Source organism: Tamandua tetradactyla, chromosome 2 (genome assembly GCF_023851605.1).
Source record: "Tamandua tetradactyla isolate mTamTet1 chromosome 2, mTamTet1.pri, whole genome shotgun sequence".
Taxonomy (NCBI): Eukaryota; Metazoa; Chordata; class Mammalia; order Pilosa; family Myrmecophagidae; genus Tamandua; species Tamandua tetradactyla.
The window spans coordinates 127499254-127571342 of NC_135328.1; the positions used below are offsets into that span (position 1 = coordinate 127499254).

Here is a 72089-nt window from a genome sequence, read left to right on the forward strand (position 1 = left end):
AAGGGGTGACCTGACTCTCACACGGCCCAGTCTGTAGAGGCTTCTCCAATTTATTAAAAGAGCAACCCTGTGGGAAAGGTTCTGCTCCTAGTTGGAAAGCCTTCAATGTTATGGGTGAGAATCTGAGGCTTCACAATGGCTTGTGGGAGTTTTGAGTCACCCCATCTGTCTGTACACCATGGCTAGTGAAAGAGGTGGTACTTGCTAAGGCAGAGGTAGCTCATTGGCCCACTGGTTCAGTTTTCTCTCCAAGACTGCTCTTCTCCATATCCTCTGGGATCTCTGCTGCTGGATATACTTTGGCAGAAAGGACTGAACGCGATGTACAGAAACATTTTTTCCCTCAGATTCAGCCTTGCTGTGTTAGTTAGATTCAGTTGTCAACTTGGCCAGGTGAGCATACCTAATCTTGTTGCTGCAGACATAAGCCAACAGTACATGAACCTCATCTGTTGCCAATTACATCTGCAGTCGGCTAGGAGGCGTGTCTGCTGCAATGAGTGACGTTTGACTTAATTGGCTGGTGCTTAAATGAGAGAACGCAATTGTAGCACAGCCAAGCAGCTCGGCATTCCCCATCTCAGCACTTGCAGCTCAGCCCACGCCTTTGGAGATGCAGAAAGAAGTCACCCTGGGGAAACTTGTTGGAACCCAGGGGCCTGGAGAGAAGACCAGCAGAGACCATCCTGTGCCTTCCACGTAAGAAAGAACCTCAGTGGAAAGTTAGCTGCCTTTCCTCTGAAGAACCAACAAAATAAATCCCCTTTTATTAAAAGCCAATCCATCTCTGGTGTGTTGCATTCCGGCAGCTAGCAAACTAGAACACTTGCATTTGACAGCCAAGGTCTGGGGTTTACCAGGCAGATGATTTTGATAACACCCATACACTCAAAAAAACAAAGGAAAGACTGCTCAAATTGTCAACAGGGCTGAACAGGGAGTTGAATGTTCATGCCAGCTGGCAGTAACAAGCCAGAGTGAGGCAGCAGGAGTTGGTGCTCCACTTTTGTATGAGTGGTGTCAGCAGGGCCCATTGGGGAGCTGAACTTCCACCCTCACCTAGCAATGGAGAGGTGGAATGACTCAGAGCAATGCAGTGGTTGTCGGCCCTTTGCCTCCCCTCCCTTTGTATCAGCAAAACCAAATAGGGAGCAGGACATCCCATCCCACTTGTCAGCTACCAGATGGGGTTGAGGCAAGGTGAAGAGAGGTGGAACTATCCAAGAATCTATTTTGTAATGGGGAAGTATTCTAGTTTGCTAGCTGCCAGAATGCAATATTCCAGAAACAGAATGGTTTTCAAAAAGGGGAACTCATTAAGTTGCAAGTTTACAGTTCTAAGATCATGAAAATGTACAAATTAAGGCACCAACAAGAGGTTACCCTCATTCATAAACAAGGCCAATGAAGTTCAGGGTTTCTCTCTCAGCTGGGAAGGTATATGATGAAGTCTGCTAGCTTCCTCTCCCAGCTTCTCATTTCATGAAGCTCTCCTGGGGGTGTTTTCCTTCTTCATCTCCAAAGGTCTCTGGCTGTATGGGTTCTAAAGCTTTTTCCAAAATGGTTCCCTCTTAAATGGCTCCAATAAGCAACCCCACCTTGAATAGGTGGAGACGCACCTCCATAGGAACCATCAAATTAAAAGTAAGCACCTACAATTGGGTGGATCACTTCTCTATGGAAACAATAAAAAAGCTCCCACCCAGCAATACTGAATGAGGATGAAAGAACTTGGCCTTTCTGGGTAAACAACAGATTCAAACCCACACAGGTGATGTAAGGTAAGTTCAGCAGGCAGCTGAACATCTCCCTCCAACTGGACCTGTATACTATACTTCAACAAGGTGACCACAAGCAAAAAGAAATTATCAATAGAATCTAGGGTCACATAACATAATACCCAGTGTCCAGGGTACAATAGAAAATTACTTGTTATATCAAGAACTCAGAAAATTTCAACAAGAATGAGAAGACAATCAATAGATGACAATACTGAGATGACACAGATGTTGGAAATATCAAGAATATTAAATTGTATGATTGCTCAAACTGTAAGTAAAATGCAGATCAGCTTCAAGTCTCTACATTGCTTGGTTAAGCCTGCTTTCAAAATTAACTCCAAATATTTTCACTGTAAATAGATACATCTGAAAACAATTTAAACCTCTGGGTACTTGGCTAAATTTCACCACTTCTTTGTAGCAATTAATACATTATTTTGATATTTCAGCAGTCAAAATCTGAAGAATGCCTAAACTAACCCCATTTAAGTCAAAGCATTTCAAACAATGAGATATTTAGATTGGTCTTTCAAGTCACTTTCTTTGGTTTATACCACAAGTTAGCATATCATGTACATCATCACTTATTTGCAGCCTGGGATTTATTGACATAAATGATTCACCCCAAAACTCATCCTCATTATATGAACTGATTAAATCAATGGGTTACTGTATGGTTTGAATCTGTTGTGAACCCCAGAAAACTCAAGTTCCTCATTCAGTATTGCTGGGTGGAAGCTTTCTGATTGTTGCCATGGAGATGTGACCCACCCAATTGTGGGTTGTAACTTTTGATTAGATGGTTTCCATGGAGTTATGTCTCCACCCATTCAAAGTGGGTTTGCTTACTACAGCCCTTTAAAAGAGGGAACCATTTTGGAAAAAAAGAGCCATGACAGGCCATGCAACCAGAGACCTTTGGAGATGAAGAAGGAAAATGCCCCCAGGGGAGCCTCGTGAAACAAGAAGTCTGGAGAGAAAATTAGCAGATATTACCATGTTCACCATGTGCCTTTCCAGCTGAGAGAGAAATCTGGAACTTCATCAGCCTTGGCCTTTCTTGAGTGAAGGTAACCTCTTGTTGGTGGCTTAACTTGGACATTTTCACAGCCTTAGAACTGTAAATTTACAACTTAATAAATTCCCCCTTTTAAAAGCTGTTCTGTTTCTGGTATATCACATTCCAACTGCCCGTGAACTAGAACAGATTTTGGTACAAGAAGTGGGGTGCTGCTGTAGTGTGCAAATACCAAACACATTGTGGCTGTTTAACTGAATAATGGGAAAATTTTGGAGGATTTCTGAGGCGCTTGACAGAGAAGGCCTAGAATGCTTTGAAGAGACTGTTGGTAGAAATGTGGACTCTAAAGATACTTCTGATAAGGCCTTAGACAGAAATGAGGCATGTGTTATTGCAAATTGGAAGGAAGGCAACCCTTATTTTAAAGTTGCAGAAAATTTATCAAAACTGACTGCTGCAAGTGAAATCATTACCCTCCCCCTATGTGGGACATGAAATTCAGGGGTGAAAGTCTCCTTGGTGGTGTGGGAGATGACTACCAGGGATGTATCTGGCCCTGGCACCGTGGGATCAACAATGGCATCTTGACTAAAAGGGGGAAAAGAAGTGTAACAAATGAGGTATCAGTGGCTGAGAGAATTTAAAGAGTCGAGAGGTTACTCTGGCGGTCACTCTTATGCAAACTTCAGTTAGACATTGCTACCTATCATAACTTGGCACCCCCACAAAAACCATTCCAGTCAATCCTAAAGAACACTTAGGGTGTTACATAAGATTCTACAAAGGTTCAATGCACTAGGGTAACTTCCCTCAAACTTACAACCTCCAGATGGGTCGCTGGACCAGATAAGTCTTGAAACCTAGAGAGGCCAGGCTGTCCAGAACATCAGTTAGTTCCATCTCCCTACCCCTTATTACTGACAGCCCTTCCAACATGGAAAAGTTAGAATGGGCATAGCCCAAATACCCCTAAACAGTGGGAGAAAGATCAAAGTTGATGGTGGAGTTATACAGAGAAGGTAGGATTTAACAAATTAGTATGATTGCTGAATCATTATATTGATATTTCTTTTAGTCTCCAGTATCTTAGCACAGCTAGAAGTCAAAATCCTAAAATTGTGGAATTGTAACCCATACCAAACTTTGAAATCTGTTCTACAGCTAGTTGTTGCACTGTGCCTTAAATTTATTGTTTTGTAAATATTTTTCACACAAATAAAGAAAAAAGTGATAATAATATATATATATATATTCCTTCTAGCCTTCAATGTTCTGGAGCACCTAGAAGGAAAACTCTGATATGATGCTATGGCAGCCCATGACAAATCTGCAGTCTGTCCTATAACTACTTGTTGAAGAGTGCTTTGAAAACTATTGCTTTTTTCCTTGCTTTGTATATATTATACAATTTTTAAAAAAAGTAAAGAAAAAAAACTGCAACTGAAATGGAAGGCATATTTTAAAAGACATGAACTTAGATACTTAGAAGAGATTTCCAAATTAAATGTGGAAAGTGCAGCCTGGTTTCTCCTTGCAGCTTATAACAAAATGTGACAGGAAAGAGACTAGCTGAGAACTGAACACTTGGATACAAAGACACCAGAAATTTTTGTGCTGGGAAATTCTGGGTTTCCAGGAAGGGAAACCACAGCGAATAGTGCCCTACAGGAGGATTTAACCAAATAAGGAACCAGTCAGCCATTTCAGACAAAGCCGGGATTGGAATTGGAATTATCCAGGATGGATTTGTGGAAACTCCTTTTGTCTAAAGGGCATGATCCAAGCCTACTGCACAGAAAGCCAACAAGAGTTCTGTGGGATCTGTATAAATGCAACCACTTCCAGTCTGGACTAAAAGACTCAGGAAAGGGACAAAGTGAATGTCAAATGTCTTCAGAGGCAGAGCCAGGGAGGCTCAAGTCTGAAATCAAGAGACCTCGGGCCAGGAGAAGGGACCCACTCAAGTACTTGGAGAGGATATTTCCCCAAAGGGAGAGGGTATGCTTTCCACCCCATTGCAGTGGAAGAGTTGTGCCCAGGCCTTGGAGAAGGTGGAGCACATTCCTTGCAGATTGGGGAGAGCCTGGCTGCCACATTGTTATGGAGGGGTTGAGGATATGCCCTAGAGATAGCAGAATGCCCAGATGTGGCCCTGATGCTGGGAGAGGGTGGAGCCGAGAAGTTGGTCTCCCCATCGTCCCCCAGTGCTGCATTTGCAGAGAAATGGGTTGTGGCTTAGGCCCTTCTAAAGGGTGGGAATGCCACTTTCTAAAGCCCTGAAGACAAATCACTCTTACTCAGAAATCTGATGGAGTTCATCCTGCAGGCTTTTGAAACTGCTTGGGTCTGATGATCCCTATGTTCCTTCCAATTTCTCCCTATGGAAATGGGGGTATTTCTCCTATGATTGTCCCTCCTTTGGATGTTGGCAGCAAATAACTTGTTCTGAGTTTTATAGGTCCAGAGCTAGAAGAGAATTTTGCCTTAGGACAGACCATGCCTATAGATTACTTATATGAGATTTCATACTGTTTTTGACTTTGTATTCCATTTGTATTGTTACTGAAATGGTTTAAGGCTTTCTGACATTGTGCCAGAATGAACAAATTTTGCATTTGGAAAGAATATGTCTTTTGGGGTGCCAAAGCGTGGAATGTGGCGGTTTGAATCTATTGTGAACCCCAGAAAAGCCAAGTTCTTTAATCCTCATTCAGTCTTACTGGGTGGGCACTTCTTGATTGTTTCCATAGAGAAGTGACCCACCCAATTATGGGTGATAACTTTTGATTAGATTGTTTCTATGGAGGTGTGTCTCCACCCATTCAAGGTGCAGTTGCTTAATGGAGCCCTTTAAAAGGAACCATTTTGGAAAATGCCAAAGAGCCATGAGAGCCCATGAAGCCAGAGACCTTTGGAGATGAAGAAGGAAAATGCTTCCAGGGGAACTCCATGAAACAAGAAGCTGGGAGTGTAAAATAGTAGAAGTCGCCATTTTCCCCACACACCTCTCCAATTGAGAGAAACCCTGAACTTTATTGGCCTTTTTTGAGTGAAGGTAACGTTTATGTTGGCACCGTAATTTGGACATTTCCATAATCTTGCCTTAATTTGGACATTTTCACAGCCTTAGAACTGTAAACTTGCAACTTAATAAATTCCCCTTTTTAAAATCCATTCTGTTTCTGGTATATCACATTCCAGGAGCTTGCAAACTAGAACATTTACTTATGGGCAAGATGAGATGGTGTATGAGAAGACCTGACCAAATTTTAGGGCCAATAACAGAAAGCAAAGGCAGTTACTAAATAGGTCACATGTTCAGCCTAATATACTACATATTCCAAGTTTGCTATAAAAGGCAAACCTATCTGAGAGTAATAATCTGAGAAACAAACCTGAGAATTCATTGTTAGCAGACTTGCCTTAAAAGAATTTCTAAAGGAAATCCTTCAACTTTGTATGGCCCCAGTATAAGGCTGTGACAGTAATGACAATGGTCATTGTGCTGGTTGGAATATGTCACGTATGTTCCCCAGAAAATACTATGTTCTTTTAATCCACTCTTTTTGGGGCAGAACTATTCTCAGGTGGCACCTTTTGATTGGGTTGTTTCCATGGAGATGTGACCCAGCCCGTTCAAGATGGGTCTTAATCCTCTTGCTGAATCCTCTATGAGAGATGAAACTCAGAAAGCCCAGAAAGCTAGGAGAGAAATGCCCACAGACATTTGTAGAGAGCCATTTTGAAACCAGAACCCATAAGAAAAGGATAAACAGACATCATGAGGTGCCTTCCCATGTAAGAGGAACCACAGATGTCAGCAGCCTTTCCTCAGAGAAGATGTTTGTGTCTTGACACATTAATTTGGACAATTTCATGGGTTTAGAACTATAAATTTGGAACCAAGTAAAACCCCATTTCTGGTATATTACATTCCAGTAGCTTTAGCACACTGAAAAAATCAGTTTATCTGAATTTATACTTTACCTGATTTGTTTTCCTCCAGTGAGGAGGAAGATTCCATAAAAATGGGGCATAGATTCTTTCACCTTTTTCCCTGTTCACTTACATCCTGGCTTACTCATCCTCCCCACCCCCGCCTTCTTTTTCACATGGGCATGCACTGGGAATCGACCCCAGGTCTCTGGCATGGCAGGCGAGAACTCTGCCAGTGAGCCCACTGTTTTATGTCCACTCAATCCCTTCTTAAGCTCTCATCTTAACAGTTAACTTCCATAAGTCTTTCCTGTAAATTCTTGCAGCACTTGCACTTTAGTTTTCTAATAGCAACCATTACACTGTACTGTAATTGCTAGGAATTGTTCTGATCTCCCACTAGAGTACACCTTGTTCAGCTTTTTATTTTCAGCATGCATTATTCTGCCAAGCACAGAGCAGGGAGTATTCATCCATACCAAATGGATGAATAAATAAATGCATTTGAGACTTCAGAAGTATAATCTTAAAAAATATCTACACAGGTCCGACTTCCTGGAAGATGGCGGCTTAGTAAGACGCGCGGATCTTAGTTTCTTCTCCAGGACACCTACTAGGGGAGTAGAAACGATACAGAAAGCGCCCAAAGCCACAACAGAGATAAAAAAAGACAGCGTACCCCATCCTGGAACGGCTGGCTGGCTGAGAGAAGCAGCTCGGGTGAGATCGCCGAGGCGCGCGGGCCTTACCGGGCGGGGCGGGAAGCGGCCGGAGTTACTCCCTTCCCCCTTCCCGGGCCGGCTGGGAGAATTGGAGAGGCGGTCCCCTGAAACAAAGACGGCTGGCGCCCACACCACGCGCAGCCCCCGGACCAACTGAGAGAATTGGATCGGAAACCCCCAGGCCGCGGAGAACGGTGACGGGTGGGGGAGGCCCCTTCCAAACCCGTGACTCCCGGGGAACGTGCACTCTCTCGGGCGGGCCGCTGCCGCTGGCGCCCTCCCGCCACGCTTGTTGCCCAGGGCCGACTAGGAAATTCGGACGGGCTCTTTCCCTGGCTGCGGCAACCAGCAACCCTCCCTGCGTTCGGACCCCGGGCCGGCTCAAGCCGTTTCGGCTAGCGAACCCCCAGGACGGCGAGAGTTTTCCAAAGTTTAAGGTCCCACAGCACCTTTTACTGGTGGGACCCGCAGACAAACGGGTGCCACGAGCGCCACCTACTGGGCAGGATAAGAAAAACAGAACCCAGAGATTTCACAGAAAAATATTACAACCTTGCTGGGTCCAACACCAAGAGAAATCTGAATAAATGCCCAGACGCCAGCAGCAGAAGATAACTGTCCACGCTCAAAAGATTGAGAATATGGCCCAGTCAAAGGAACAAACCAATAGCTCAAATGAGACACAAGAGCTGAGACAACTAATCCTGAATATACGAACAGAAATGGAAAACCTCTTCAAAAATGAAATCGATAAATTGAGGGAGGACATGAAGAGGACATGGGCTGAACATAAAGAAGAAATAGAAAAACTGAAAAAACAAATCGCAGAACTTATGGAAGTGAAGGATAAAGTAGCAAACATAGAAAAAATAATGGATAGCTACAATGATAGATTTAAAGAGACAGAAGATAGAATTAGTGATTTGGAGGATGGAACATCTGAATCCCAAAAAGAAACAGAAACTATCGGGAAAAGAATGGAAAAATTTGAACAGGGTATCAGGGAACTCAAGGACAATATGAACCGCACAAATATACGTGTTGTGGGTGTCCCAGAAGGAGAAGAGAAGGGAAAAGGAGGAGAAAAACTAATGGAAGAAATTATCACTGAAAATTTCCCAACTCTCATGAAAGACCTAAAATTACAGATCCAAGAAGTACAGCGCACCCCAAAGAGATTAGACCCAAATAGGCGTTCTCCAAGACACTTACTAGTTAGAATGTCAGAGGTCAAAGAGAAAGAGAAGATCTTGAAAGCAGCAAGAGAAAAACAATCCATTACATACAAGGGAAACCCAATAAGACTTTGTGTAGATTTCTCAGCAGAAACCATGGAAGCTAGAAGACAGTGGGATGATATATTTAAAATACTAAAAGAGAAAAACTGCCAACCAAGACTCCTATATCCAGCAAAATTATCCTTCAAAAATGAGGGAGAAATTAAAACATTCTCAGACAAAAAGTCACTGAAAGAATTTGTGACCAAGAGACCAGCTCTGCAAGAAATACTAAAGGGAGCACTAGAGTCAGATACAAAAAGACAGAAGAGAGAGATATGGAAAAGAGTGTAGAAAGAAGGAAAATCAGATATGATATATATAATACAAAAGGCAAAATGTTAGAGGAAAATATTATCCAAACAGTAATAACACTAAATGTCAATGGACTGAATTCCCCAATCAAAAGACATAGATTGGCAGAATGGATTAAAAAACAGGATCCTTCTATATGCTGTCTACAGGAAACACATCTTAGACCCAAAGATAAACATAGGTTGAAAGTGAAAGGTTGGGAAAAGATATTTCATGCAAATAACAACCAGAAAATAGCAGGAGTGGCTATACTAATATCCAACAAATTAGACTTCAAATGTAAAACAGTTAAAAGAGACAAAGAAGGACACTATATACTAATAAAAGGAACAATTAAACAAGAAGACATAACAATCATAAATATTTACGCACCGAATCAGAATGCCCCAAAATACGTGAGGAATATACTGCAAACATTGAAAAGGGAAATAGACTCATATACCATAATAGTTGGAGACTTCAACTCACCACTCTCATCAAGGGACAGAACATCTAGACAGAGGATCAACAAAGAAATAGAGAATCTGAATATTACTATAAATGAACTAGACTTAACAGACATTTATAGGACATTACATCCCACAACAGCAGGATACACCTTTTTCTCAAGTGCTGATGGATCATTCTCAAAAATAGACCATATGCTGGGTCACAAAGCAAGTCTTAACAAATTTAAAAAGATTGAAATCTTACACAACACTTTCTCGGACCATAAAGGAATGATGTTGGAAATCAATAATAGGCAGAGTGCCAGAAAATTCACAAATACGTGGAGGCTCAACAACACACTCCTAAACAACGACTGAGTCAAAGATAAAATTGCAAGGGAAATTAGCAAATACCTCGAGGCGAATGAAAATGAAAACACAACATATCAAAACTTATGGGACGCAGCAAAGGCAGTGCTAAGAGGGAAATTTATTGCTCTAAATGCCTATATCAGAAAAGAAGAAAAGGCAAAAATTCAGGAATTAACTATCCATTTGGAAGAACTGGAGAAAGAACAGCAAGCTAACCCCAAAGCAAGCAAAAGGAAAGAAATAACAAAGATTAGAGCACAAATAAATGAAATTGAAAACATGAAAACAATAGAGAAAATCAATAAGACCAGAAGTTGGTTCTATGAGAAAATCAATAAGATTGATGGGCCCTTAGCAAGATTGACAAAAAGAAGAAGAGAGAGGATGCAAATAAATAAGATCAGAAATGGAAAAGGAGACATAACTACTGACCTCACAGAAATAAAGGAGGTAATAACAGGATACTATGAACAACTTTACGCTAATAAATACAACAATTTAGAGGAAATGGACGGGTTCCTGGAAAGACATGAACAACCAACTTTGACTCAAGAAGACATAGATGACCTCAACAAACCAATCACAAGTAAAGAAATTGAATTAGTCATTCAAAAGCTTCCTAAAAAGAAAAGTCCAGGACCAGATGGCTTCACATGTGAATTCTACCAAACGTTCCAGAAAGAATTAGTACCAATTCTCTTCAAACTCTTCAAAAAAATCGAAGTGGAGGGAAAACTACCTAATTCATTCTATGAAGCCAACATCACCCTCATACCAAAACCAGGCAAAGATATTACAAAAAAAGAAAACTACAGACCAATCTCTCTAATGAATACAGATGCAAAAATCCTCAATAAAATTCTAGCAAATCGTATCCAACAGCACATTAAAAGAATTATACATCATGACCAAGTAGGATTCATCCCAGGTATGCAAGGATGGTTCAACATAAGAAAATCAATTAATGTAATACACCATATCAACAAATCAAAGCAGAAAAATCACATGATCATCTCAATTGATGCAGAGAAGGCATTCGACAAGATTCAACATCCTTTCCTGTTGAAAACACTTCAAAAGATAGGAATACAAGGGAACTTCCTTAAAATGATAGAGGGAATATATGAAAAACCCACAGCTAATATCATCCTCAATGGGGAAAAATTGAAAACTTTCCCCCTAAGATCAGGAACAAGACAAGGATGTCCACTATCACCACTATTATTCAACATTGTGTTGGAGGTTCTAGCCAGAGCAATTAGACAAGAAAAAGAAATACAAGGCATCAAAATTGGAAAGGAAGAAGTAAAACTATCACTGTTTGCAGACGATATGATACTATACGTCGAAAACCCGGAAGAATCCACAACAAAACTACTAGAGCTAATAAATGAGTACAGCAAAGTAGCAGGTTACAAGATCAACATTCAAAAATCTGTAGCATTTCTATACACTAGTAATGAACAAGCGGAGGGGGAAATCAAGAAACGAATCCCATTTACAATTGCAACTAAAAGAATAAAATACCTAGGAATAAATTTAACTAAAGAGACAAAAAACCTATATAAAGAAAACTACAAAAAACTGCTAAAAGAAATCACAGAAGACCTAAATAGATGGAAGGGCATACCGTGTTCATGGATTGGAAGACTAAATATAGTTAAGATGTCAATCCTACCTAAATTGATTTACAGATTCAATGCAATACCAATCAAAATCCCAACAACTTATTTTTCAGAAATAGAAAAACCAATAAGCAAATTTATCTGGAAGGGCAGGGTGCCCCGAATTGCTAAAAACATCTTGAGGAAAAAAAACGAAACTGGAGGTCTCACGCTGCCTGACTTTAAGGCATATTATGAAGCCACAGTGGTCAAAACAGCATGGTATTGGCATAAAGATAGATATATCGACCAATGGAATCGAATAGAGTGCTCAGATATAGACCCTCTCATCTATGGACATTTGATCTTTGATAAGGCAGTCAAGCCAACTCACCTGGGACAGAGCAGTCTCTTCAATAAATGGTGCCTAGAGAACTGGATATCCATATGCAAAAGAATGAAAGAAGACCCATCTCTCACACCCTATACAAAAGTTAACTCAAAATGGATCAAAGATCTAAACATTAGGTCTAAGACCATAAAACAGTTAGAGGAAAATGTTGGGAGATATCTTATGGATCTTACAACTGGAGGCGGTTTTATGGACCTTAAACCTAAAGCAAGAGCACTGAAGAAGGAAATAAATAAATGGGAACTCCTCAAAATTAAACACTTTTGTGCATCAAAGAACTTCATCAAGAAAGTAGAAAGACAGCCTTCACAATGGGAGACAATATTTGGAAATGATATATCAGATAAAGGTCTAGTATCCAGAATTTATAAAGAGATTGTTCATCTCAACAACAAAAAGACAGCCAACCCAATTACAAAATGGGAAAAAGACTTGAACAGACACCTCTCAGAAGAGGAAATACGGATGGCCAAGAGGCACATGAAGAGATGCTCAATGTCCCTGGCCATTAGAGAAATGCAAATCAAAACCACAATGAGATATCATCTCACACCCACCAGAATGGCCATTATCAACAAAACAGAAAATGACAAGTGCTGGAGAGGATGCGGAGAAAGAGGCACACTTATCCACTGTTGGTGGGAATGTCAAAGGGTGCAACCACTGTGGAAGGCAGTTTGGCGGTTCCTCAAAAAGCTGAATATAGAACTGCCATACGACCCAGCAATACCATTGCTAGGTATCTACTCAAAGGACTTAAGGGCAAAGACACAAACGGACATTTGCACACCAATGTTTATAGCAGCATTATTTACAATTGCAAAGAGATGGAAACAGCCAAAATCTCCATCAACAGAAGAGTGGCTAAACAAACTGTGGTATATACATACGATGGATTATTATGCAGCTTTAAGACAAGATAAACTTACGAACCATGTAATAACATGGATGGACCTAGAGAATATTATGCTGAGTGAATCCAACCAAAAACTAAAGGACAAATACTGTATGGTCCCACTGATGTGAACGGACATTCGAGAATAAACTTGAAATATGTCATTGGTAACAGAGTTCAGCAGGAGTTAGAAACAGGGTAAGACAATGGGTAATTGAAGCTGAAGGGATACAGACTGTGCAACAGGACTAGATACAAAAACTCAAAAATGGACAGCACAATAATACCTAATTGTAAAGTAATCATGTTAAAACACTGAATGAAGCTGCATCTGAGCTATAGGTTTTTGTTTTGTTTTGTGTTGTTTTGTTTTGATTTTACTATTATTACTTTTATTTTTTTCTCTATATTAACATTCTATATCTTTTTCGGTTATGTTGCTAGTTCTTCTAAACCAATGCAAATGTACTAAGAAATGATGATCATGCATCTATGTGATGATGTTAAGAATTAATGATTGCGTGTGTAGAATGGTATGATCTCTAAATGTTGGGTTAATTTCTTTTTTTCCGTTAATTAAAAAAAAAAAAAAAAAGAGAAGGGATAATTGGAGATGAAGGGATACAGACTGTACAACGGGACTGGATATAAAAACTCAGAAATGGACAGCACAATACTACCCAATTGTAATGCAATTATGTTAAAACACTGAATGAAGCTGCATGTGAGGTATAGGTTTTTTGTTTTTGTTTTTTTTGTTTTTTTTCTTTCTATTATTGTTTTAATTCTTATTCTGTTGTCTTTTTATTTCTTTTTCTAAATCGATGCAAATGTACTAAGAAATGATGAATATGCAACTATGTGATGTTATTAAGAATTACTGATTGTACATGTAGATTGGAATGATTTCTAATTGTTTTGTTAATTCTTTTTTTAATTAATAAAAAAAAAAAAAATATCTACACAGTGTTTAGATGACCTATACAATAGTCCAAGTGTTTTTGGTCTTCATTAAGCAAAATAATTCCCTCATTTCTAAGAAAACCTATGCAAAAGTCCAATATGTAAGAGACTGAAGTGAATCTGCTCTGGAGGAGAGGCTAGCAGGTAAGGGGGCTGAGGGGAATAGATGGGCCTCATTAAGAACCCTTGAAAATCCTAGGCCCTCAGAGAATCCAGTTTCAAAACTATAGCTTTAATCTATTACAGAAGGAAGAAAAATAACCAGTAAAAATGAATATAGGGTACACAGATGGTTCACTGGTAGCATGTTTGCCTTCATGTGACAGAGACCTGGGTTCGATTCCTGGACCATGCATGCCTCCCTGCCCCCCCCCCCCCCCAAAAAAAAGAATACAGGAAAGATATGCTGTGTATTTCACACTTTCCATTTTGGTTGTTGTGTTGCTTTTCTTTTAATTTTGTCTTTGAGTGCCTCCTGACTGAGGACATATTGATTAGAAAACTAAAATTAACTAAGAAAACCATTATGGGTAGGTTTATGAATCCTTAAAATTATAAACCGGAATTTCTCTCATTTTATTTTCTCTTCTACTTACCTTGCAAGGCAGGGAGAGTATTCTCTGAATAAAACCAACTTGGATTAAATAGGAAAATAGTACAGCCCTTTTGAAATTCTGATGTATATAAAGCCCTATAAACAGAATTTATATGAAAACTGAGTAGAAATCTGGAAACAAGGAAAGACAGCAGGACTATATTATGATTTACAGTTTTAGAGGCTCTGAATATGGCATCTTTATTTCTTACAAACATGGATTATTAAGAAGCTAGAGAAAAATGGTTGTACACACTTAAAATATGTGCTCAAATGTCTAAAGTTTCCTTGCTTTAAAATTTTAAAATCTTTGTGTTGTAAAAAAATCAATAAAAAGAAAACTGTGTCAAGAAATTCGATTTGGAGAACAGAGACTTATACACAGTCACGTTTACTGAATTTTATAGTAAACAGATAAAATAATAAGTGGGCAGATGTCATCTGAAATTTGGTTTCAACAGTAGGAGTTCAGTAACACAAATAGTTCATTATTAGCTTATTTGATTTTTTTATCAAGTCATTGAAGTAGTAACAAAAAATATACTCATATCATCTGCAATGCCAAAGATTTAAGATGTCAAATATATAAGTATGACATAAGTATATACAAATATATAAATATGACAAATAACCAAAATATCTCTAGATAATGTACTAAAGAAAAATTAAATGAAACAAAAATAACTTGACATATCCTGTTGCCATTCCATGGATGTGGCCCAGAAAGAAAAAAAATAAATGTTTTAGTCATGTATGGAAAAACCATGTATATCCAGAGAAAATGTAAAAATGTATCTTGAGTTAATATGAAGAACCCTACACAAAAATTAACTCAAAGTGAATCAGACACATAAATATATAAGAACTAGCACCATAATGCTTCTAGAAGAAAATGTAGGGAAACATCTTCAAGACCTAGTAATAGGAGGTAGCTTCTTAAACTTTGTATCCAAAGCACAAGCAACAAAAGAAAAAATAGATAAATAGGAATTCTTCAAAATCAAATGCTTCTGTACCTCAAAAGACTTTGCCAAAAAAGGTGAAGAGGCAGCCAACTCAATGAGAGAAAATACTTGGAAATCACGTATTTGACAAAGGTTTGATTTTCTCAGTTCCCTGTGCCTGCCCAGGCCAAAAAAAAAAAAAAAAAAAAAAAGGTTTGATTTCCTGTATACACAAAGAAATCATACAAGTCAATAACAAGAGAACAAACAACCCAATTATTAAATGGGCTTAAGATATGAATAGACATTTTTCTGAAAAGCAAATACAGATGGCTCAAAAGCACATGAAGAGATGTTGATTTTCATTGGCTATAAGGGAAATGCAGATCAAGAGTACAATGAGATAACACCTCACATCTGTAAGAATGGCTGCTATTAAACAAACAGGAAACTATAATGTTGGAGAAGATGTAAAGAAACTGGGACACTTATGCACTGCTGGTGGGAATGTATATGATGCAGCCACTATGGAAAACTGTTTGGTGGTTCCTTGGGAAACTAAATACTGAGTTGCCCTATGACCCAGCAACAGCATTACTTGGTATATACCCAGAAGAGCTGAAAGCAATGACACAGACATCTGCACACCGATGTTCATAGCAGCATTATTCACAATCCACAAAAGATGGAAACAAACCAAATACCCATCAACAGATGAGTGGATCAACAAAATGTGGTTTATACTTATGATGAATATTATGCAGCAGTAAGACAAAATGACGTCCTGAAGCACGTGACAAGATGCGTGAGCCTTGAGGACATAATGCTGAGCGAAATTAGCCAGACACAAAAGGATAGATACTATATGATCTCACTTTTATGACAAACATACAGGTATAAACAAGAGGCTTATAATACAGAATATAGGGGACATAGAGACATATAGAAACTAGAGATGGGTGAAATGTTAGGTAATGAGTTTGAACTCCAATGTAAGGGAATAGATAGGAGCAAAGGTTATTCTCTAGTGGGTCTAGAAGTAATATTACCATATTGAAGTTGAACAAGATTGAAAGGGATTGTATAGACCTATGGGTCCCACTGATTCACACTAGAAATATGAATTAGTTCTCATAAGAATTACTTTAAAGATATGATTCTTGTATAAAAGAGTGTTCAAGTCCAGGATACAGGGGGAAAACTGCTATTGCATGCTATGAGCTATGTTCCAAAGCAAACCATCAGCACTACCACAGCAACAGCAGAGGTAAATAATGGGGGGAGGGACAAGAGTTAAGAGGAGGTTTAGATTTCTTATTTGGTGAGGGTGTGTTTATTAGTTTTCTTTCTTTTGGGAACAATGAAATTATCTAAAGTTTAGAATGTTGATGGACTGTGGACTTTGGGCCTTCTACATGTTGCCCGATGAATGCAGGTGGTAGAAGGATTCACTGATGGAGAAGGAGATGGGCGAATGATGGTGTTTACATACGAATGTCGTGCTGCTATAAAAAGGAACAAAGTTGTGAGGCATGCAATGAAGCGAATGAACATGTGGGACATTTGGTGAGACAAAATAAGCCAGAAACAAAAGAAGAACAATGGTACGGTCACCTTTAGAAAATGCTTATAAGAAAACAGGGGCCTAGATTGTAAGCTTTTAGAGCAGACACATTAACTCCAGAGTGGTGATTAATATTTCTGGCTTTTGAAAGGCTGTTTTATATATATAACCTGATACTTAGTGATAAGAACGAAGGCGAACAGGTTGGGGTTAAAGTAATTCAGAACATAGGGGTAAAGAAGACCATGCCCATATTTTAGAACCACACATACTCTTTGAGACCAATGGAAGAAAGGTTTATTTGATCTGCAACTGAAATTTTCTATAGTGCATAATCTAATTCAACCTAACTGTGTAGCTCATTTGAACAACTGAAACACAGGGAGCACAGAATAAGAAAGAAGACCTTTCATCTTGTATAGATTGTTGTACTGCCTGGAAACATGCTAGAGTATATTAAGCAGATAATCAAAAAGTATTGGCAGTGAGTGCACGGGTAGTTCAGTGGTTAGAATGCCCACCTTTCATGCAGGAGATCCAGGTTAGATTCCTGAACTATGCACTCTAAAAAAAGTATTGCAAAGTCCCCTGAGGAAGGGGAGATAGAATATGAACTATTAAACCTTATCATCAGGGAATCTCCTGACTCTGTGACACTGTGTCAAGCTTTAGGGACACCCAAATAGGCTATGCCCTCGATCATGAGGCTTACTCTTGTGAAGCTTATGTAGGTAGCGGAGAAGCTTAGACTACCTATAGGCATGCCTAAGATTTACTTCTGGAGGATGTCTGCTGTTGCTCAGATGTGGCCTCAATCTCTCTAAGCCCAACTCTGCAAGTGAAATCATTGCCCCTCCCACTATGTGGGACAGGACATCCAGGGGTGAAAGTCTCCCTGGTGAAGGGGGAGATGACTCTCAGAGATGAATCCAGACCTGGTACCATGGGATCAACAATTCTATCCTGACCAAAAGGGGGAAAAGAAATGTAACCAATAAAATATCAATGGCAGAGAGAGTTCAAATAGTCAAGAGGCTACTCTGGGAGGTTGTTCTTACGCAAGCTTCAGGTAGACCTTGCTACCTATCATAACCTGCCAACCCCCAACCAGGACCATTCCAGCCAATCCTAAAAACACCTAGGGCAATATATAAGATTCCACAAGGGCTCCATGCGCTAGAATAACTTTCCAGAAACCTACAACCTCTAGATGGGTCCCTGATCCAGATAAGTCCTGAAACCTAGCCAAGTCTCTCCAGAATATCAGATACTTCCATTTCTCTACCCCATATTAGTGATAGACCCTTCCAATATAAAAAATTTAGAATTGCCATAACCCAAACAACCCTAAAGAGATGTATGGAAAGATCAAAGGTGATGGCAGAGTTATACAGAGAAGATAGGACTTAACAAATGCATAGGAGTGCTGAATCATTAAATTGATATCTCGTTTAGTCTCCAGTATTTTAGAGCAGCTAGAAGTAAAAACCTAAAATTGGGAAATTGTAACCCATGTCAAAGTCTGAAATATGTTCTACAACTAACTGTGGTGCTGTGCTTTGAAATTTGTAGCTTTTTTGTATATATGTTATTTTTTACAAAAAAAGAAGGAAAAAAAGTCAATCATGATGATAAAAAAATATTTAAGCCCTCTAGCCTCTTATTCTGGAGTAGCAAGAAGGAAAAATATGAGAGGAATGTATGGTAGCTCATGATAAACTCTGGGATCTGTATTGTAACCAATTGTTGAAGAGTGTTGTGAAAACTATTGCTTTTTTATTCCTATACTTTGTATATATGTCATACTATACAATAAAAAAAGTTAAAGAAAAATTCGAGGAAACTGAAAAAAATTAATATGAAATGAGTATTGCCCAAAATTAAGAGACAGTAATTAAAAATAAAAATATACACACTCTATATCTTTGTCAAATTAATAGAATTTGCAAGAAATTTAAATGGCAATTACCATTAAATTCCCCTTTCACTAACAGTTTCTTACCCATGCATGCATGGCCCTGAAACATGTATCAAAACAAATAAAACTGTATTCTTTAACTACCTACTCAATATTAATCTTCCTTTGCTTCATGAAAAGGCAATTTGACATAATTAAAATTGAGCCTTAATATGTTAGAAAACTGTTAGACTCATTGTATTACATATAACATTTCTTTAAAAGTAAAACATAAAACCTCTTGTACATTTTAAAGAAGGAAAACTTAAATGCATGTGATATGATCATGTGGTAATTTTCCTGTTCACTGATTTCGAGATCAAGCCCTATTATATCCAAAGTAGATTAGATCAGTTAATGATTTTTTAAAAGCTGAAATCAGAATCACCTAAATTATGACGAGTAATTTTATACATCTGATTTACCTACGAATCAAGAGTTACATGGTAATTTCAGAGTTTAAACAGCCATCATCTATGCACAAGTTTTCCCTTAGGCTAATAATGATTAACTCTTAAAATAAAACTGCATAAGAGATTTTAATAGAATAGCAAAATGCTTTTCTGCCAATTTTTAAAAAAAATTTTATTAATAAAACCAATCAACATACAATATGAACGTTCTTTTTTCATCACATAGTTGTATATTCATCATCATGATCATTTCTTAGAACATTTGCATCAATTCAGAAGAAATAATAAGAAAACAGAAAAAAATTCATATACACCATACCCCTTACCCTCCCTTTCATTGATCACTAGCATTTCAATCTACTAAATCTATTTAACATTTGTTATCCCTATTATTTATTTATTTTTAATCCATACGTTTTACTCATCTGTCCATAAGGTAGATAAAAGAAGCATCAGACATAAGGTTTTCACAATCACACAGTTATACTGTGAAAGCTTTATCATTATACAATCATCTTCAAGAAACATGCTCTGCCAAATTTTAAGTCTTTCCAAGTACACAGAGTCCCAAAGTATATGAATTATACGGATCCAACGATACTTGAAACTTGTCAAAAATATGTAAGTGATCAAAAGGTAAATTCTCAAACCCAGGTAAATATTTTCAGATATTTATGAACATCTGAGAACACAAGACACGATAAGATTCAGGTTTTAAAGTGGTAAATATAGATATGTGCAAATGTGTTTTATCCTTAAATATGCAAGAAAACATGCTATATTCTGTAACTACTGACATTTATTTTTATACACCAAAATAAATGAAATATACATATACATTCTCAATTTATACTTAAGACACACCTACATGGTAAGAGTCTAGCAGAAGCAGTGTACCTAACACGCTACACATGCTCAATTGTACCCAAGAAAAATTTCCTACAAAATACATTTCGAATAGATTTTCTCTGTATTTTTGAACATTCAATTCAGCAGCTTCCCTGTACATAGCTACTAAAAGCCATGTATTTTCTCCTGGGTAACAGCAGTGCTTCCCCATGCAGGAATATAAAATACAGATTTAGTACACTCTCACATGTTCCAGTTCAGAAGACTTCATTGATTTCAAGAACTGTACTAATTAATCCCAAAGCACAGAACTTAGGTAATGACTTTTTTTTTTTGCTTGAAAACACTGTGTCACTACATGCTGTTTATTTCCATGAATAAATATACTGAAATCAAAATCAAAAAAGGGTCGTGGCCAGATTGGGAAGGGGAGAGATGCTCTATAAAAATACAATTCTAGGGCACAATAACTACATTTTTACTGTAGCCAGAAGTGAGACTCTACAAAGAGAATAAAATAACCATTTCACATAAAACTCTCTTAACAGATTCTCAAAAGAAAAACCTTTCAAAATGATGTCTGTTAATATTGTAAGATCAGGTCATATCTTAGCAATCAATACTCACTCAATTTTGTATTTATCATCTATACTAAAAACACATGTACTTTGTTTTTGTATGCTATATGGTGGAGGTCACATTTCATTCTTTTCCATGTGACTATCCCACTATTGTAGTATCATTTGTTGAATTTTTGGGGGGGAAAGTGCATGGGCTGGGAGCGAATTCAGGTCTTCTGCACGGCAGGTGAGAATTCCACCAGTAAACTACCCTTGCACCCCCCATATGCACTTTCGATATTCCACTAAATTTTCAGGGAATAGTCCTAATCTTACATAAAATCCACCACAGAACAGAAAAAGTAGGAACACTCCAATTAAATCTGTGCGGCAAGAGTAAATCTGACATGATAGTGAGCCAAGTGGAAGAAAGAACTGCACCATTCATGTACAGAGATGTAACATTCCTAACAAAATAATATCAAATTGCATCCAGTAATGTATAAAAATTGCACTAGCCCAGTAAGACAAGTTTCCTTATAGTTAAAAAATCAATTAATTAATGTAATTCTCCACAGAAACAGACAAAAGGGAGAAGAACCACAAGATCTACACACAGGCAGGAAAAAAATTTGAAGAAAGCTGGCATTTAACAATTTATTTTTAAATGCTCAAAGCATGAGGACATGTTAAAAGGACACAAAACCCAACCTGAAGAAGCTGGTCAAATTGAAACAACTCATGCACCAAAATAAACAATGAGAATAAGGCACTATACTGAAATAAAATGAAATAAAAGACATGAGCCCATTCAGATTAGATAAGTAGATAGACAGATGAGGGACATATAGATTATTTGATGAGGAATAGGATATTTACATAGACTCAATGTTTCTCATCATAAAATAATTATCAGTTACAAAATAGGAGAATAACTCTACCATGGAGAACCCTAGTAGAGTTCTCCTACTTCAGCTGAAGTGACCAGTTAAAATCAGTAAAGGAAAAAACAGAAATCACATTCTGCCTGATAGGAGGCAATGGAAATATTGTAAATTACTTTCATGATCTTTGGCCAAGTGCAACTTGAATTTGATGATGTGGAAGTGTCACAAATGCAAGCTGAGGGTCATTCTACAAAATAAATGGCCTGTGACCTTCAAAAATGTCAAGGTTTTGAAAGTCAAGGAAAGAATGAGTAAGTGTTTCTAGATTGAAGGAAAAAAAAGAATGATGACAAGCAACAAAATCTGATTCTGAACTGGTTCTTTTTGCTATAAAAGGCACTTTTTAGCTAATGAGTGAAATGTGAAGGTTTGAGGACTAGTTGGTAGTATTATATCAATGTTAATTTCCTGATTTTGATGGTTATACTGCACTTATGTAGGAGAATATCCTTGTTTATAGGAAATACAAACTTTTTAGGAGTGAGGATACAACATATGTGAAACTCACTCCAAAGTGCTTAAGGAAAAAAAAGCTTTTTGTATGATACTTTCAAATTTGTTATAAATTTAAGATATTTTTTCAAAATAAGAATAAGTTAAAAAAAAAACATTCTTCACAAACTAGGAATAAAAGGGAATCTTCTTTAACAAAGACCTGCAAAACACACCTACAGCAACCCTAGAATTCTCTTTAAAAGCACAATGCTCATTATTGCTATTTATAAACAATCATTTCTAGAGGTCCTAGAAAGCCATTAAGTTGACCAGAAATTACCATTATGCAGAGATTAAATTAACATCTAAAACCCCCAGAGAATCTACAGATAAATTTTTAAAATAAGAGAGCTTAACAAGATTGCTAGAATTAGACAGGCATACAAACAGTTGTTTCATAGTTTCTTCTTTTCATCACATTTCTGTAAAAAAAAGTGAAAAAAAAGCAAGTCATAAACTGGGATAACTTATTTATGATACTGACAAACATCAGGATTTAGACTATATGAAGATTACAACTCATTTTTAAAAGCAACACAGGAGAAAAACAGGAAAAAAACATAAAAAAGCGAAATATGAAGGGCCCATAAACATACCAAAGTGTGCTCAGATTTACTGAGAACCAGAGATATGCAAATTAAAGTCACGAGATACCATTTTACACTTACTAAATTGATAAAATTAAAAAGGATGTAGAATAACATGAAGTATTATACATTGCTGTTTGATGTGGTTCCATCATTTTGGAAAAACAATTTGGTATTAAATTATGACGCTGAGCAACGCAGCTTTCATTACACAGCAATTCTATTACTAGGCAAACACCTCAGAGAACTCTTTAATATGTAAGCCCTGAATGGGTAAGAATCATCTCTGTTCCTTCAGAGTCCCTGTTCCTCTATTATTTTCTTTTCCATTCAGGTGTCTGTGGACTCTGGGATTTTCAGTTGCGTGACAAGTGAGATGCTCCTAGTCCCTGGGGCTGCTGACCTTTGAGGCCAGGATATGGCTGGGCCATTCTGCTACAGTAGGGGGCACCTAAGAACAGGGCTCTGCCCCAGTCAGGTGGGCAACTGAGCTCCTTTCCTGGAGCTCACTTCCCAGTCACTGCTGGGGCAGAGAGCCATGCCTGCTTGCAGCACAGGTAGGTAGAGAGCTCTAGGGTCCTCTCCTTTTCCAGCTGCATTCTCATGCATAATGCTTCAGTCACTGGCCTGCAGGCTCCAGTCTTTTAAGGCAGCAACTTTAGAAGCAACCGTCCACCTACCTCCACCTTTTGCCTTCATGGGTTTTCGCCTTTTTAAAAACCCTTTCCTATCATATTAGAGGCGTCTCAGGAGGCAAAGGAGATAAATCTGTTATATTTAACATGAGGTTTACTAAATTATAAACTTTGCCAGGGTTGAAAAAAGACTTGCCAAACCGGGGAAGCCACGTTGTTGAGGTTTACTGAACCAACAAGCTTGGGTGCCTGAGCTTACAGAGTTGATTTTTCCCGGTTGGAAAACTGGATTTCAAACTTGAGATTGGGTCCACCACAGGGCAATTGCCTAGAGCAGATTTCCCAAAACCACGGATGAACACGCTGAGCCTTTTAAAAACAGTTCAGGGACAAAGGGGACTCTATATTCATACCCTTCAAGACGGATTGGTCTCACACGCTTCATCAACTGGTTTCAAGTTCTATTTACTGTGTTTCATCAAATACAATATCATCAGTTTTAAGCTGCACTATTGTTTCCGGAGTCACTAGGAAAGAGGACAGGCTGCCGATTCAGCATTTTCTGAATGAACCCACAACGAACACACCATTCATTGTCAGACACAGGCTGAGTTTTTAGAGATGTTAAAATGCACCTTAAAATCGAATAAACATGGCAGTCCTTTCCTCTTTTTCCTTACCTTGATAGTTTAGGGAGATAGGCTTCCGCGGGTGAGTAGTCTCCTTCAGTCCCGGAAGATATCGTCACACTTCTCCCCGACTCACAGGTGACAGGGAGGGGACGACACCGGAAGTAAACGCCTTTTTCACTCCGCCTTTAGCAAAGCCTATTAACGCGAGAGTTCCGTGCTCCCGGGCGCTTCCCCCGTCGCCCAGATCGCGCGTGTTAAGCAAGGGAGCAACACCCTAGAAGTACAGGCTGGCTGTCATGGACAGAAGATGGTGACGGCAGCTATAACTTTCGTAGGGGAGTCCGCCATTCCTGTGTGCCGCCCCTGGGCTTGCGGAGCCGTCGCTCGTCCGGCCTGGGGCATCGAGGGCCTCCCAGAGGTGTGGTGCCACCACCCAGGATCGCAAGACCCTGCGCCGCCCTTCGTCTTGGGGGAGGGGGAAGTGCGCTGACAGCATTCGCCCTGCGATACGAGGTACAAGTTTTTAATTGTTATTTTATTTTCAGTCAGTGAAAACCACCTTGTAGAGATATTGCTGCTCTAATAATTCATTAATATTTCAAAAGGATAGTAGGTATTAAGAAAATTATGAGCAGTTTCTCACATATTCTAGGTGATTGAAGGTACTTGGTTGGTCTATTGGATTGCTAGTTCAGTTCTTCCTTTTGGTTCTTATCAGTTTGTTTACAGTCTTCTAATTTTATAAAAACTTTCCAAAGGGAAATTAACCTTTCTTTTGAAAGCATGGGAGGGTTAACAGGTCATAATAAATCTCACTTGAAACTTTAATGAACAGACAAAATTCTATGTACTTAGAGTGTACCAACTCTTTATTTCTCACAAAATATTACGTAGGAGATGGGCATAATTGATATTTACATGCAAAGAGAGGATAAGCAACATGACAAATTCTGTCAGTAAAAGTTGCCACTCATAGTCAAATTCAGGAAGTCTCAGGATCAACAGTTATAATCTTAAGTAACAGGCTGGTCCTTTTACTTCACAGATTGGAAAAGGAGGGCATAGAAAGGCTGTCGCCCGAAAACTCTCACCTGTGCATTAACATTTTCTCCTATAGCTTTTCTTCTGGTGACATACATTGGTGACATACATTACCCTAGTCTTCCTCTTCAACCATACTCACACTTACCTTTCTTAATTACATTTATAGTATTGTGCTACCATCACACAGTATTGTGCTATCCATTTCCAAAACTTTATGCTCAACCTTATTAAATATTCTGTACTCCTAACCTTCAGTTGTCCAATTTCTACCATTTTTCTGTCTCCTGAAGATCTGTTTTCTGGAAATTAACTCCTAGAGTTTGTTCATTATATTTAGTTCATATTAGTGAAGCCATAAAATATTGTCCTTTTCTTTCTGACTTATTTCTCATAATGTAATGTCATCAGGGTCCACCCACATTGTTGCATGCATGATGATTTCATTCCTTCTTACCACTGTATAATGTTGCATCATTTACGTATACCACAATTTGTTCATCCACTCATCAGTTGATGGACATTTGGGCTGTTTCCATCTGTCGACAATTGTGAATGATGCCACTATTAACATCAGTGTACAAATGCCTATTTGTGTCCATTACTTTCAGTTCTTCAAAGTATATACTGAGTAGTGGAATTGCCAGATTGTGTGACAGTTTATACTCAACTTTCTGCAGACTGACCAAACTGCCTTCCAGAGTGGCTGCACCATTCTATATTCCCACCAACGGTGAATAAGTGTATCTATTTCTCCACATACTTTCCAACACGTTTAGTTTTTGTTTTTTTGGTAATGGCCATTCCAGTACATGTGAAATGGTATTTCACTGTTGTTTTGATATGCATTTCCCTGACAGCTAGTGAAGTTGAGCATCTTTTCATGTGCTTATTAGCTATTTGTATTTCCTCTTTGGAAAAGTGGGTTTTGCCCATTTTATCCTTGCAAATTTTGAGATGTATTCATATAACATATAATCCATCCAAAGTATATAATCAGTGTTTCACGGTATCATAACCGACTTAAGCAGTCATCATCACATTCAATTTTAAACCATTTTCATTATTCCAAAATAAAAATTATAGATAGGCAAAAAAAATGAAATCCATTTATGTTTTCCTTTTTGGGAAAGTATCTATGTCTTTTGCCAATTTTTTAAGTGGGTTATTTGTCTTTTTGTTGTTATGTTGTAGAATTTCTTCATATATACTGGATATTAAGCCCTTATCAGATAGGTTGCTTCCAAATATTTTCTTCCACTGAGTAGGCTGCTTTTTTACTTTCTTGACAAAGTCCTTTGGTGCACCAGAGTATTCAGTTTTGAGGAGATCCCATTTATCTATTTCTTCTTTCATTGCTTTTGCTTTGGGTATAAGGTCCAGGAAATCACCTCCTACTATAAGATCTTAACGTTTTCTTCTGAGTTTTATGGTCCTAGTTTTAGTATTTTAGGGCTTTGATCCATGTTGAGTTAATTTCTGAACAACATATGAGGTAGGGGTTCTCTGTCATTCTTTTGGTATGAATATCTAGTTCTCCCAGCACCATTTGTTGAAGAGGCTATTCTGTCTCAGTTGTGTGAACTTAGCCACCTAATCAGAAATCATTTGGCCTGAGATGAAAGAGTAATTTTCTGAACTTTCAGTTAGATTCCATTGGCCAGTATATCTAACCTTAGGCCAGTACCATACTGTTTTTTACCACTGTAGCTTTGTGATATGCTTTAAAGTCAGGAAATGTGAAACTTTCAACTTCATTTTTCTTTCTCCAGATGTTCTTAACTGTTTGGGGCACCTTGTCCTTCTAAATAACTTTGATTATTGCTTTTTCTATATCTGCAAAGCAAGCTATTGGGATTTTGATTGATTTTGTATTGTATTTATATATGCATTTGAGTAGAGTTGACATCTCAATGACATTTAGCCTTCTACCCCATGAGTATGGAATGTCATTACATTTATTTGTCTTTGATTTTTTTTTTTAACCAGTGTTTTCTAGTTTTATGTGTCCAAGTCCTTTACATCTTTTGTTAAGTTTTTTCCTAGATATTTGATTCTTTTAGTTGCTTTTTAAAACAGAATTATTTTTCTTGATTACCTTCTCAGATAGCTCATTATTACTATGTAGAAACACCATTGATTTTTGCATATTGATCTTATATCCTACAACATTGCTGAACTTGTTTATTTTTATTATTTTTTTGTTTTATTTAGGAGTTCAAGGAATTTCTGCATATTCCCCACAGCTGAATAAGTTGAAAACTCAAGTTGTATACCCTCTTTCTCCTTGGGGAACCTCTCCTCCTCACTACCAAAAAACACCTCAGTCCCATATCCTGAGAACCTGACATCCCCATTTCAAAAGAAGTGCCAGGAAAAGTGGTAAGTAATTGAGTAAAATATATATATACTTTCTTTATCATGAATGGTCAATGTTATAATTACAAAACTTATGGAAACCGTTGCTTGCGAGATCATTGCAGACTCTTAACTGCATAAATGCAATACCTGGTTCATTACTATATATGAGTACAGATTTTCTTTCTGGGCCATATGTTTTGAAGTTTGCTTTCTTTACCAGACCAAAATCATACTATATCTATCCTTTTGTGCCTCACTAATTATATAATAAGCAAAATATATAGCAAAATCATGCTGTATCTGTCCTTTTGTGCCTCATTAATTTCACTCAGCCTTATATCCTCTAGGTTCATCCATATTGTCCTATGCTTCAGGACTTCATTTCATCTTACTCCTGCCTAATACGTCATTGTATGTATGTACCACAAATTGTTTATCCACTCATCTGTTGACGGGCACTTGAATTGTTTCCATCTTTTAGAAATTAGCAATAGTGCTGCTATGAACATTGGTATACAAATGTCGGTTTGTGTCATTGCTTACAGCTCTTCTAGGTATATACTGATTACTGTTATTGTCCCTTTCATTAATATATAGTGGCCTTCTTTGTCTCTTATGATATCTTTATATTTGTGTCTACTTAATATAATATTATCATAATATCTGATATTAACATAGCTATTCTTGCTTTCTTTTGGTTACTGCTTGCATAAAACTTTTTTTTTCCACCTTTCCTTTGTATCCTTGGGTTTAAGATAGGTCTCTTGTAGCAGCATGTAGATTGATCATATTTTTCACTTCATTTTGCCCAGCTGTCCTTTTTTTTTTGCATGGGCAGGCACCAGGAATCAAACCTGAGTCTTTGGCATGGCAGGCAAGAATTCTGCTTGCCTAGCCACTGTGGCAGCGCCCTGAGCTGTGTCTTTAAATTCATGAATTTAACCCATTAACATTCAGAGTTAATTACTGTAAAGGCGGTTCTTGAATCGACCACCTTATCGTTAAGTTTGTGTGTGTTGCTGAATTTTTTAAAAATATTTTTTCATCATCACAATCAACCTTTTTTTTTCTTTTTTTGTGAAAAATAACATATACAAAAAAGTAATAAATTTCAAAGCACAATGCAACTGTTACTTGGAGAACAGATTTCAGAGCGTGGTATGGGTTACAATTCTACAATTTTAGGTTTTGACTTCTAGCTGCTCTAAGATAGACTAAAAGAAATAATGCAATAATATATTCAGAAATCATACTAATTTGTTAAACTCTACTGTCTCTGTATAACTCCACCATCACCCACTATCACTTTTGATGTTTCTCCCACTCTTTACGGGTATTTGAGCTATGCTGATTCTTAATTTTTTCATGTTGGAAGGGGCTGTCAGTAATATGGGGTAGGGAGCTGGAACTAGCTGATCATCTGAAGAGGCTGGCTGCTCAGTTTCTCCCAGGACCCCCGTCTGGAGGTTGTAGATTTCTGGAAAGTTCCCCTAGTACATGGAACCTTTGTAGAATCTTATATATTGCCTTAGGTGTTCTTTTTTTTTTTTTTTAATAATATAATATATATACAAAGCAAAGGAAGAAAAAAGCGATAGTTTTCAAAGCACTCTTCAACAAGTAGTTACAGGACAGATCCCAGAGTTTGTCATGGGCTACCATACTATCTTCTCAGATTTTTCCTTCTAGCTACTCCAGAATATAGGAGGCTAGAAGGAATAAATATTTTTTTGCCTTCACAATCAACTTTTTCTTTTTTTGTGAAAAATATATATACAAAAAAAGCAATAAGTTTCAAAGCACAGCACAACAATTAGTTGTAGAACAGATTTCAGAGTTTTTATATGGGTTACAATTCCACAATTTTAGGTTTCGACTTCTAGCTGCTCTAAGGTATTTGTGACTCAAAGAAATAACAATTTAATGATTCAGCAATCATATTCGTTTTTAAAACCCTACCTTCTCTGTATAACTCCACCATCACCTTTGATCTTTCTGTTCCACCCTTTAGGGGTATTTCGGCTATGACCATTCTGAGTTTTTCATGTTGGAAGGGGCTGTCAGTAATATGGGGTAGGGAGATAGAAGTAGCTGTTGTTCTGGAGATGCTCTGCCCTCTAGGTTTCAGGACTTATCTTGTCCAGGGACCCATCTGGTAGTCAATACGTTTCTGGAAAGTAACCCTAGTTCATGGAACCTTTGTAGAATCTTATATATTGCCCTAGGTGTTCTTTAGGATTGGCTGGCATGCTTTTGGTTGGGGTTTGGCATGCCCTAAGTGTTCTTTAGTATTGATTTGAATGGTTTTGGCTGAGGTTTGACAAGTTATGATAGGTAGTATATCTAACTGAAGCTTGTATAAGAGTGACCTCCAGAGTAGCCTCAACTCCATTTGAACTCTCTCAGCCATTGATACTTTATTTGTAGACTTCTCTTTCCCCTTTGGTAAGGACAGCATTGTTGATCCCACAGTGCCAGGGCCAAACTTATCCTGTGGAGTCATCTCCCATGCCACCAAGGGAGACTTTCACCTCTGGATGTCGTGTCCCACATAGAGAGGAAAGCAATGATCCCACCTGCAGAGTTTGGCTTAGAGAGTGAGGCCAATTCTGAGCATGTGTTGCTGGATTTTAGAAAATGGTAGAGCATTGTCTTTCATGTTCAGAGGGACAACAATTTGGACCTCATGTCCTTTGAATAGATGCTCAACAGTTGAACACAATTTTGAGTAGTGATATTACTTTCTTAGGTTAATGATATTTTTTAAAACAATTCCTTCTTCTGGAGAGAAATTGATGAAAACTTAAGTGTTGTAAGATCCAATAGCTTAATGGAGGCAGTAAATCTTCAGATACTTTATGCCATTAGCATCCCTGTAAGGGAGAGCCTCTTTTCACCAGAAAATTTGTTGTCATCCTCTGTGGCCATTTGCCAGAGGAGCTATTCATCTCTGTTTCATGGAATTAGAGAAGCATTAGGAGTCTATGAATTGATTAAGATATTCTGTGTTCTTGGCTTCTGGTATTTATTTACTTGGCCCTTGAGTGTCTAACTTTTAAAGATTTTGTCTGTAAACCATAAAAACTTCAATATCTGCTTCCCACACACAGAAACCAATGTCTTCATTGAATATCTTTCTTGTCCCCACTTTTGAGTGTCTTCCTGGAGCTGTGGAGGATTACACTAAAGGTAATAAAGGACGGGGTGGAGGAGAAGAAGGTGAAGGAGGAGGAGAAGAGCGGGGGAAGTGGCTGCTCCTGGGTGTAGTGTGATGTCTCCAGCCAGGGCCAAGCAGCAGCAGTAGCACCAGCAGCAGCAGAGAAGGGTCTGTGTTGCTAAGAGGCTTTTGGTCTCTTTTTCTCTTCCTCTCATGGCCAAAGAGGAGGAAGGTGGAGGGGACTCAGGAGGGAGGCAAGTGGGGGGATGAAGGGGTAGGAGTCTTAGATGGGGGTTTCAATGAAGAAGACTCCTTCTTCTCTCTCTGCCTCAGTCCCCCTCTGAGATCTCAGGGCTGGAGGGTGGGGGAAGGAACTCAGCTGCCTTCCCCCCAGCTCCCTTAATTCAAGGTTGAAGTGGGGTAAAATTAGTGTCCTGTCCCTTTAAAAATAGAAATAAAAGGTGCGTCTCCCCCCCATACCCCCCCCCCAACTACCTCTCTTTTCATCATCAGCTGAACTGCTGCTGCTGCTGCTGTGGTCTCTCTATCCTAAAGTTTTTATTTATTAGATCTATATCCTAATTCCCTGCTTTCTCGTAATCTTTTAAGTTACCCTTGCTATTACTCTTCAATTCTGTACTCTTTCTCCAGACCTTCCTCTCCTGTCTTTACTATTTCTTGTAGGGCAGGACTCTTGTTGGCAGATTCTCTCAGCCTTTGTTTGGCAGTAAAGATTTTAATCTCCCCCTCAATTTTGAAGGACACCTTGACAGAAGAAAGTATCCTTGGCTGTAAATCATTCTCATTCAGTACCTTAAATATATCATACCACTGTCTTTTCACCTCCATGCTAGCTATTGAGTAGTCCAAGCTCAGTCTTATGTTTTGAGTTCTATGTAGTGAATCACTTTTTGTTGCTTTCATGACTTTTTTATTTTCTTCAATATTTGACATGCTTATCTGTATATGTCTTGGTGTTGGCCTATTTGGATTTCTGCTATTTGGAGTTCATATGACTACTTTTATTTGCATATTTATGTCTTTTATAAGAATTGGGAAGTTTTCTTCCTTTATCTCTTCAGCTAGGCTTCCTATCCCCCCCTTACTCGTCTCTTCTTCTGGGACACCAATAATTCTTTTATTTGTGTACTTCATGTCATTTCCCTGAGATATAGTTCCATTTTTTCAATCTTTCTTGCTTTTTTGCATTTGTTTTAGTTTGCTAAAGCTGCCAGAATGCAATATACCAGAAATAGAATGGCTTTTATAAAGGGTGGCATCTAGAGGAAGATAGCTTGTCTCCAGAAAGGCTGGTGGCATCTGGAAATGCTGATGGCATCTGGAATACTTTGTCAGCTGGGAGGGCATATAGTTGGCATCTGCTGCTCCTTTGCCTTCTGGTTTCAAACAAATTACAGCTCTTGATTCCAGTGGCTTCCTTTCTAAGCATCTGTGGGCCTTCACTTAGCTTCTCCAGGGCAAAACTCTGGTTCTGACTTGCTTAGCATCTCATGGGAAGGTACATAATGACATTTGCTAGACTCTGCATCCCCAAGCTTCCGTGTCTAGGTGTCCTCTCTCTTGTCAGCACTCCATGCATCTCCAAATGTCTGCATCTATGTTGGTTCTGAACTTTTTCTCCATGAGCTCTTTTAAGGACTCCAGTAGCTAATCAAGACCCACCTTGAATGGACAAAGTCACATCTCCATCTAATCAAATGGTCCCACCCACAATTGGATGTGTCACATCTCCATGGAAACAATCCAATCAGAGGTTCCACCCCAAACAGTAGGACTGCCCCCACAATATTAGGAAAAAGAATATGGTGTTTCTGGGGTACATAGCATCTTCAAACTAGCAAAGCCTTCGAGTACAATTGTCCTATCTTCTGATTTGTTATTCTTTCTTCTGCCTCTTAAGATTTGCTTTATATGTCTCTAGTATACTTTTAATTTGGTCTACAGTATCCTTCATCTCATTGAGATCTGCTGTTTTTCTATTCTTTCAAATTCTTCTTTATGCTCTTACAGTGTCTTCTTAATATGTTTTATGTTTTTATGAACATCCTTGATTAGTTGTTCCAAATTCTTTGTCCCCTCCACTGAATTAATTTGGTCATTTGTCTGGGCGATGTCTACTTGAATCTTGATGTGCTTTATAATTTTCTGTTGCAAATGTGCATTTGATTCTATTAATAAGATTATTTTACAAGTTGATTTCCATCTGAGGTTTTATATATATTTGGGATTGCATTGAATGTTCCGTTTTGGACTTGGTTTGTCAGTGCTTCCCTGCCAAATTGAGTCCCAGATCTTATAGGAGGATTACAATTCTACCAGACACCCTTTTGAGAAGTGGGACAGATAGGCAGTTTATTACACTGTACTCTCCTTTTTCCCAGCAGATGGCAATCTTGAGCCACCTCTTCTCAGGCCTACCTCTCCTGGACTGCAGGTGCTGGCCAAGCTGAATGGATTTCCATTGTAATTCCAATCAGGGCCCTCTGCTTGTATGCCCCATGGTTCTGATGGCTCCTAGACTCCCACTTGGGATGACCTTGGGCTGTAGGACTGGATGTTTAAGCTTCCTCTGCTCACAGCCAATCTGGAAATGTCTTGCAGTTGGTCGCGGTGTATAATTTGGCCATCTTCCCATGCTTCGCCTCTCTGTCTGTACCTGACTGAGGTCTCTAGCCCCCTGTGAGAGGAGGGGAGTGGTATCAGGACCCCAAATAAGTCTCTTTCACTGGGTGATTGTCAGACCTGCACCACTCTATCTCTCCCTCCTCCATGGGGAGAGCCTCACGATCTCTGTCGGAAAAAAAAACTGGCACCCACGATAGCCTGTTTCAAGGATGAGGAGCACTGCACTCTGGATAGATGGTTTTTGTGCACAGGGAAAGCGAGGCTGGTGGCTTCCAAGTTCCCCATGGGAACGTCTAGCTTGCAGAACTGTGTGAGGAAAGATCTCCCAAGCCAGCTGCAAGAGTAGGCTGAATTTGTGACTGAGCACATTCACCCTATTCTCACCATTGCAGTTCCTCTGTTTTTTCATCCAGGGTCTCCCTGTATAGGGTAGAAAACTCTCTGTGTCATTCACACCCTGAAACTGCTGTCCTAGTTATTTTTCTGTCCCTTCTGTATTTGTTGCACAGAGCCAGGTTGCTCCTATTCTGGCAACTTCTTGGAAGTCCACAGTAAAGCTGGTATTGTGTGACACCTTGGAACCTGCTTCTTTTCCTCGGTCTGTGCTTGCTAGTCCTTGAACTTAGTAGCTCAAGTAGCTTTATTATGTTTTTTTTTTCAAAATTTTCTAAATACAGGATCATGTAATCTGCAAAGAGTGAAAATTTTACTGCTTCCTTTCCAATTTGAATGCCTTTTATTTCTTTTTCTTTCCTAATTGCTCCTGCTAAAATTTGCAGCACAATGTTGAACAATGATTTTGATGGTGGGCATCCTTGTCTACAAATCTTAGAGGAAAGGCTTTCAGTCTTTCCCCATTGAGTATGATGTTAGCTGTGAGTTTTTCATCTATGGCCTTTATCATGTTGAGGCAATTTCCTTCAATTCCTGTTCTTCAAGGTATTTTATCAAGAATGGATGTTTGATTTTGTTAAATTCCTTTTCTGCTTCTATCAAGATGATCTTGTGGTTTTTTTCCCCTTTGATTTGTTAATGTAGTTTATTATATTAATTGGTTTTCTTGTGTTGAACCTTTCTTTCATATCTGGGAAAAAAACCCACTTGATCATGGTATGTAATTCATCTAATGTGCTGTTGGGTTTGATTTATAAGTATTATGTTGAGGATTTTTGCATCTGTATTCATTAGAGAGATTGGTCTGAAGTTTTCTTGTAGTATTTTTGTTTGGCCTTGGTATTAGGGTGATGTTGGCTTCATAGGATTAGTTATATAGCATTCCCTTCTCAATTTTTTGAAGGCTTTGAGCAGAACTATATTATTGGAATGCTTGTTACAGTTCACCTGTGAAGCCATCTGGTTCAAGACTTTTTTTTGCTAGAGGATTTTTGATTACTGATTTACAGTCTTTACTGGTGATTGTTTTTGTAGGGTCTTTTACTTTAAGTGTTGTTCGTGTTTCTAGGAAGTTTTCCATTTCATTAAATTCTTTAGTTTCCTCTGGTGATCTCTGTGTTTCTGTGTTAAGACCTACTTACCTTGTCATCTGTTTTGCTTGTATCTCTTGTTTTGGTACTATAATTCCTTACTGCTTACTCAAAAAAAGAAGTAGAAGGAATTCCACAATTATTCAATAAATGTATGTCTGAAAATACCACGTCCAAAACATAAAATACATATTTAAAGGGCTCGTGGAGCCAGCAGATAAATGGTTCATAAAGTAAGATGGAAGAAAACTTAAAAAACTTTAAAGTGATAACCAGTATTCCCTATTCAAAAGAAAATAAAACCATAAAACAGTGAGAAACAGAAAATATACTCTAGGAATTGAAAATTAACAGGAGAGAGGGCTCTAACTATATTTGGCACACATTTTAAAAATTTACATTATGGAAAAAGTAATGATGGTTTAATACATTATATAAAATTGCCAAAGTCAAAAAGTTAAGCCAGTATTCCCAGGAAAATTACTGCCTTTATAATGTTAAAAATGCTTACATTAATTAAAATAAATAATTTAATGATATTGACCCCCTACTTTAAGAAGTTAAAAGAAATACAGTAAAATATCATTTGAGGAAAGACAGGAGGGAAATAGAGTGGAGAAAAAAAATCATTTGTAAATTTAAAAAGTATAAGCAATATCTAAGGTCCAGATCAGTGTGCCTAGTGGTACTTTCTACAATGAAGATAATGTTCTGTATCTGCCAGTCCATTACAGAAGCCACTAGGCACATGTGACTAGTGGATGTAGGAAATTTGGATAGTGGTACTGAAGAAAACAATTTTTTAATTTTAATTAAACTTTACTAATTTAAATTTAATAGCTACGTGTGATTTACAAATATGCAACTTGTATTGCAAGTTACAGGTATGAAACTTACAATATTGTATAGCAAAGACCAAGAATCTTGGATGTGGCAATTAAAGGTAATAGGTACATGAGAAATATGGGAAAAGGACACAAATTGTCAAAATAGGAAATGGATTTGGTAAGGCAGAAGTTGAAACCACAAAATGTAATATTGTGATATAAAAAAGATATTGGATATAAAAAAGGTGGAATATACTCAGACTTAGAAGAGTTTAAGTGAATGAGGCCTACTCATATGTGTTTTGAAGACTTGTTGAGGTCAGCTAGGTTCTGAGGTTCAAAAGGAAATTAAATTTTATTCTCCACCCAAAGTTCTGCCCAGCTCAGCTCTTTCTCAAAATAGTATAACCTATGTCATATATTCCTTTACAACATTGAATAAACCTAATAAGGGCTATGTCCTAGTTTGCTAGCTGCCAGAATGCAACACACCAGAGATGGGTGGCTTTCAACAAAGGGGATTTATTAGTTAATGTCTAGTTCTTCAGAGGAAAGGCAGCTAACTTTCAACTGAGGTTCTTTCTACGTGGGAAGGCACAGGGTGATCTCTGCTGGCCTTCTCTCCAGGCCTCTGGGTTCCAACAACTTTCCCTAGGGTGATTCTATATCTCCAAAGGCCTGGGCTGAGCTGCGAGTGCTGAGATGAAATATGCTGAGCTGCTTGGGCTGTGCTATATTGAGCTCTCTCATTTAAGCACCAGCCAGTTAAATCAAACATCATTCATTTCAGCAGGCACACCTCTTAGCTGACTGCAGATGTAATCAGCAACATGAGGTTCACATGCCTTTGGCTCATGTCCTCAGCAATGAGAACTAGGTGCTTTCACCTGGCCAAGTTGACACCTAAATCTAACTACCACAGACTAAATTCCAGAGCGCACACCTTGATTACACAGATAATAAATGTGTTCAGTACTTCATTCTGTGGGACAAACATTTTTTCATCTTGATTAGAAATACAGACAATTGCAAAATTGTAACCCTCATATAATGTTGCATATGTATGGCCATTGTGAAGGGAAGTTTTGAAAATTCATTTTTTTATTCATCCGTATGTCCTCTTGGCTACATTCTGTGTACTGGGAAATAGTCCAGGTCCTAGGGATTCAGCAGGGCACCTAACATACTGGGTCTTTACAGAGAAATGGCTAGAATTCTCAGAAATAAATCTGAAAATAAAAATAAATAGAAGATTTAAGAAATATGAATTTTCCAGTGGAGCTGAAGATAGCAGCGGCTGCCGCTCAGACCCCAACCAGATGGGGTGGAAGAGCCACTGGCTCTGACCTTGCTCTGGTTCTGGTCCCCACAGCAGAGTGAGTGTGATACCCCATCCTTGGGGCAGGGGCAGCAGTGGCTGAAGAGAGAGCTGGCTCCGGGCCTCCACTTGCTCCTTCTCCCTGCGTTTTGCAGAGGGTGCAGTGGCAGCGATGTTCTCGGTCTACTTGTATGAGTGACTGGTGGCCTGCGTGCTCCGCGGTCTCTTGTAAACTGACCCTAGCACCAGTGGCAGTGACTATGGGCTGGTGACCACTGGCTGTAGCTTCAGCAAGGACTTCTGTAAGGGCCTTCTCAAAAAGGGCATGATGCGTGCTTCATTTCCTGCACTGTTCTGCCGACATGCTTGGAGTTGCAGATGGTGTTCAAAGATGGAGAGACTATGGAGTTTAACCGTTTCAGATCTCAGGGACTTTAATATAAACGTGTGAGTATTTAGTAAAAGAAGGACAGTTTGTAATAAGTAATCCTATTGGTATTCTCACCACAAGCTACTGTGAGCTGCTGCAAAATAAAGTGCCTTAGTTTGGTAGCAGCACTACCTGCATGGTGGTGCTGGACAGAATTAGCCACTGCTTACACATGACCAGCTTGGGCCATTCAGGCTTCCTGGTTGTTAGAAGTTGTACATGAATCAGATGATCAGCAGCACTACTTCAACACTCCATTCCAGCTCTCCATTGGGTCACCCGAAGCTGAGAGAGTTGTTTTGAGTGACAGCCCAGATGCTGCTGCTAGCACTTCTTTTGATGTCCAGTTAAGTGACATGATCCTGATGATGACAGATGGGCTCTTTGACAACATGCCTGGTTATATGATTCCTCAGGAGCTAAAAAAGTTAAAGAACTCAGAACTGTAAGAGTATATAACAGACTGCAAGAAGCATTTCTAAACAAGCTCATGAATTGGCCTATGACCCAAATTATATGTCACCTTTTGCGCAGTTTGCATGTGACAACGGATTGAATGTGAGAGGTGAAAATCCAGATGACATCACTGTCCTTTTTAGTAGTGGCTGAGTATGCAGACTGACTCTTTTTTTTTTTTTAATTTTTTTTTATTAATCAAAAAAAAGAAAAGAAATTAACACAACATTTAGAAATCATTCCACTCTACAAATGCACTCAGTAATTCTTAGTTTCATCACATAGATGCATGATCATCATTTCCCAGTACATTTGCATCGATTTAGGAAAAGTACTAGCAAAACAGCAGAAAAAGATATAGAATGCCAATATAGAGAAGAGAATTAAAATAATAATACTAATAATATATATATATATAAAAAGGAAAAAGAAAAAAAACAAAAACAAAAGATACAAACACACAAACAAACAAACAAAAAACCATATTTCAGGTGCAGCTTCATTCAGTGTTCCAACCTAGTTACATTACATTTAGGTATTATTGTGCTGTCCATTTTTGAGTTTTTGTATCTAGTCCTGTTGCACAGTCTGTATCCCTTCAGCTCCAATTACCCATTATCTTACCCTGTTTCTAACTCCTGCTGGTCTCTGTTACCAATGATATATTCCAAGCTGATTCTCGAATGTCGGTTCACATCAGTGGGACCTTACAGTATTTGTCCTTTAGTTTTGGGCTAGACTCACTCAGCATAATGTTCTCTAGGTCCATCCATGTTATTACATGCTTCATAAGTTTAGTCTGTCTTAAAGCTGCATAATATTCCATCGTAGGTATACGCCACAGTTTGTTTAGCCACTCGTCTATTGATGAACATTTTGGCTGTTTCCATCTCTTTGCAATTGTAGATAATGCTGCTATAAACACTGGTGTGCAAATGTCCGTCTGTGTCTTTGCCCTTAAGTCCTTTGAGTAGATACCTAGCAGTGGTATTGCTGGGTCGTAATCCATTCTGCCATTCTATGTCTTTTGATTGGGAAATTCAGTCCATTAACTTTTAGTATTATTACTGTTTGGATAATATTTTCCTCTACCATTTTGCCTTTTGTATTATATATATCATATCTGATTTTCCTTCTTTCTACACTTTACTCCATACCTCTCTCTTCTGTCTTTTCGTGTCTGACTCTAGTGCTCCCTTTAGTATTTCTTGCAGAGCTGGTCTCTTGGTCACAAATTCTCTCAGTGACTTTTTGTCTATAAATGTTTTAATTTCTCCTTCATTTTTGAAGGACAATTTTGCTGGATATAGGAGTCTTGGTTGGCAGTTTTTCTCTTTTAGTAATTTAAATATATCATCCCACTGTCTTCTAGCTTCCATGGTTTCTGCTGAGAAATCTACACATAGTCTTATTGGGTTTCCCTTGTATGTGATGGATTGTTTTTCCCTTGCTGCTTTCAAGATCCTCTCTTTCTCTTTGACCTCTGACATTCTAACTAGTAAGTGTCTTGGAGAACGCCTATTTGGGTCTATTCTCTTTGGGGTGCGCTGCACTTCTTGGATCTGCAAATTTAGGTCTTTCATAAGAGTTGGGAAATTTTCAGTGATAATTTCTTCCATTAGTTTTTCTCCTCCTTTTCCCTTCTCTTCTCCTTCTGGGACACCCACAACACGTATATTTGTGCGCTTCATATTGTCATTCAGTTCCCTGATCCCCTGCTCAAGTTTTTCCATTCTTTTCCCTATAGTTTCTGTTTCTTTTTGGAATTCAGATATTCCATCCTCCAGTTCACTAATTGTAGCTTCTGTCTCTTTAGATCTACCATTGTAGGTATCCATTGTTTTTTCCATTTTTTCTTCTTTGTCCTTCACTCCCATAAGTTCTGTGATTTGTTTTTTCAGATTTTCTATTTCTTCTTTTTGTTCAGCCCATGTCTTCTTCATGTCCTCCCTCAATTTATTGATTTGGTTTTTGAAGAGTTTTTCCATTTCTGTTCGTATATTCAGCATTAGTTGTCTCAGCTCCTGTATCTCATTTGAACTATTGGTTTGTTCCTTTGACTGGGCCATATCTTCAATTTTCCGAGCGTCATCCATTATTTTCTGCTGGTGACTGGGCATTTGATCAGATTTCCCTGGGTGTGGGACCCAGCTGGTTGAAAGGTTTTTCTGTGAAATCTCTGGGCTCTGTTTTTCTCTTCCTGCCCAGTAGGTGGCGCTCGTGGCGCTCGTCTGTCTGCACGGCAGTCGGCCCGGGAAACCGCGCGTGGAGGGGGTGTCGCTGGCCGCTGCGGCTTGGGAGAGTGCCGGTCCTAATTGCCCAGCTGGCCCGAAATGCCAAGCGTGACGGGAGGGCCCCGCTATCCAACGTTCCCAGTCAGACCGGGGAGCCACGTGCGTGGAGGGGACCCCAGTCGCCAGCCGCCCCGGCCGGGAAAACGCGCGTCCCTCGGGTATCTCACCGCAGCAGATTCTCCCTGCCCGTTCAGCTGTTCCAGAATGGGGTACGCTGTCTTTTTGGTCTCTGTCGTGACTCCGGGAGCTGTTTCGTATTGTTTCTATTTCTTTAGTTGCTTTTCTGGAGGAGGAACTAAGACCCGCGCGTCTTACTAAGCCACCATCTTCTCCGGAAGTCCCAGACTGACTCTTGACTTGATGTCAATTTCTGTCTTTCCTTCTGTCATCCCTAGTTCTTCCCTGCCATGTGCGTATCCTGCTAGCAGACCAGGTTTCTTTGCCGGTGATCTCAGTGGCCAATGATGTAAACCTTTGCCTTGTCTTTTTGAGCCCCTTTGAGATCTTTATTGAGAATCGCTACTTTTATTCACTAACTCATATCTGGCAGCAACATTTAAAGATAATCAAGATTTGAAGATTGGCCTTCATTGCTCATTGTCCTTTCTCATGATGGGATGGAGATTTTCAAAGCCAAAATGGCTGTTAACTTTTTAAAAAGTATTTGAAGTACTGAAGATTAGTGCTGTTGGTAAAGTGATTTTAAAATGACAAGGTGTAAATAGGATTTTTAAAATCTAACAAATTATATGCCATGATGCATCTACTAGAAACATACATTATTCATCAAGAAGTGTTAAACGTGCATACTACCCAGGCACGGTCTTAGGATGATTGGTGTGGCTTTATGTCTTCATTGTAACTCCTGTTTTTCAGGGGCTTATAATTCTGCTCTAAAACATTGCTCTGTGTTATGAGATCTTGATCCCAGGAGCTTTTTTTTTATAAATTGGAAGAAAAATTCATTTTAGTTCTGTGGATACAAATGTTTTGTGCTTTTTAAAAGTTGCTTAATTGTGCTCCTGTGATTAAACTTTTGGCAGTTTATTTATTAGTCCAAATCACATACTGGTGGCCTGGTCTGCAGGAGGGGTAGGAGAGGCTCCTTAACAAATTTTTTAATGGAAGTATTTTTCAAGATTGTAAAATTCCACAAAGCCTTGAAATTTTATGTTATAGCTGAAATTCTTCCCAGCTGTCCGACACAATACTGTGGGAGCTGTAGGCCCAGAGGCATGTTGGGTCAAGAATGGACAGCTGTGTCTTTGAATTTTCTTGGCTTTTGATGATCATTCTCTGCATAGTCTTACTCTCAGACTTTTTCTTTCTTTTTTTTAACATAGGCAGGTGCCAGGAATCGAACCCTAATCTCTGGCATGGCAGGCGAGAACTCTGCCACTGAGCCTTGGTGGCCTGCCCCCTCTCAGACTTTTAATTAGTAGCTTTGCTTTCTATAGAGCATGTACCAGGAACTCCATATGGGAAGAGCACTATTTGCAGTGAAGCAGCAGTGCAAAAGTCCACAAACAAAACTTCTAGTGATGATCTGACATTTGGAATACCTCTAAACAAAAATTTAGAAGATTCTGAATCAAATTTAATAATATTTACAGTTTCCTAATAGCTATTTCACAGTGTATAGTTCCTTCTAAATCTACCCACATTCGGTTTTCCCATGATTTGCAAGTCAGGTTTGTGGACAAGTTGACTGCTGTTAAGATAGATATTTTGGGTCAGATTTTTCCTTAACTTGTGGTAGAAAAATATATATACTTAGAAATCCTTAAATTAAACATTGATATGTAAATGAGAATGCAATTAAATCTGATGAGAATCTGCTTGAGGAAAATGTAGATCTCTTTCTCTTAAGGAGATACTTACTCCTGGTTTATTGCATTAAAACTTAACATTTGAGGTTACCTCAACTTGTTTTAAAAGGTTTTTGTGAATTTGTACTGTACATTTGAGTAACTATCAAGCTTTTGTTTAAAATTGTGTAACGTGTATCATGTACATGTCTTTATATTTCAATGCATCATGTTTGTAACAGGCATTTAATTAAAATAAGAATGAGTTATTCATTTGTAAACCATTCGGTAATTTACTATTCCTAAATTAGCATAACATTATCTATTTTGAATTGCCTTTAATTACCTGTGAGAATGCCTTAATTACCCTAACTTGACAAAACAGAATTCTTTAGTAGAGGAGATGGGGGAGGGGGGATGGAGGGAAACTTTAGAAAATGAAAAATCATCAAGCTATTATAAACCACAGACATGTGAGTGGCAAGTGGCAGGGTATTTATTTTGCACAAACTGTGTGCTATCTCTGTATTTAAGTGTTAAGAGATTTTTTATATATAATCTGGATTTTAGTCCCTTGTCAGATGTATAATTTGCAAGTATTTTCTTCCATTCGTTAGGTTACCTGTTCAATTTCAAGTGGGTCCTTAGTGAAAAAAAGTATTTAATTTTTGTGAAATTCAGTTTGTCTATTTTTTTGGTTCTAGTGTTTTTAATGCAATAATTAAGCATTAATAGCCAAATGTGAAGTCATGAAGATTTACTCCTATATTTTCTTGTAAGAGTATTATAGTTTTTCTCTTATATTTAGCTTTAAATCACTTCATTTTTTTCTAAGTACTGTATGATAGTAATTAAAACTTCATGTTTGTATGTGAATATCCAGTTGTCTCACCACCATTTTGTGCAGACACGGTTCTTTCCAGAGTACAGGATCTATGTGCCATCTTTGAAATTAATTGACCATAGATGCATGTGTTTATTTCTGGATTATCAGTTTTATTCCATTGGGCTACATGCTTACCTTTATGCCAGTATCACAATATGTTTTTTATTCAAAATGTTTTTTAATTAGATAATTACTTGTGGATTTATTAAACAATCATGATTAAATTACAGGATTCACATACACCCCCACATACATATCACATGCGATACACTAGCATTGGTGTGGAAAATTTGATGCAATTGCTAGCACTTTTTGTAATTTTACTATTTTTTAACAGTAGTTGTATTTGTTACAACTGATGAAAGATTATAAAGAAGTACTATAACTTGTCCATATTTTGCATAGGGGTATTTTTCCCTATATTCCCAACCTATTATTATTTTGTTTTCATGCATGTCTTTATTTTATTATTTATTTATCAATACATTGGATTAAGGGAATGTCAGTCACAAGGTTTTTACTGTTGCACAGTCACACAATAAAAGCTCTGTAGTTATACAGTCAGTATCAAAGGTTAAGGCTACAGAATTACAGTTCAAAATTTCAGATATTTCCTTTAGGCTACTCTAATGCGAGTCAGTAATCATAATCATTGGTTGTATCCTAATTTCTCCATTACACCTTCCTCCTTTCATTTGATCCTTCGCTCAATCTTTAGGGATCGTTGATCTTTTTGGAGTAGATAAATGAAATTGGTTGATGTATTACATTAATTATGTATTACATTAATTGATTTCTTGCATTGAACCATCCTTGCATTCTTTGTATAATCCCCACTTGGTCATGGTGTATAATTCTTTTAATATGTTGCTGGATTCTATTTGCTAATATTTTACTGAGAATTTTTGCATCTGTGTTCATTAGGGGAATTGGCCTGTACTGTTCCTTTCTTATAGCATCTTTATCCAGTTTTGATATTAAAATGATATTTAGCTTCATAAAATGAGTTAGGTAAAGTTCCTTTTTCCTCTATTTTTTGAAAAGTTTGAGCAGAATTGATGCTAGTTCTTCTGGGAATGTTTGATGAAATTCCCTTGTGAAGCCATCTGACCCTGGGCTTTTCTTTGTAGGAAGATTTTTGATGACTGATTGAATCCCTTTACTTGTGATTGGTTTGTTCAGATTTTCTATTTCTTTCTGCATCAGTGTCGCTTGTTTGTGCGTCTCCAGGAATTTGTCCATTTCATCTAAGCTGTCTAGTTTGTCGGCATATAGTTTTTCACAGTTTCCTCTTATGATTTCCTTTATTTATTCAAGGTCTGAGGTAACACACCCGTTCTCATATCTGATTTGCTTTATTTGCAGTCTCCCTCTTTTTTTTGTCAGTCTTCCTAGCGGCCCATCAATTTTATTGATTTTCTCAAAGAACCAATTTTGGTTTTATTGATTCTTTCTATTCTTTTGTTCTCCCATTCATTTATCTCTATTTTAATCTTTCTTATTTCTCTTCTATTTGCTTTGGAGTTTACTGTTTACTGTTCTTTCTCAAGATCCTCCAGCTGTGCTGTTAGGTCCTTGATTTTTGCTTTTTCTGTTTTTTTAATATAGACATTTAGGGCAATAAATTTCCCTTTCAGCACAGCCTTTGCCACATCTAATATGTTCTGATAAGTGTATTCTCATTTTCATTCATCTTCAGATAGCTACTTATTTCTCTAGCAATTTCTTCTTTGACCCACTGGTTGTTTAAGAGTATGTTATTTCACCTACATAAATTTGTCAATGCTCTCGTTCTTTGGTGGTTATTGAGATCCAGTTTCATCCCATTGTGATCAGAGAAGGTGCTTTGAATAATTTCAGTGTTTTTAAATATATAAAGACCTGTTTTGCATCCCACAGCATATGATCTATCCTGGAGAATGTTCCATGAGCACTAGAGAAGAATGTATATCCTTGTGCTTTGGGGTGCAGTGACCTGTATGTGTCTGTTAGGTGCAATTAATTTATTAAGTTATTTAATTTCTCTATTTCCTTGTGGATCTTCTGTCTGGTTCTCTGTACAGGAGAGTGGTGTATTGAAGTCTCCTAGTAGTATTGTTGAATCATCTATTGCTCCTTTCAGTTTTGCCGATGTCTGTCTCCTGTATTTTGGGGCTCCTTGATTGGGAGCATGAATATTTATGATTGTTTTATCTTCTTGGTGAATTGACCCTTTAATTAGTATATACTGTCCTTCTTTGTCTCTTATGATGTCTTTACATTTAAAGTCTATTTTGTCCAATATTAATATGGCTGGTCCTGCTTTCTTTTGGTTTCTAACTTGCATGGGAAATCTTTCTCCATCCTTTCACTTTCAATCTATTTGTATCCTTGTGTCTAAGATTAGTCTCTTGGAAGCAGCGTATAGCTGGATTGTGTTTCTTAATCCATTCTCAATCTGTTATCTTTAAATTGGTATATTTAGTCTATTAACATTTAGAGTTATTACTATAAAGGCGTTTTGTTTTTTTTTTAAATATTTTTATTCTAAACAACAACAAACATGTCAACATTCTTGACATGGTTACAATCAGTGGCTCACAATGTCATCACATAGATGTGTGTTCATTAGCATGATCATTTTTTGAACATTGCGTCTCTCCAGCAAAAGAAAGAAAAAAGAAAAAACTCATACATACCATGCCCTTTACCCTTCCCTCTCATTGACTACTAGTATTTCAATCTACTCAATTAATTTTAACCTTTGTTCCCCCATTATTTCTTTATTTCTTACTCATATTTTTTACTCATCTGTCCATAACGTAGTTAAAAGGAGCATCAGACACAAGGTTTTCACAATCACAGAGTCACATTGCAAAAGCTATATCATTATACAATCATCTTCAAGAAACATGGCTATTGAAACACAGCTTATACAGTTTCACTGTCTTTGAAATCTCTCACCACTCACACTTTATCTCATTTCTCTCTTCCCCCTTTTGGTCAAGAAGGTTTTCTCAATCCCTTGATGCCGAGTCCCAGCTCATCCTAGGATTTCTGTCCCATGTTGCCAGGGAGGTTTACACCTTGGGAGTCATGTCCCATGTAGTAGGGGAAGGCAATGAGTTTGCTTGCTGTGTCGGCTGAGAGAGACAGAGGTCACTTCTGAGCAACAGAAGAGGTTCACTGGGGGTGACTTCTAGGCCTAATTTAAGTAGGCTTAGCCTATCCTTTGCAGGAATGTTTCATAGGGGCAGACCCCAGATTGAAGTCTCAGCCTCCTGATTTGGTTGTTCCCCACTGCTTGCAAGAATATCAGGAATTCTCCAAATGGGGAAGTTGAGTTTTTCCCCCTTTCTCCCCATTCCCCAAGGGGACTTTGCAAATACTTCTTTTTTCACTGTTGAAGTCACTCTGGGATTTATCAGGACATCACACTATAACCCGGATAAACCAACAAAATCTCATGCCCTAGTCAAGGTTCCATGTGCTTATGAGGTTCAATTAATGTTCAATTGTATGATGTCCATATCAGTTAAATTAGGAAATGCCCTTGTCAAAATATAAATTTTGTACCAAATAAACATTTCTTGCTTTAGTCTCACACAGAAGTTAAAGTTTTAAAATATGAATGGCCATCTATTTTCAGCACCCTGCAATATTGACATTCCTTTATTCTTCCTCATGCAAAAACATTTTTTTAATTTGTACATTTAGTCACTATCACTGTTTCTAGCCTGCATTCCTAAATTCTTGAATCCAACACCTTAAACTTTGGATTTTGTTTGTCAGCTTTATATATTCTTTTCCCTCTTTCTTTTTTTATCCTTTAACTTACCCTTAGGTATTCTTCAATTCTTGCCCTCCTCCAGACCTCCCTCTCCTGTCTTTTTCAACTGGCAGAACTACCTTTAGTATTTCTTGTAGAACTCATCTCTTTCTGACTTATTCTCCAGCATTTGTTCCTCTGTGAAAATTTTAATCTCTCCTTCAGTTTTGAAAGACAATTTGACTGGGTGCAGAATTCTTTGCTGGAAATCTTTCTCCTTCAGGATCTTAAATATACCATACCACTGGCTTCTTACCTTCATAGTGCCAGTTGAGTTATCTGAACTCAGTCTTATGTGTTTACCCTTGTATTTAGGAGATTGTTTTTCTCTTGTCACTGTCAGGATTTTCTGCTTCTCTTCAGCATTTCACAGACTAATTATAATTAGCGTATGTTTTGGGGAAGGCCTATTTGAATTTATTCTATTTAGAGTTCATCCGGCTTCTTTGATTTGCATATTCATGTCTTTTATAAGGGTTGGGCTGTTTTCCCCTGTTATATCCTGCACTAATCTTCCTAGGCCTCTTCTCCTTCTGGGACACCAGTGGTTCTTACATTTGTACACTTTGTTTTGTCCATTATTTCCCTGAGATCCAATTCAAATTTTTCCATTTGCTGTTTTGAGTGTTTTGCCGTTTGCTGTTCTGAGTGTTTGAAGTCAATTTTCCTGTCTTTTGTTTGCTTTTTCTTTCTTCTGCCTCTTCAGATCTGCAGTTGTGTGTCTTGAGTATTTTTTTTATTTGCTGTACAGCATCTTTAATCTCTGTGATATCTGCTGTTTTTCTGTTTATTCTTTCAGATTCCTCTTTATGCTCTTCTAATGTCTTCTTGATCTCCTTTATGTCATTAGTGATCTGTTCTAGTGTGCTAGCTGCCAAAATACAATATACTAGAATTAGGATGGCTTTTTTAAAGGGGGAGTTTAATAAGTTGCAAATTTGCACTTCTAAGGCCAAGAAAATGTCCCAATTAAAGCAAGTTTATAAAAGTGTCCAAAGTAAGGCACCATCAAGAGGTTACCTTCACTCAGAAAATGCCAGTGAAGTTCAGTGTTTCTCTCTCAACTGGAAAGGCACATGGCAAACTTCGGGGCTTCTGCTGACTTTCTCTCCTGGCTTGTTTCATGAAGCTGCTCTGGGAATGTATTCCTTCTTTACCGCCAAAGGTCTCTGGCGGCGTGAGCTCTTTTCTTCATGGCTCTCATCATTCTGACATCATTCTCTGCTCTCTGAGAATCTCAGACTTTTTCCAAAATGCTTCCACTTTTAAAGTGTTCTAGTAAACTAATCAAGACCTACGTGAAATGGGTGCAGTCACATCTCCAATTCCAGGTTGTTACCCACAATCAGATGAGTCGCATCTCCATGGGAGCAATCAAAAAGCTCCTAGCCAGCAGTATTGAATGAGGATTAAAGGACATAGCTTTTCTGGGGTCATCACAGATTCAAAGCGGCACACCATCCCATTTATTTTATTTAGTCGAGTTACACGTGCATCTTTGATTATTTGTTCCAAAGTCTGTGTATCCGCCAGTGTTTTAAGTTTTCATTAGCCTGGGCTATATCTGTTTGCATCTTGATGTGCTTAGTGATCTGTTGTCTTCAGTGCATGTAGATTTCTTGTTTGGTTTACTTTGTAAGTTGATTTCCTTCAGTAGTCTAAAGCTTCATATTTGTGGGATGAATGTGGAACAGGATGCATGTGCAAGGCGGGGCACAACAGTGCGGTGATGGTCTGCAGTGCAGGTATAGGCACAGGCTGGGGGTGCTACACCGGTGCCTTTGAGCATAGGGTGCATGTCATGGAGTTATAGATGTGTGGTGCTGGGGCCGTGGGTGCTCAAAGCAGACCTTGGAGTGCAGGAGCATGGTGCGGTGTTGGGGTCTTAGATGTAGTCCATTCCTAGTCCCAGCCTCCCCGTCCATGCACTCCTGAGGGCTCTGGGCTTCCATTTGGAAAGGGGCATATTAGGCTCTTTGCACCAGCTGGAGAGTCATCAGTTCTCTACATCTCAATTCTGCAGCTTTTTTTTTTAATGTGGCCAGGCATGGGGAATTGAACCCAGGTCTCCAGCATGGCAGGCGAGAACTTTGCAGTTGTTCAGCTTTTGTAACCAGGGCCTCTGTATGTGGTATAGAAGACCCTCCTGGGTTATTTACATCCTAGAATCGCTATCTCATTCACCTTCCCATCCCTGCTTTAGCTGTTCCTTGGAGCAGGGGTGAACATGACCTATCTTACTCCACCATCTTCCCGGATCCCTCTATTCTACTATCTTCCTAGAACCCGGGGTCCAGCCCTTTTGCAGTATTTTGTGCTGTGCAACTCAGAAAGCCTCAGGTTTTTCTTTTTTCCTGTGAGCCCTGCCTCCTCTCTGCTGGGACAAAAATTCCTAGTACCTTTAACACTTACTCCAGTTTTCTCCGTGCTGGGAGCCTATTTTTAGTAGCCAGAATTTGTTTATTAATTCCACAAGTGGAACTTGGTTGAGCTAAGCCCTTGCTGCTAGTGAAGTCTGTTTCCATTACCCTTGGGGAACCAGTCTGCCACCTCTGTGAGGAAGGGGCACCTGTCTCCATGACTTGGGGGATTTAAAGTTCTGTGTGGGGCCTCAGCTGGTCCAGCTTATTCAGACTAGTGTACACTCTGTCCTGTTGCTGATGTAGCCCCAGCAGTTGTTCTGTACTGTTCTTGGCTATTTACTAGCTGCTCTGGGAGGCGAACTAAATTCCATGTCTTACTAAGCCACCATCTTGCTCTCTCCAGATTTTTCCTTTATGTTTAATCCCTGCCTTCCTTCACAGAATTCTGGCACTTTGTCTAAATAGACCCAGCATATCTAGTTCCCTGTTATATCTCCAGGATATTGTATATTTTCGTTATAAAGGGTCAGCTGCTAAGTAGTAATTAGCCCTTAAAATCGTTTGTGGGAAAGATATTTATTTGGTTCAAAATTTATATTTTGAGTAGTGTATTACCTAATTTAACTTGTATGGACAGTTTATTTGAATACTATAAGTACATGGAATATTGAATAGAGGGTGTGTGATTTTGTTAGTTTATCCAGATTAGTGTGATGCCCTGATATGTCCTAAAGTAATTTGGGCAGTGAATAAAGAAGTATTTGCAAAATCCCCTTGGGGGATTGGGGAGAAAGGAAGAAATATTCAGTTTTCCCATTTAGAGAAATTCTTATATTCTTAAAAGCAGCAGGGACAAACAAATCAATAGGCCAAGCCTTTGATATTTGTGTTCCCCCTGTGAAACGTTCTTGCAAAGGACAGGCTAAGCCTACTTGAAATTATGTATGAGTGAACCCCAGAAAAACTATTTTGTTCTTATGATGTGGCTTCTCTCCAAGCCAACTCAGCAAGTAAATTTACTGCCCTTCCCCCTACTTCGTTCATGACTCCTAGGCATATAAATCTCCCTGACAGTGTAGAACAGCACTCCCAGAATTTGATGGGACCAGAGATCATGGGATTGAGAAAGACTTCTTGACCAAAGTGAGAAGAGAGAAATGATAAAAAGTAAAATGTCGGTGGCTGAGAGACTTCAAACAGAGTTGAGAGGTTATTATGCATTATATAGATATCTCTTTTTAGTTTATGGTGTACTACTTTCTATTTATGGCTGGAGGGAAGTACCCAGAACTGTGAGTTGTGTCCCAGTAGCCTTGATTCCTGAAGACGATTGTATAAAGATATAACATTTACAGTGTGACTGTGTGATTGTATCTGATGCCTCTTTTATCTGGGGTAAGGACATATGACTAAAAAACAGATAAAAATAAATAATAGGGGAATAAGGGGTAAAATAAATTGGGTAGATGGAAATACTAGTGGTCAGTGAGGAAGGTGCAAGGAGTATGGGAAAAATGATTTTTTTCTGTTTTTTTATTTCTTTTTCTGGAGTGATGCACATATTCTAAGAAATGATCATGATGATGAATACAAAACTATGTGATGATATCTTGAGTCACTTATTGTATACCATATATGGACTGTATGTGTGTGAATATTTGTCAATAAAATATATTTTTTAAATCATCCTTTGTTTTCCAATATTGTATGAAACTTTAATTTCATTTTTAACTTTCTTTATTGTACAACGTAACATATATACAAACCAATGAAAGAAAAAAACAGTAGTTTTCAAAGCACTCTTCAACAAGTAGTTACAGGACAAATCCCAGAGTTTGTCATAGGCTACCATACCATCATCTCATATTTTTTTCCTTTTAGCTGTTCCAGAGTATAGGAGTCTAGAAGGAACAAATATTGTTTTATCACAATCAACTTTTCTTTTTTCTGAAAAATAACATATATACAAAGAGCAATAAATTTCAAAGTACAAACACAACAGTTAGTTGTAGAACAGATTTCAGAATTTGGTATGGGTTACACTTCCACAATTTTAGGTTTTTACTTCTAGCTGCTCTAATATACTGGAAACTAAAAGAAATTTAATGATTCAGCTGTCATATTTGTTTGTTAAACCCTTCCTTCTCTGTCTAATTCCACCATCATCTTTGATCTTTCTATGCCACTCTTTAAGGGTATTTGGGATATGGCCATTCTAACATTTTCATGTTGGAAGGGGTTGTCATTAAATGGGGTAGGGAGATGGAACTAGTTGATATTCTGGAGAGGATGGGCCTTCTGGGTTTCAGGTCTTATCTGGTACAGGGACCCATCTGGAGGTTGTAGATTTCTGGAAAGTTACCCTAGTTCATGGAAATTTTGTAGAATCTTATATATTGCCCTAGGTGCTCTTTAGGATTGGCTGGAATGGTTTTGGTTGGGGTTGGCAAGTTATAGTAGATAGCAGTGTAAATGAAGCTTGCATAAGAATGACTGCTAGAGTAGCCTCTCCATTCTTTTGGAACTCTCTTAGCCACTGATATTTTATTAGTTATGTTTCTCTTCCCCCTATTGGTCAGGTTGGAATTGTTGATCTGCATAGTGCCAGGGCCGGACTCATCCCTGGGAGTCATCTCCTATGACTCCAGGAACACTTCCCCTCCAGATGTCATGTCCTGTGTAATGGAGTGTGCAATGAATTCACTTACAGAGTTGGGCTTAAAGAGAGTGAAGCCACATCTGAGCAACAAAAGAGGTCCTCCTGAAGTAACTCTTAGGTATACCTACATAAGCTTCACAAGAGTATGAGGCTTTAATTTTAATTTAGCTTGTAAATTAAAATTCAGTCAAAGTGAACAGGCTCTGTCTGATGGAACGAAACCCTGATTAAGTTCAGTATCTGTGCAATCAAGTTTGCTACCTGTGGGATGTATTAGTCGTTAGATCTATCAAATATTTATTCTTATATAGTGGGCACACAAAGATTGAATTTTCCTGTAGATGAAAAAGCTGAATAAGTCAGAACTTTAGGACGAGTGCAAAGTTGTACTATTCTGTGGAATTTGCCTAAAAAGTTTAGTTGACCTCAGTGTCCCCTCTTAATTTTGGATTCTGGGGAGTTTTCCAAACAATGAGATGTCCACTCTTATTGCCCATTTCTATTTATAAATACTGTCAGTTTCCTTATATTGTTCTTTCAGAGTAGTTGCTTAAAATACTTAAGTTTCATTGGTATTTGATTATTTTTATTTCCCCAGTTACTTCAACTGTAGAAATGGGAGGAAAGAGATGATAGATTTGAGTCTTGTGATATTCTAACATTGCTTAAGGAGTACCAAGCAGAGCATAAGAGGAAGGAGTGACTGGAACAGCTTGAATAACCACAGGGAACTGAAATATTAGAGAAATCTAGGAAAAATTGTTACCAAAAGCAGGTTATGAAACAAAAGTTCTTGGGTTCCAAGTTAAAGACTCAGACCTATAGACCGGATTTGTTTATGGGGAGCTCATGGGGATCATAGCATGATTTATTTTAGAGACATCTTTAATGATATTGGTTAGTCATCATTTGAGGTAGTGTGAAGAATTGGTAAGAGTAGTCATGCAGTTTGACTGTGAAAGGAGGAACATAGTATCTGGCATAAGAGAGGGAATTGCTCCAGGGGCATTTTGCTTCAAAACAGAAGAGTAAATGACTAAGTAATGAAGGGATTGATTGTGATAAGAGGAGAGGTTTGTGGTAAAGATTTCAATTTTAATCACTAATATAGTTTCTAAAGAAACAGGAAAGACAGAAATCTAATCAGTGGTAACTTGCCCCTTCAATAAGATAGAAAAAGTGATTAATGGATATGAATGCAAGGATAATTGTAAAGATTTTGCCCTAAACTGACTTGATTTGTCAGATTATGTTATTCTGATTACTATGAGTTTAATTCTATCTGCTGAAGGAAATGTGCAATGTGAGATTCAAAACCATGGGACTTGAAATGATTATAGAATGTGGAAGACTGATCGATTCGCTTATCAGGATATATCTGAAAGTATTAGAAATCATGACTGCATTTTGACCTAAAGCATAGCTTAGTAGTATACTTTATCAGATGGATTAAACAAGGCAGGTAATTAGAGTCATCTCCAAGTACACGTATCTGGTAAATGCTCAGATGTTTATTGACTGATTGGGTAAATACTCAAAGGGACCTCAGAAATATTGTTTTTTTAACATCATTTAGTATGAGGATTAAACTTTAAAAATATGTAATTCTCTTAGTATATTTAATACAACCATTTTTTCCCTAAACTTCAGGTACAAATAAGTAAATTAATCCTACCTCTGTTTATGACACATTATCGTTATTTGTCCATGAAATGCATATAGTTCTTAATGATGTTTTATAGGAGAATTTACATTATGCACATTAATTCACATATATATAAATATAGGATGTCAAGCTGGTGATGATGAATATATGAAAAAACCTTCAACTACCTCTGCAGAAAAATATCAGAGTGACCAAATAGATTTTCTCCAAAATCTCTTTATTCTATATCTTCTGAGCCTTCTAATGCTCTGAAGATTATGGGGCATGACAGTGACATTATGACCCATATACTTCTGATATTATCTGATGTAGGGCCTTTTCATGATTAGATTTGTATGATAGGTGTCATTGATCCTCCAAAGAAGACCTTGAAAAGATTTTCTCCATAATTAAATAAAAGTTTCTGGGGTGATATCCAAATCCATTGGGGTGAGATCTAGAACTTAGTGCTGAGACTGTTACATTGTTATATATCACATGTGAAAGAACCAAGATGATTTAAGTCAAGTGTGCCCAGGAGGACCAATATAGGTTAGAGCAAAGAGGAAATTGGAGTTCAGAGGACAAGGATAGATATCGGGAAACCAACGCTAGTGCCTCAACCAAGCATAATTATATCTGAAGGATTCCAGGTTGCATTCTCTCATGGTGGAGACTAATTCCAGATGAGTCATGGGTCAGGAATTCTTGTGTTTTGGAATCAGGGAAAAAATGAAAATTCTCTGAACCCCATGGAATAATTAATACATAGAGTTCAGTGATTTTCATGTCCTTATCTGTAAAGTGAAGGTATTCATATTTTCATTATTTCCTGGAGAAGCCAGAAACAACTCCTACATTTTGATCCAGGGAGAAGAGAAACCTTCCTCTATTTCTCTTGGAGTGCACTTCATGTTCCTATTGATTGGATTGGTTTACTTCCAGGTCAAGACTTGAGTCTGAAGGCTTCTATCTTTTTTCTCAGCTTTGCTCAGCTACTGTTTGTCTGGTTTTGAGTGAAAATTCAAAGGAGGACCAGTTCAGCTGAACTATTGACAATGCCAACACAGGTGAGTAGGGAATTCTTCAACTGAAGCTATACCACTGTTGCCAGCAGATTTCTCTTACTGTCATAAACCTTCTGAGTTTGGGGCTCATCAATAAGTAATCTCTTTCCCAACATTACAGTAGTTTGTTCCAGCCTCCATTAAGGATGTATATTCTCTTAAGAGATGAAAGATTATTTGTTCCTAACCCATGGCCTCATTGAAGAAATAATGCATTTATGGGATCATGTCAGTGCCTGAAGTTTGCTTTAGGCATGTGGTGAACCTAGGCGATAGAGATGAGTAAGAACAATAGCTAGCAGTGAGTGGGAAGGCTGGTGTTTCAGCAGGTGCATTCAATCAATCCAGCTTTACACATGCTAGGGTGTGAGACTGCATTGTTGACTGGAGCACAAGAGAAGGTTAGAAAATAAAAGAAAATAAGAAATCATTCATTTATTTTCCCCAATTTTAATTTTCTTAAAGTATTGATATATTTGCACATTTTGAAATACTAAAAATAAAATTTTCCTTAGAAATAGTCACCAATTTCCCAATTTCAATTTTTGTAGATCAACTTTATTCAAATTTTATAAATGGAGTCAATGTATAAGAATTGTTGTTTGTTCCCTTATGTCGAGTAAAATTTATTGTACCATGAAAAATTTTCAAGGTTTGTAGAGACCAGAAGAAATAAAGGGGCTTTTTTAAGTCTTGAACAGACAGATGAGATGAAGATGTAAGAGGAACAATGAAAACTGGTGTTGTGGGCTCTAGAAAATGTTGAGAATGGGAGGACTTCTACCAGAGTAACGGTCAGATTAGGGCCATATTTCAGTACAGTTGTCTCAATAGCCCCTGACTTATGATCCTTTACCAACTATACTTAACATTATTATGAGCAACTAAGTTATGCAGAATTCAGTGAGTTAGTATTTACTGATCCAGAGTTCTGTATGAAACCTGTTCAGTTCTGTAGAATTGTAGATACTGCTTCAAGATTCCCTGCCAAAATTTATAAATAATAGACTCCAGTGAATTGAATTTAGAGAGAAAGCACTTCACACATTAATGCACTAGATCTGTTCAAGTACATAACATGGTGGTAAATAATTTTATAAATGAGAGGAAACTGTGGTCATCCTTATACAGGAATAATCCAATCCTAGTCATTTATTAAAAGTGATATATCATTGATGTTTCTTGCCTTATGATGAGTCTGTAGATTTACCTGAAATTGGTAGAAAAGATCATTTTAGTTGGGCATGCTCTAGAGCAAATATTGTAATGAGTATCAGGAAGTCATAATTACAGGTCTTTGGGGAATTTTTTAGGTGTTATATCACACTGTATATCATGTGATATTCCTTTATGGTGAAATTATATACATTCAGAATTTCTGTCTGTGAGTGTATTTGAAAGGCAGATGGCGATTGAGCATTGAGATTAATCTTACTGGAGCTCCAAACACATTTTCAGCTTTATATACACAGTCTCTGCTTTCCTCATTGCTGTCATTTTGAGCATCACACTCAGGACTTAGTTAAGGATGGCCTTGTGTGAACCCAAATTTCTGTGCTGTTAGGAGTTAATGACCTTCAAAGATGTTGCTGTAGACTTCACACAGGAAGAATGGGCATTGCTAGATACATCCCAGAGAAAGCTGTTCAGAGAAGTGATGCAGGAGAATATCAGTCATCTGATTTCAGTGGGTAAGTCTCAAAAAATTTGTCTGTCAATGATATGTATCTGTCAATCATCTATCTAATCTACCTGCATATCTATCATAACTATCATATGGCATCATCTAAATTTCAAGACCTAGGTCAGCATCTCTATATTGTTATATAACCTTTTTATATTCCTTATATTTTTATATTTTATATTGTTAGTACATTTAAATTATTTTATAGCACATTCAACCACCTAAATGTAATATGTTTTCTAAGTTTTTACTTGCATCTAGTTCACCCCCAAAGAATTTAAACCTCTTGACTACTCACTTAATGTATTTCAGTCTCAATCTCCGACACTCAGAGCAATCCTGGGAAGTTAGTGAATAATTTTTTAATGAACAAATAAGGGATTATACATTTTGAAATAATTATTCTTCTCTAAGGGGTATCCTGAAGCTTTAGAACACATTAGGAAAAACACTTCATATATTATGTTCCACATAGAATTTAGATTGTTTTGGTGCAGTTTATGATTATTGGATCATTTTTAAAAATAATAATGAGCAATTGTGGAAACATAGAACTTCTTGGTTTTAAAAATATGGAGGATTCTGCATCTTTCTGAACTTGTGCATGGGCCACAACAACCCAGTGTAATGAGAAGAGCAACAGTTACCCTGTGGTGGTGAAATATCATCAGTGTTCTGTATTCAAAGTACTTTTACCTTGTTGACCCTCAATGCTTACCTTTTTCCTTTGGTAGCCTGCCATGGAGTTGATAATATACTATTAATACTTAATTCAAATTCCAAGTATCTTTTTTCCTATGAACAGGATGCCAAGTCTACAGATCAATTGTGTTTTCCCAGTTGCGACAAGAAGACACAGTCTGGAGAGAAGGAATAGAATTTCTCCAAAACCAGAGTCCAGGTGAGTTCTAGGTGCCCATCAGTAGTGGAGGGACCTCATAAATAAATGAATAAGTTCTTGGAATTATCAATTTTGGGTTTCCTGAAGTGCGTTATGATTTCTGAAGTGTAGGTGAGGATATTGGGGAAATTTTCTTCATATGTGGTCATTATTGTTTAAACTTAACAAGCTCTATTCAAGTGTCTTTGACTTTGGGAAAGGAATATTCATGTACTATTTGAATTAAATTTTCACATAATAAATCTTGTGTTATTCTTCGAAGATTTTCCTTCTTTTTACCTTCCTGGCATCCCAACTTTTTACTTTTGTCATATTTCAGTCCTAAAAATCTTCTCTGATTTTTAAAGTCCTGTAATGTTTTCTTCTGCATAGAATATTCCTTAATTTGATACTACCTCTCAGCCAAGTGTCAGTCTTTAAAATGTCCTAGTTTGTTTTTAACTTTCTAATAACTTTATTCCTATGATGCTATTCTTAACAATATTGTTTTTTCCTCAAATAATTATAGGTAAGAAATTTGCATATGAAAATCAAGAAATATTAATGCAACTTACTTACAGAAATTGCAATTCTGACATCATGCCATTGGTAAGATTCATTGGTGGGAACCCTACTCTTTCAAATACCTGGGGATTGAATAAATGAGAAATTCAGTGTAATCACCTAGTTGTAATTAATGTTGAAGTTAAAGGCTGATCTATCAAAAATCTGTGATAGTTTGAATTTAGGTAAAAATTAAACTAAACACAAAACTTTGAGTTCTTATGAAAGATGATTTCATAAACATGATTCACATACACAAATTTTGAAACATCCTGAAGTTTGAAATTGATCAGAGAGCACTGTAATTGAGATGGCATATTAAAGGAAATCTCTATTCATGAAGGTGACTGACATGTATATGGAACTAAATTGGGAAAGATTTTAATTGGAGACTTGAAGGATTTCTTAGAAATTTGTGTAGGGAAATGAAGAAATGTATGTAAATGTTCAAATGCTTGACATTCTCTCTTCTGATTCCCCACAGCAGATATCTCAAACTCAAAAGAATTCCTTTAAATGTATTTATTTCCAAGAAGACTCCACTCTCAGATCCACAGTGACTCCAAATGGATTAATTCCCATGAGAGAGAAAGCATATTTAAGTGACCCACTTGGGACAGTCCACAGTGACCAGCCGTCTTTTGATGAACATAAGCAGATTCACATTAGAAGTAAATCAAATGAATGCCTACAAAGTACTAAAGCCTTCATTGAAAGCTCTGGCTACAGACAATACAATGGAACTCAAACTAGAGATAAACTATGTGAATGCCTTCTTTGTGGGAAAGCATTCATTAGATTTATTGACCTTAGACAACATTGGAGAATTCACACTGGAGAGAAGCCCTATAAATGTAATCTATGTGGGAGTGCCTTCAGTCAGTCTTCTCATCTTCACAAACATAAGAGAATTCATACTGGAGAGAAACCCTATGAATGCCATACATGTGGAAAAGCCTTCAGTCAATCTAATGATCTTCAAAAACATAAGAGAACTCACACTGGAGAGAAACCCTATATATGCCAAACATGTGGGAAAGCTTTCAGTCAGTCTTCTAATCTTCGACAACATGAGAGAACACACACTGGAGTGAAACCCTATGTGTGCCATACATGTGGAAAGGCCTTTATTCATTGTCATGTCCTCAGACAACATGAGAGAACCCACACTGGAGAGAAACCCTATGAATGTCCTCAATGTGGGAAAGCCTTCACCCAGTATTCTCATTTTAGACGACATGCGAGAATTCACACTGAAGAGAAACCTGATGAATGCCATACTGGTGGGGATGACTTCACTGATTGATATACCTTCAGATGACATGAAAGAATACAGACTAGAGGAAAGCCCCATGAATGTCATCTGTGTGGGAAAATTCTCAATCATAGTTCTACCCTTAGGCAACATGAAATAATGCTCAGTGAACAGAAACCATAAGAATGCCATCTATGTGGAACACCTTAATTTTTCTAACCTTTGACAACATGAAATTATTCGAACTTGAGAGGAAAACTATGAATGTTGTCAATGTGGAGAAGCCTTCCAATATTATATAGTAATACTCTTAACTGTATTTGGAATGAGAGAACACACTACATGAAGACGTTTCAGCCATAGTTTTAACCTTTAAACACACCAGAGAACACACATACTGAAGAAAAACTGTCTGAAATCAACATGGTATTTTCTTTAGTCATCAGTACTATTATCAGTAAAATAAGGAAACTTACACAGGAAAGAATCTATATGAATGTCATTAACAAAGCCTTAGTTGTTGGCCTGTTGATGTACCATATGAGAACTCGCAGTATAAATCTAATAAAAACGGAAAATCCTAATCTAGCCAGATAAGTTACATGTTGAGGAATTCTGTGCACTTAATAGTGGAGCACCTTAATTTGTAATTTATGCTTTAAATGAGTGAACTCCATTGGAATGAATCACTAGGTATGTAATTAAGGTGTGCTGTCATTCAGTGAAACACAAGTTTTGGTGTGCTAAAAATACTCAGTTTATGGATAACTGTGATAATGGTAAATTAGATGGAAAAGTCACCAAAACATGAAGAGGGGAAAATCTTGGCAGAATGAACCCCTTTGGCAGAGATCCAGAAATTTCATGATAGAGAATATATTCAAGGTAAAATCTTAAGAAATCATTAATTCAGGAATTGGGGAGTTGTGGGCTTAGTGTGTCTCAGTTGGGATAGTGTTTAAGAGATATGGTGAATTGTTGGATATTTGGTAGCTGAGTTATAGAGATCAGTGGTCAAAATTCTGTAGGTTTGGGGATAGGAGAATGTGAAGTCTGATTTCGGAGTTTCTAGGGTAAATATGCTTTCTGGTTATCTAATGGATCAATGCTGGGCATTTTGGGGGGGTCAGTGATTTAATATCTGAAGAGTAGTTAACAGATTTTTGTTTTGTTTCTAATCATAAAGGTGACAATAGTTTATTCAAGTAACAACAATGTTTATTAGGGTAAAAGGGTCCTGCACATAATAGCTCACTGAGTCAAGCAGGGGCCCAGAGAGTTCCCATTTCCCCTCACTAATGGCCAGAAGTATCAGTCCAAATTTGCTGAAATAATTATTTTAATAATCAAAGAGGTAATAGATTTCAGAAGCCCATAGGAAATGCCATTATGGTGGTCCAAATGTGGAAATCCAGTCTTTGAGATTAATTTTGGAAGAGTTATTATCCAGAGCATGCACATGTAAAAATTCTCAGCTGGTTTCCTCATGTTAAGTCTGGTGAATGCTTTCCAACTAAAATTGGGGACACTAGAAGTATTTTTGTTCTCAGCACTACAGTTTATATTTTATGAAATATTGAGGGACTTCCCTTAAAAAGAAGCCAAGAAATGGTTACAGATGTGAAAGGACTTGTGTAGTATAAGCCACAGAATGGAAAGGAAAAACAGAAAACCTGGGGACAAAAGGAAACTGTTTGAAGATGATATATTAGGTATAGAGAAACTCCTGTTACGTTTTTAAAAGAAAATTGGAGCCCATTGTTAGTTTTAGGAATGTCACAGGATCTAAATAAAATTCAGTTTCTACATGTTATAGTTTGAAGGGATTATGTGCCCTAGCAAAGCCGTGTTTTAATCCTGATCCGTCTTTGAAGGCAGCCATTTCTTTTAATCCCTATTCAGCACTGTAGGTTGGAGACTTGATTTTATTATCTCATAGAGATGGGACACACCCAAGTGTGGGCTTTAACCTTTGGTTAGAGGGAGATGTGACTCCACCCATTCCAGGTGGGTCTTGATTAGTTTACTGGAATCCTTTAACTGAGGAAACATTTTGGAGAAAGCTTCAGAGCCATGAGAACTACACGAGCTGAGAGGGCCCACACAGCCAGAGACCTTTGGAGATGAAGAAGGAAAATGCCCCTAGGGGAGCTTCATGAAACAAGAAGCCTATAGAGAAATTCACCTGTCATCACGATGTTTATCATGTGCCTTTCCAGTTGAGCGAGAAACCCTGTACTTCGTCGGCCTTTCTTGAGTGACAATAACCTCTTGTTGGTGCCTTAATTGAGACATTTTTATAGACTTGTTTTAATTGGGATGTTTTCATGGCCTTAGAACTGTAAACATGCAGCTTAATAAATTCCTCCCTTTAAAAGCCGTTCTGTTACTGTTATATCACATTCTGGCAGCTAGCAGCGTAGAAGACTACATAACCCATTTATTCAGAGAAGTTGTCCATTTTAGTGACCCCATAATTTCACGGTATCAGAATTTGTACATTAAGTGTTGGATCCACACTGCAGTGGGAACAGCGATGGAAAAGTCAACTATCAGGAATCATCCTCAGCCTCTCTCCCACCAAGATCTCAAGCCTCTTTGGATGGGAAAAGCAGTTTTGAGTATCCCTTATTGGCTTTGTTATTCCAAAACCATCTATTATAATAGGATCCATGCTATATGCATAAACATGTATAACATGAATGCTGCCTTTCCACAGCACCCATAGTTTCCAAGGGTCTCTTCATTACACTGAGGAATATATGATTGATTCTCCAATCACACTGTTCAAAAACCAAACCAGACTGTTTTTTCTTTTATGATGGCTTCCCTCATGAGGCAAAAAACAAGTACACGAGGCTACTTAGATCCAAGTGCCCCTGGATTATTAGGACCTTTAACAGTTTAGCCCACTGGGCACTTTATCCAGTCCCCAAAGTGGTATATCATCTGCCTGATGGAAGAGAAACAGTAACTGCTTCCCCATGGATACCAGATGGCTTCAGCTAGCTCACCCATCAGTAAATCAGCACTGAGCATCTGGTAGTACATCCATGAGTTTGGGGACCTCTGCAGTCATTTGTGAAAAGGGAAGGCCTTCTGGTATTGCAACAGACTCATATTTGATGGGCATATTTCCCAACTCCTATGCAAAGGTGTTACTTCCTGAGGACCTAGGTGAGCACAGCTCTGGATTTGCCACTTCCATTTTTTTAATACATATTTTTATTTTAAAGAACAAACATGCAAACATCCTTGACATACAGACATTCTTGACATAGTTACAATTAATGGCTTCCAATATCGTCACATAGTTGATATCATCACCATGATCATATTTTTGAACATTTGCATCTCCAGCAAAAGAAAGAAAAAAGGGAAGAACTCATACACACCATACCCATTACCCTTCCCTCTTATAGACCACTAGTATTCCAATCTCAATTGTTTCCCTATTATTTATTTATTTATTTATTTTTACATGGGCAGGCACTGGGAATCAAACTCGGGTCCTCTGGCATGGCAGGCAAGCAAGCATTCTTGCCTGCTGAGCCACCGTGGCCCACCCCCTATTATTTATTTTTTTACTCCTATGTCCATATCATAGTTAAAAGGAGCATCAGACAAAAGGGTTTCACAATCAGACAGTCACATTGCAAAAGCTGTATCATTCTACTATCATCTTCAAGAAATGACTACTGGAACACAGCTCTACAGTTTCAGGTACTTCCCTCTAGCTACTGTAATACACCAGAAGCTAAAAAAAAAACAAAAAGATATCTATATAATGCATAAGAATAATACTCCAGGGTAACCCCTCACCTGTTTGAAACCTCTTAACCACTGACACTATTTTGTCTCATTTCTCTCTTCGCCCTTTTAGTCGAAAAGGTTTTCTCTGTCCCTTGATGCTGAGTACCAGCTCATCTTAGAATTTCTATCCTACGTTGCCAGGGAGGTTTACACCCCTGGGAGTCATGTTCCATGTAGAGTGGGGAGGGCAGTGAGTTTGCTTCCCATGTCCACTGAGAGAGGCCACATCTGGGCGACAAAAGAGGTTCTCTGGGGGTGACTCATAGGCGTAATTTTAAGTAAGCTTAGCTTGTACTTTGGAGGGATAAATTTCATAGAGGGCAAACCCCAAGATTGAGGGCTCGGCCTCTTGATTTGGTTGTCCCCACGGCTTGCAAGAGTATCAGAAATTCTCCAAATGGGGAAGTCTAATTTTTCCCCCTTTCATCCCATTCCTCCAAGGGGACTTTGCAAATACTTCTTTATTCACTGTTCAAATCACTCGGATTTATCAGGGCATTACACTAACCTGGACAAGCCTACAAAATCTCATGCCCTATTCATGATTCCATGTACTTATGATATTCAGTTAAACTGTCCATATATCAGTTAAATTAGGATATGCACTCGTGAAAGTATAAATTTTGCACCAAATAAATATTTCTTGCTTTAGTCTCAAAACAGAAGTTGAAGTTTTAAAATATGAATGACTATTTTCAACACCCTGTAATGACATTCCTTTCTTCTTCCTCATGCAAAATCTTGATTTTTTTTTTTTCTTGGCATAAGTAGGCACCAGGAAGCAAACCTGGGTCTCTGGCATGACAGGTGAGAACTCTGCCTGCTGAGCCAACATGGCCTGCCCACAAAAACGTTTTAATCTGTGCATTTAGTCACTATCATTGTAAACTCTAGGCATTCCTAAATTATACCATATCAGTCTTTATCATCTATCTTTCCTTCAGGTTTCATATGTTCTCCCAGCCCTTCTCCATCATTCCTGCATTTAGCTTTATTCAATGTACTTATATTATTATGCTACAATCAAATACTATTGTACTATTCCTTTCTGAAGTTTTACAATCAGTGCTGCTGCACAATCTGTATCCCTTCAGCTCCAATTACCCAATCTCCACCCTATTTCTATCTCCTAATGACCTGTGCTCTTCAATTCTCCAAGTTCACTCATTAATTTTCATATCAATGAGACCGTAGTGTATTTGTCCTTTTGTTTCCAGCTAATTTCACTCAGCATAACATCCTCAAGGTCCATCCACGTTGTTACGTGCTTCATGACTTTTTTCTCACAGCTATGTAGTACACCATTATATATATACACAGCTTGTTTAGCCACTCACCTGTTGATGAACATTTGTGCTGTTTCCATCTTTTGGCAATTCTAAATAATGCTGCTATATACATTGATGTGCACTTTTTACTTCAATTTGATGATACTCAATCATTGGGCATTGCCTGAGTAAGGCTACTGATTACCCAGAACCCAATATATGATGGGGATTTCTATCCTCAGGAGGACCTGAGAGCTCTTGGACGTCCTTTCCATTTCCACCACAACCCAATAGTACACCAGAGTTTGCCTTTCATACTAGTGCTGGGCTTCATCTGAGAACTTTGTGTTCTAGAATCCCATGGCTCTTTATATGAATTATTGTCAGGTTTCCCTTCTACTGGATGCAGTTTGAAATGTCCCAGAAGTTTTAATTACACAGGGGTACCACTAAGTAAATTCTTACTTATGTTCACTGTGTAGATGTTACTTGAGTCATCCCTTCCAATGTTCTATTGTCCTTTTTTCTTTGAGGGCTTTAGGGAGCATGAAAGACCATTATGCAATAGCACAATGCTGGGCCACATGAGTTGTAATTGAGGTACCTTGATCTGATTGGAGCCTTGTATAGAAGTTTATGTATGTCTATATTTTTCCAAATCTGCAACAGAGGTCTCAGCAGCCACATGCTGAATGTGAATTGCTGTCCCATGTTTAGGATCTAGGTTTTAAGTGGGAAACATTATTATAAGCCATGACTAGGGATAAGCAATGTAATATGGTTGAGTAGCAACTTTCATGCAAGGCCTAATTTTCACCTGATAGGGCCCATGATATGTCACCTGAGCTCATCTTCAGGAGTTACATGACTTCTCTGCCTTTGCCCTCTGCCTTTTCTTAAGTGAGTCCTCATGATTTGGCCCTTTTTTTTGCATTTAAGTTGTGCGTTCATGTCCTGTTCTGATTAACAGTATGGAAATTCTATTTGTGTTCTTCAAATGGCCGTTTGCATTTGTCCACATTGGTGACAAATTCATCTTCCCACCACACAAGCTGTTGCTACAGCCCCTGTGCCTATGCAGAGGAGCTTCTTATAATTCAGTCATTGATTTGCCAGTCACTGGATAATATGGATAGTTTATAAGAGCTGAAAAATCCATAAATATATAATAGAATGTTGTAGGAGATGCCTTAGCAGCAGTCACCACCATATGAAGCTCAAGCCATTGGATAGAATATGGTCAATCAGTCTCAAACAAAAGGTTGTCATTCTTGGAGCGGATTCCCACAGTGGCCCAATGGACTCTTATCAGCTATGAGTTTTGCAGTTTGATCTGTGAACCAAGCCATATCATTAGATGGACTACCCTACATATCCAAGGGCAGGCAGGACCACTCTTTGTGCTGTTTGGTCCCATCCAGCAAAGTAGAAATTTATTCATGGTGCCAGTTAACTCCCTGAGGTCCTGCTAGTGATTGCTCATAGATGTACCAATTCCATTTAGTGAAGAAGCTTTGTTCAATCTGTCCTACTTTAGTGCGTGCCCACATAATTATAGGTAGTCTGGCCTTAGAACCACTGAGGGCACAACGGTGATCAAATTTTCAGTCTGCACCAAGGTCCAATAACAGGCTAAAAGCTGCTATTTGAAGTACAGTATGGTATTTAGTGGCTACATTGAGTAGGAAATAATGTGCTATAGTCAAGGTAAATCGTCTTCCCTATCTGTCTCATTGTACTCACAGTTGGAATTGTCTTCCTCATTGTCCCAGTAGGGACACAAACACTTAGCAAGCCATGTATCCTTTTCAGTACTCAGTATTAAAAGGGCAGCTTGCAGTATTCTGAATCTTTCTGGGCTTGCTGTCCTCTTTCCTGCCTTTTATTGGCTCCTATGATGATCTCAGCCTCTAATTTAGAGAGCCCTGCTTCTTGATATTAGTGTTGGTCTTCTGGAGTCATCACGTCAGTTTCTGTATCATCTATTCTGTTTTATTAATCAAAGTAGCAATACCCTGAAGGTGGGCCTCACCACTTTTGTCTTTCTCTAGGGGTCTTTCTTGTTTGGCCCGTCCGTGTATTTTCTTGTTGCTTAGCTTTCATCCATCTAGGCCTGCCTCTGTTCTGCTGCTTCCACCCCAAAGTGGGATGTGCTGGTGCATATTTTCCATGACTTTGCCCATCATCTCCAGGAAGAACAAGGGAGCAAGTGTGTCTTCCACTGGACAGCCCCTTGTCTCATGAATGCCTGCAGTGCTGTTGAAGGTAGAAATGTCTCATCTACATCCTTTCCAAGAGTGGAATCATACAGCCATGTCTGACAACATAACATAAAGTGAAGTTTTGGCCTCTTTTACAGTTTTCCATGGGATTTTTTATGAAAAGTTCCCCCAGTTGAAAACAATGTTATCATGCTCCAAGGAACACAAACTAAAAGTGGCATGGGTTTGTCTATCCTGTTCACTTATCATATTAACTTGGTTTTGCATTTTGTTATTGATCCTCTGTTTAGATCTTCTATCTATTGAAGATAGTGGTGTGTTGATGTCTCCCAAAATTATTGTGGAGAAGTCTTTAATTTTGCCAGAGTTTGTCTCATATACTTTGAGGTACCTTGATTAGGTGCATAGATATGTATGATTGTTATTTCTTCTTGGTGAATTACTCCTTTTGTTAATATGTATCATCCTTCTTGGTCTCATAATCTTTTTCAATTTAAAGTATGTTTTCTCTGGTATCAGTTTCACTACTCTTTTTGTTGTTGTTGTTGTTGTTTTTTGTTACTGCTTGGACAGAATATATATTTCCATCCTGTTCTAGTTTGCAAGCTGCCAGAATGCAACACACCAGAAACGTATTGGCTTTTAATAAAAGGGGATTTATTGTGTTAGTTCTTCAGAGGAAAGGCAGATAACTTTCCACTGAGGTTCTTTCTTACATGGGAAGGCACAGAATGGTCTCTGCTGGCCTTCTCTCCAGGCCCCTGGGTTCCAACAACTTTCCCTGAGGTGACTTCTTTCTGCATCTCCAAACACCTGGGCTGAGCTGCAAGTGCTGAGATGAGGGATGCCGAGCTGCTTAGGCTGTACTACATTGTGCTCTCTCATTTAAGCACCAGCCAATTAAATCAAACATCATTCATTGCAGTAGGCCTTCCTCCTAGTTGACTGCAGATGTAATTAGCAACAAATGAGGTTCAAGTGCCATTGGCTCATGTCCACAGCAACAAAATTAGGTGCCTTCATCTGTTCAAGTTGACAACTGAATCTGACTACCACACATCCTTTCACTTTCAATCTATCTATCTTTGGGTCTAAAATGAGTTTCTTGTGCACAGCATAGAGATGGATCATATTTTTATCCATTCTGCCAATTTTTGTCTTTTGAGTGGGGAATTTAATCCACTGATATTCAATTTCATTATTGTAAAAGCAGTCCTTACTTAAGCCATTTTATCCTTTGGATTTTATTTGTCAAATCCTTGTTTTCTCTCTCATTTTTAATTTTTAGTTACCCTTACCTTTCATCTCCATTTCTATACCCTCTTCCAAGCCTCTTGTCTTTGTCTTTCCAGTTGGCTTAATTCCCTTTAATATTTCTTGGAGGATATGTCTACTGTTAACAAACTCTCTCAACTTCTGTATATCTGTAAATATTTTATACTCTCTCATTTTGAGGACCACTTTGCTAGAGGAAGAATTCTTAGATGTCAATTTTTCTCCATCACTCTCCTAAAATATTGTACCACTACCTTCTTGCTTGCATGGTATCTGATGAGAAATTAGCACTTAGTCTTGTGTGGCTTCCCTTGTATGTGGTGAGTCACTTTTCTCTTGCTGCTTTCAGAAGTCTCTCCTCTTCAGCATTTCACATTCTGATTAGGATGTGTCTGAGTGGATATATTTGTATTCTGTGTGGAGTACATTGGACTTCTGTGCTGGTTTGAAAGGGTATATGTCCCCTAGAAAAGCCACATTTTAATCTAAATCCCATTTTGTAAAGGCAGAATAATCCCTATTCAATATTGTATGTTTGAAACTGCAATCAGATCTTCTCCCTGGAAGTGTGATTTAATCAAGAGTGGTTAAACTGGATTAGGTGATGACATGTCTCCACCCATTTGGGTGGGTCTTGATAAGTTTCTGGAGCCCTATAAAAGAGGAAACATTCTGAAGAATGAAGGAGATTCGGAGAGAACAGAGAATGCTGCAGCACCACAAATGAGAGAGTCCACGAGCCAATGACATTTAGAGATGAAGAAGGGAAACGCCTCCCAGGGAGCTTCATGAAACCTAGAAGCCAAGAGAGAAAGCTAGCAAATGATTCTGTGTTCACCATGTGCCCTTCCAGCTGAGAGAAGCCCTGACTGTGTACATCATATGCCTTCTCACTTGAGAGAGAAATCCTGAACTTCATCAGCCTTCTTGAACCAAGGTATCTTTCCCTGGATGGATACCTTTGATTGGACATTTCTATAGACTTGCTTTAACTGGGACATTTTCTTAGCCTTAGAACTATAAACTAGCAACTTACTAAATTCCCCTTTTTAAAAGCCATTCTGATTCTAGTATATTGCTTTCTGGAAGCTAGCAAACTAGGACAACTTCTTAGATTAGCATATTTTTATCTTATATAAGAGTTGGGAAATTTTCAACTATTATTTCCTCAGATATTCTTCTTGGCACCTTTTCCTTCATTTTTGTTTCTGGGGTATCTATGATGAGTATGTTTGTGCTCATGATGTCAGTCATTTTCCTGAGATCTAGCTCACATTTTTCCATTTCATCCTCATTTGTTCTTTTGCCTCTTTGGATTTGATTGCTCCATCTTCTTCTTCCTCTTCAAATCTGCTGTTATGTATCTTTAGTTATGTGTTCAATTTCATCTACAGTGTGTTTAATTTTCATAAGATTTGGTAGTTTTCTGTGCATCCATTCAAATTCCTTATATACTCCTAATGTCAGTTTCCTTTATCTCTTTAGCCATCTATTTGAAATTATTTAGACTGGTTTGAACATCTTGATTAGTTGTTACAAATTTCATTCTCCAACTTTTAAATTTGATTATTTCACTTGGACATATCTTCATGTTTCTGAATACATAGTGTAATTTTTTTACTGGTATCTGGGCATCTGATTATCATGATAAAATTATTTTGAAGATTGGTTTCCTTTCTATCTAAGATGTTGGTGCATATGTCACAGTTCTCTAGAGAAACAGAAGCAATAAGAAAGATTTATAATGTTGTCTCAGATTACTGTGTGGATGGAAGAGTCCAAAATTTGTAGGGCAAGTGGGGAGCTGATTAACTCCAATTAAGGGTTTGGACAGAACTCCACAGTAGAGACTTGCTGGCTGAAAAAGCAATGAAAGTATCTCTCCCTCCTTTTAGGGATTGGATTATTTCGTTGAGGGAGACACATCTCAGTTCATCACAGATGTAATCAGCCACAGGTGCTGTCAACTGACTGATTTAATGCACCAGCCTTGCAATTTATCAGCCTTCCATGAAATATTTATGGAAGTAATCAAGCCACTGCTTACCTGACCAGACAACTGGGCATAATCACTTGGCCAGGGTGAGATCAGGACCTAACCATCACAGTCTCACTGCTTGTCAACTTGGGAGTATACATATCACCTCAAAACATGCTTAATTTCCAAATAGAACACATTAACACACATTTTTTGTTGCTTAACAATACTCAGTTGTCCTGTGTACAACCAGAAATGCTGTACATCTCTCCAGGATATGGTGCAAGTCCTTAGGTGAAATTCACTCTTAAACCTCATATCCAATGACTTAAATACTATAACATGCACAATACAACTTATGATAAGAAAAAACAAGATATTGGCTTATGTACAAAGCAAACATACTCAAAACAGGGAGGAAATATTCATATGATCACAGTCCTTGTTTCTGTAACTGGTCATATGGTTGTAGTTCATATTTATCATTATCTTTTTCTACTACCCAACTGGAAGTACTTTTTGAATTTTTTCTACTACCCAACTGGGAATAGTTTTTGAACTTTTGCCCTCAGCAAGCACTTCAACTGGCCATTGTTCTTTATCAGATGGGGTGACCCAAACCTATGTTCCTGAAGTTTCTGGACCATTGATAGTCCTGCCTGGATTGGATTGCTGCACTTTTCCATTGATTTTAATCATAGGGCATGGTAATACTAAGAGATGCTAGGGCAACTCCTGTATTGCAGGAAAGCTCTTCTTTACTTCCATTGTCCAGTTGCAGTCCTATTTCTCCTTGATAATTAGGATCAGTCACCCCAAATAGAACAGTAATCCCCTTCCATGCTTGTTGATTCAGTGGCAGGAGAAGCCAAAAGTGGCAAAGTGGCAGTTTTAACTTCTAGTTCGATGGAATCGTTGTGTCTCCTGGTAAGACCACTCTTCGTTTTTGAACTAAAAACTGTAGCTGAGTAGAGCTTAAGGTTTCAGGGACAGGAAGCAAAATTTTCAAAGTAGATTACTAGGGATGTGCATTAGCTGGGATTCTGTAGAGAAACAGAATCAGCAAGAAATATCCATAGATAAAAAATTTATGAAATTGCCTCATGTTACCATGGGAATGTAGAGTCCAAGGTCTGTAGGGCAGGCCACAAGCTGGCAATTCTGATGAAGGTCCTCAACAAATTCAGGAGAGGCTTGCTGGACAATTGTGGGAATGGAAGAGTCCAAAATCTGTATGGCAGGCTGTGAAGTTGGCTGCTCAGATGAAGGTTCTGGACAAGCTCCACAAGAGAGGCTCACTGGCTGAAGCAGGAAGAATGTCTCTTCTGAATCCTTAAAAGCCTTCCAGTGATTAGATTAAGCATCACTCATTGCAGAAGACACTCCCTTAGCTGATTACACATGCAATCAGCTGTGGATGCAGCCAATGTCATCATGATTTAAGTCCATGAAATGTCCTCAAAGCAAGACAGGCCAGCACTTGCCCAACCAGACAACCAGGCACCACCACCTAAGCCAAATTGACACACGAACCTGACCATGACAGGGTTATATGAGTGGTGCCTCTCCCATTAACAGCCCTTGATTCCTGGACCTGTGGATCCTGGCTGTGGGAGAAACAGCACCATAGAGTGGACACTTTACTCGGAGCATACATATCCTCCTAGAGAACATTGCCCCAATCTTGCAAGATATTGCCAACTAGTTGGCACCATAATTGGGTCTTCAAAAGGCCATCCCGACATTTTATCAATCCAGCTACATCTGGATTATGGGGAACATGGAAAGACCAGAGGATACCATGAGCATGTGCCCATTCCCACCATTCATTTGCTGTGAAGTGGATTCCTTGATCAGAAGCAATGCTGTGTGGAATACCACCATGTTGGTAGGTAAGGCATGGGGTAAGCCCATGGATGCTAGATTTTGCAGAAGCATTGCATGCAGTGAATGCAAACCCATAACTGGAGTGTGTGTATATTCCAGTTAGAACAAATCACTGCCCCTTCCATGATAGAAGTAGTCCAGTGTAATCAACCTGCCACCTGGTAGCAGGCTAATCAGGTGAGGAAATGATACCATATCAGGGACTGAGTCAGTTTCTCTGCTGCTGGCAGATTGGGCACTTAGCAGTGGCTGTAGCCAGATCAGCATTGGTGAGCCATAGTCCATGTTGCTGAACTCATGCATAACATCCATCCCTATCACCATGCCCACTTTGTTCATGAGCCCATTGGACAATGGCAGGAGTGTCTAAGGGAAGAGGATGGCTTGCATCCACAGAACAGGTTCTCTTATCCAATTGATTATTAAAACTTTCCTCTGCTGAATTCACCCTCTGGTAAGCACTCACATGGCCACAAATATCTTCATGTTCTTTACCCAATCAGAAAGGTCTATCCACATACCTCTTCCTCAGACCTCTTTGTCACCAGTGTTCAATCATGCTCTCTTCTAGCTTACAAGCTGATGGAATGCAATATACCAGAGCTGAAATAGCTTTTAAAGAGGGGAACTTAATAAGTTACAAGTTTGCAGTTCTAAGGAAGTCAGACTCCCCAAATTGAAGCACCAACAAGAGGTTACCTTCATTCAAGAAAGGTCAATGGGTCAGGAACACTTCTGCCAGTTCGGTAGTCGTGTGACTTGCATCTGCTGTTCCCATGCTCCTGGGATCTGTTGCTTTCAGCCTCTGTTCTGTGGGGTTTCTGAACTTTGCTTCTCTGGGGCTGGCTTCCATCTGTTGGCATCCCTTGACTCTTTTCAGGTTCTGGCTTGTTTAACATCTCTTGGCAATGTCTGTTGAGCTCTAAACATCTGTGTCAGCTCTCTCTCTCTCTCTCTCTGTAAGCTCTGTCAGTTCTGAAGGTTTTGCCATTTCTTGCATTTCTCCAAAGTGTTTCCCCTTTTAAAGACTCTAGTAATCTGAACAAAACCCACCTAGAATGAGTGGAGTCATACCTCCATCTTATTAATAGCTTACTCCCACAAATGAG

At 38.3% G+C, this 72089-nt stretch overlaps 1 protein-coding gene and 1 pseudogene across 2 annotated transcripts; both read left to right on the top strand.

Moving 5' to 3' along the window:
• The first annotated feature begins 24122 nt into the window (after nt 1–24122).
• LOC143673840 (uncharacterized) lies at nt 24123–59134 on the top strand. 2 transcript variants are annotated; one of them, XM_077148855.1, is made up of 7 exons: nt 24123–24417; nt 27160–27327; nt 54073–54157; nt 55719–55845; nt 56644–56739; nt 57248–57327; nt 57767–59134. In XM_077148855.1, exons 3-7 carry the CDS (start codon nt 54146–54148, stop codon nt 58586–58588), a joined length of 1137 nt encoding a protein of 378 aa, XP_077004970.1. In that variant the 5' UTR covers nt 24123–24417; nt 27160–27327; nt 54073–54145; the 3' UTR covers nt 58589–59134. The 2 variants fall into 2 exon arrangements, with proteins under 2 accessions (XP_077004970.1, XP_077004971.1); XM_077148856.1 differs by having other exon boundaries at nt 57770–59134.
• On the top strand, nt 30977–37788 carry LOC143673841 (protein phosphatase PTC7 homolog pseudogene; annotated as a pseudogene).
• Nucleotides 59135–72089: the final 12955 nt, after the last annotated feature.

Excerpts from the sequence above, each read along its gene's own strand:
- LOC143673840 (XM_077148855.1), top strand. Across the intron at positions 55,846-56,643 it reads CAGTCATCTGATTTCAGTGG|GATGCCAAGTCTACAGATCA; the intron begins GTAAGTCTCAAA and ends TCCTATGAACAG. Across the intron at positions 56,740-57,247 it reads TCTCCAAAACCAGAGTCCAG|GTAAGAAATTTGCATATGAA; the intron begins GTGAGTTCTAGG and ends AAATAATTATAG.